Source organism: Centroberyx affinis, unplaced genomic scaffold, assembly GCF_046629955.1.
Source record: "Centroberyx affinis isolate AG114_WGS23_722 - 3 ecotype Tasmania unplaced genomic scaffold, CSIRO-AGI_Caff_v1 ptg000382l_1, whole genome shotgun sequence".
Lineage (NCBI taxonomy): Eukaryota > Metazoa > Chordata > Actinopteri > Beryciformes > Berycidae > Centroberyx > Centroberyx affinis.
This window is the reverse complement of record NW_027279051.1, coordinates 1-53951: the sequence shown is the minus strand read 5'-3', so window position 1 is coordinate 53951 and position 53951 is coordinate 1. Positions and strand designations below refer to the sequence as shown.

General features: G+C 40.0%; 4 protein-coding genes across 7 annotated transcripts; 2 read left to right on the top strand and 2 right to left on the bottom strand.

Annotated features, from left to right (window-relative positions):
* Positions 1-1707: 1707 nt before the first annotated feature.
* On the top strand, positions 1708-15687 carry vangl2 (VANGL planar cell polarity protein 2). The gene is made up of 8 exons (XM_071515943.1): positions 1708-1825; positions 7765-8009; positions 8149-8272; positions 8976-9583; positions 10887-11023; positions 11751-11886; positions 12234-12480; positions 13477-15687. The coding sequence occupies exons 2-8, from the start codon at positions 7939-7941 to the stop codon at positions 13735-13737; spliced, it is 1584 nt and encodes a 527-aa protein (XP_071372044.1). The 5' UTR covers positions 1708-1825; positions 7765-7938; the 3' UTR covers positions 13738-15687.
* Positions 15688-15958: 271 nt separating this feature from the next.
* Positions 15959-23273, top strand: LOC139641525 (SLAM family member 9). 3 transcript variants are annotated; one of them, XM_071515953.1, is made up of 9 exons: positions 15959-15977; positions 16375-16416; positions 18783-18992; positions 19158-19268; positions 19710-19982; positions 21382-21477; positions 22078-22110; positions 22194-22221; positions 22505-23269. In XM_071515953.1, the coding sequence occupies exons 2-9, from the start codon at positions 16380-16382 to the stop codon at positions 22524-22526; spliced, it is 810 nt and encodes a 269-aa protein (XP_071372054.1). In that variant the 5' UTR covers positions 15959-15977; positions 16375-16379; the 3' UTR covers positions 22527-23269. The 3 variants fall into 3 exon arrangements, with proteins under 3 accessions (XP_071372054.1, XP_071372056.1, XP_071372055.1); XM_071515955.1 differs by lacking the exon at positions 22194-22221 and having other exon boundaries at positions 22505-23273; XM_071515954.1 differs by lacking the exon at positions 15959-15977 and having other exon boundaries at positions 22451-23266.
* A 119-nt stretch (positions 23274-23392) lies between these two features.
* On the bottom strand, positions 23393-37434 carry LOC139641524 (SLAM family member 6). Its single transcript, XM_071515951.1, has 7 exons — positions 37331-37434; positions 29214-29528; positions 28561-28839; positions 27210-27323; positions 26914-26975; positions 26649-26729; positions 23393-24222 (listed from the first exon to the last, which is right to left on the bottom strand). Exons 1-7 carry the CDS (start codon positions 37407-37409, stop codon positions 24136-24138), a joined length of 1017 nt encoding a protein of 338 aa, XP_071372052.1. The 5' UTR covers positions 37410-37434; the 3' UTR covers positions 23393-24135.
* Positions 37435-41566: 4132 nt separating this feature from the next.
* On the bottom strand, positions 41567-53435 carry LOC139641516 (Fc receptor-like protein 5). 2 transcript variants are annotated; one of them, XM_071515941.1, is made up of 19 exons: positions 53323-53435; positions 53034-53069; positions 52522-52791; positions 50118-50393; positions 49735-50010; positions 49063-49335; positions 48627-48914; positions 48100-48402; positions 47642-47908; positions 47081-47332; positions 46434-46544; positions 46281-46296; positions 46116-46198; positions 45437-45487; positions 45253-45321; positions 45092-45154; positions 44326-44391; positions 43768-43833; positions 41567-43557 (listed from the first exon to the last, which is right to left on the bottom strand). In XM_071515941.1, the coding sequence occupies exons 1-19, from the start codon at positions 53357-53359 to the stop codon at positions 43550-43552; spliced, it is 2811 nt and encodes a 936-aa protein (XP_071372042.1). In that variant the 5' UTR covers positions 53360-53435; the 3' UTR covers positions 41567-43549. The 2 variants fall into 2 exon arrangements, with proteins under 2 accessions (XP_071372042.1, XP_071372043.1); XM_071515942.1 differs by lacking the exons at positions 53034-53069; positions 53323-53435 and adding an exon at positions 51498-51773 and having other exon boundaries at positions 46434-46550; positions 48639-48914; positions 52522-52559.
* Between the last annotated feature and the right edge of the window lie 516 nt (positions 53436-53951).

The following is a 53951-nucleotide window of genomic DNA, read 5'->3' as shown; positions in this document are numbered from 1 at the left end:
TTTGTTTTGAAATGGGAGAAATCACCAACCCGTAGAGCAGCTACGGAGCAGCTGTCTGCGGGACAAAGTGGATAAAACCATAAAATAAATTCTCACTCGTCTTTGTTTTAAAACCAAAGGCGCGCAGTGTTGTTTCACTATTTGGGGGGGAAATGGAGGAGGGGGGGGGTTGTCTCCGGAGGATTTATATGACAATTACATTGTATTTCTAGATGGGATGGTGTTCAGCAGGCTACTTGAAACCGCGACACTTCTGCTGTGATTGATTGTGAGTTTTTGTTTTCAGTCGCGATTCGAATCCAGTTTTGCTCCCAGAGAAGCGCAGCTGCGTCAAGCTAGATACAGAGAGAACGAAACCGGAAAAGAAGCGATCTCGGCTTCAAAATAAAAGCGGGAATTTTTGTCACGTAAAAAATAAGTGAGTCTTGAAGTGTAGGGCTTTGGGGCTTTTGAAGGCCGATAACGGTATTTTTGGATCTTAGGTGCTGATAACCGATATTTAGTTCCGACACTCAATAGACAAAAAACTATTCAGTGTTTCCTGCAGAAATGTATTCTTCGCGTGGTGGAAAAGCCTCTGCAGCATTCATGTCCCCAAGGTTTTTTCTTTGCAAAACAACAGTTAATGGTAGGTAGGATATATTGATACATTTACAGAGGTGTTTTGATTCAAGGTCATGCAATGTTAAAGATCAAACTTAAGTGTAGTCCTACTGGGGATTCTAAACATGTTAAAAGTAATGATGTGTAATGAATACTGCCACGCTGATGTCATGTCAGATAACATGTTGGAAAACTTGGAATTCCAACTTGAAGGGCCGCTTCATCACATTTTTCTAGTAGGAAATTAGAAATCAGAATTACCGACTTTCAGACACCTCTGGAATGCAACATGTAACACTAAAACTCTGCCTTGAATTGAAACCCATAATTGAATTGAAACCAATAATAACTGGCTGATATACATCGTTCTAAACCTAGTACAGAACAACAAAAGTCATTTCATTTGTTATGCAGTGAAAAGTCCATTAAGAAAAAAACAAACTAGGCTATTTTCATTTAGGTCAACTACGAATTCACTACATTTTGTAACGTAGTAGCAAACATTGCACATATTTCTGTAGTTCTGTAGCCTCCTGATAATGCAGACATCTGTAGCAACTCACACTTAGGCATTGCTACGCTTCAACCTGTAAATCTGCCAGAGAAAGGGATGCATCTTTATCCCCATTATATGATCTACTGTATCATTTTCAACATGCTTGGTTGTTGTAATTAGGATTTGTTTTTGTTAGAGTCAGCTGCTGCAAAGACCCTGTTTTCCCATTTAAATCTACTGTAATCTACTATAATCTAATGTAATCTACTGTAATCTGCTGTAATCTAATCTGCAACATATGATCGCTAATGCGGGTTTTATTTTGAAAATCTTGACCGGAAGTTCCGTTGGTTATTCTGTCTGGCTTGACAGTGGTGTGAAGCGCTCGGCCGGTGTGTGCTGAATGTCCGTATCGAGCGGCGCAGCGGGGCTCCGCTCAGACCAGATGCAGGGAAGCAGAATGGGATGCGTCTCGCTGCCTTTGTGCGGCTCGGTCCTTCGTGATTTCCAGCCGAAAAACAAGGATCCTGCTCACGAAGAGGGATCAAGTTACACGCGTGTGCTGCACGAGGGGCGAACCCGCAGCTAGAGACACGAGAAAAGTGAATTTGGAGATACTTTGTTGCTAAACGCTCGGATTTGAATTGCTGTCGGTGGGCTCTTTGTGTCGCCCGGAGGATTTGCATCGCACTTTCTTCCATTCGGGTCGCACGTTTGAAAGAAAAGGTAAGTCCGCCCTGTCGTCACGATGAGTGGAGTCATTATGAATACGATGAATAGTGCCATTTAGCGTTTATCTGATAGAGAATAATGCAGGGAGTGGAATTTGAATTCAAAATGTATCAAATTCACAACTGCTACCATAATTTTAAGTACCACACCTTAAATGTCTTCACTTCTTCTTGGTTACTGTCCGGATCGATATGCTGGCAGATAGGATCAGCTGATCACTCGTTTAGTAATGTGGAATTACACATTACCAGTGTGAACGCATGCACCGGTGTGCCACGAACACTCGCAGCGGATTTTGCCGAGTCCTCCCATTCATTCTTTCTTTGCACTTTATCCAGTTTTTACGCGCTTTTACGCACGCATTGCCAAACGGAACACTTAAAGTATACGCATGGGAAAATTTGCCGTTGCTGGTCACACACATGTGAATTGGAAGAGCTTGCGGTGTGTTTATTCAGTCTGCTCTCTCACTACAGTCTGCCTCACTGTGTGCAGAACCTGCCGGCACATCAGCTCAGCCTGGGCGTGTTCATCCAAGGCGAGGTTGCATTGTCTCAAATCCTACATCAAAATGTTTCCACTGCTGAAATTCAAAGCGTTTTCTGCATCCACTTGTTATCTGACGAAGGCGCCTGCCCGTCCTCAACACTTCGGCCAGTCTGTGTGATGAGTGATGTTGATGCTGGCAGTCTGTGTCTGGTGGAAAGGCCTCGAAGCCTGGGCTTGGATTTCTTACAGTAGTCAGTATTGGGGGAGCCGCCACGCCTCGCTGGCCGACTGCCACCCTGAGGCCTAGAGGCCCCTGGGAGCCACCAAGGCATGTCGGTTAGCCGAGATCGACCACCTGAGACTGCACTGTAAAAAAAATATCCACTTGAAGTCTTTTAACCTAAAATCAGATTTTTTATTAAAGCAACTGGGGAAAATCTGCCTACAGGGAGAGAAGATTTCATTTGTTTCCAATGCAAATCAACTTGTTCAACAAGTTCATTTTCATTTTTGGGTTAGTAGTGGAGTGATCTGCCTTATTCAGCTTTGTTTCAAAATACTCTTGTTTCTACAGTATTCCTGAAACAAGTGAAACTGCATTTGAAACAAGTGGGATTATGGGAAAAAACATCACTTGCAAGAATAAAAATCAGATTTCAAGACGGAACATGAAGCTAAGCGACCTGCAAAGTTGGACTGTGTTTTTTTGTTTTTTTTTTGCAGTGTGGTTGCTGTTTCCCTGGTCATCATATTCAAATTGCATGGGGAAAGTGTCACATAACAGATGATGCTATATGCACGCAAGTGTAAATCAATCCGTGGTGAATTGATTAGAGTGTGGGGGGGTTGTTATGTCAGCGCAATCAATGGGATTGATCTCTCATGACAGCGGGTGGGAGGGGGAGGGAGAGATTTGTTTTGTTTGCTTTTGTTACGTTTATTATAGCTTGATATTAGAGTGTATGTGAAATACAATATCAAATCAGGGAGATCAATGTTGTACATGTGGAGGGAGCATCAACCATCTCTCTCTCTCTCACGGGAATAATAGGAAATGTAATACCCACCACAACACACACACACACACCCATCACTACACCAGCTCCAATAATCACTATTTGCCTGCTAGATGGATGGAAAACAGGCAACTGCACTCACTGAGAGTGTGTGTGAAGGGGGAAAGAGAGAGAGAGATTATGTCAACTCTAGGTCTGTTTACTCCTTTTGTTCTGCCGCTCCAAGTGAGCATGAGTCAGTAAACAACCGGAGCCGAAGGGAGTCTCACACTCAAGTCCAGTCAATTACTGCATGTATGAAGCTGTTTTGTTTGATTTGTGTGATGCGGGTGCCGGGGTACGGGTGTGAGCCCTGAACCTCACAGGCATCCAAAGAAGCCTGTGCTCCATAAACACATGTATTTACTTTGTAATGATTTAACTGATCATATAGGCTATGATGGAGAAGTGTGAAGGAGAAGTTAGGGAGAAAAGGTAAAAGCTTTTTAAAAACAAGGGGAAGCATTTTCATAGCAAGTAAATTAGTACATTGGTAAACTAAGTTGTTTCTATAAGTAATAATTAAACAGTAAAATCCACCCTAAAACACGTTAACACTGTTATAAACTGTTATTGGAGATGAACCTTGTATTTCTGGGCCCATTTTGTTGTTTGTGGTGTGTTTTGTCGCCTCTTCTGTCTTTGTATTCTCGTATTTCCAGCGTAGTTACAATGGAGCATGGCATTCTGGGAAATGTAGGAAATCACTAACTGAAGCAGAAGTAGAAGAGGCAGGTCGAGGGAAAGTGGGCACACCAAAAAAGAAAATTAGAACACTTCATCACAAGATAATTGAACGTCACAGATTCATGACAGAGGAGGCATTTTTTCCTTTAAGGCCATATGATGGAGTTTTGTCCCAGGCTTTGGGAATACAGCCGCTCTGTGTAGGTGCAGAGGGGGAGGGGCAGGCAGGGAGGCACACACACACACACACACACACTCATACACACTCATACACACACACACAGTAACTCCTCTATCTGGTGCTGCTGGTTCAGTTGGGCGACACCGTTTGGTCTCACAGCTCAAAGTTAAAGCTGCAGTTCCTGCTCTCCGTTCAGGCCGATACTGACACTGAAAATGGAGCTGAAATTTCCGATGGCTGATATTTTGTGCCGATATTCAAAATCCTTTAACTTTGACTATTTCCATTCCAAAAAAATCAAAGTATTCACTGTTTCCCCCATCATTTTCTTCTTGTCAGGGTGGAAAAGCCTCTGAAACAGCATTTAGACCATCATGTGACACTAAAACTGGGATACATTAGGCCTTTAAATGAAGAATTTATTTTCAAAAAACAATACTGACCAATTAATTGAATAAATAAAAATGCAAATAAAATAAAGTGTCTACTTTTATATAGCCATTGAAGTGAAAGGCCAATATCAAAGTGGATACAAAGTGATGATGATGATGATGATGATGCTGGGACAGCGGCGCAACATCATTTCATGACTTCTTCTACTACTTGTACTGTTTATATCTCTTCTACTGTGTCCGTAAATCTTATTCAGAGGTGCTTCAAAAAGTATTTGCAAATAATTACTTTAATCCGTGGCGTACCAGATGATTTTGAAGTCAATTAACTATACTTCTGTGTGTTTGGTAACTACATGACAGAATCTCAAGGATGTGTCATTTTCAACACATCTGTGGGTCTAGTTTGAAATGTCAATGCAGAGGTGTGACCAAGTCAACTTTGTCTCAAATCTTGATCTCGGGTCTAAATGTAGAACAGTCAAGTCCAAGTCAAAGAAAACAAAATATCTAGGAATTTTCAATGCAATATGGTTTTAATAGGATAGAAACTTGGTAAGAGCATCATGAGTTTGATTTCTATAATCAGTCTCAACTTCAATAAATTCAATCACTCCATACAAATCCAGAAAACAGAATTTAAATTCAGTCGTCTGCCGGAACAAATCTCATCACTTTCAATCTGAGTCATTTACACAAACACAAGATCTTTTGTCGAGACTTTAGACAAAGTCAAAGTCAAGTCCCAAGTCACCAGAACCCAAGTCAAGTCAAGTCTCAAGCAATTACAAGTCATGTGACTCGAGTCCCCACCTCTGTGTCAATGTAAAGACAATGGTAACTCGTATTGACACAGTATACATTGTTATAAACACGTGCTGTGTTGAAAAGTTACGTAATGATGCTAAAAGTGTCACATCCTTTTCAAGAGTGTAGAGCCTTGTGTGTTTTTTCCCTCTGAGTGGTGTAAGTGATCAATTTTGGAAAACGAAATTAAAGTAATTCAATAAACAACTTGGCAAACAGCAGCTGTAAGAGTCCAGCTCGCTCTGAGCACGAAGACACCAAGGATCTGACGTACTGGTCTGTGATCAGTTTTAACTTTCATAATGAATGAGATTATATCGGGCCAGGAGCGGTTCTTTCGTCCTACATCACCCATCCCTTTCTGAGATGTTGGGTGAATATTTGTTCATTTTCAAACATCCACACATCCCTTTTGAAATGAAATGAAATCTTTAGGTAAGATTCATCATTCAACATGTCTAGAATATAACAATCCAGTCAGTTTTAGTATTTAAGTTACTGGATGCCATCAGGCCCTTTTAGGTTTGAAACCAAACAACTTGATGAATAACTAACATGTAAAACACATGTGATAAGGGACTTGCTCTTGCATGTGATCCCATCAAGAGCTCGGTGCTCAATGCATCTCGATGCGTGAGCTGCCACAGATCGAGAAATGAAGTCCCTGTGTGTGTGTGTGTGTGTGTGTGTGTGTGTGTGTGTATTTTCTCCCCAAGAATCATATAAAGACCATACCTACCGCCAAATCCAGCAATAAATACCATACAGGATTTAGTCAGGTGATCACCCAGCTAATAGACTTATATGCAGATCTCCATAGAAGTGCAGAAAGTTCCAAGTTCCAAAATAAAAACTACCAATAATTAAGTAAATGGATGGTGCATTTTCAATATCATGTGTGTATACAGTCTGGTGTGCATTCTCATGTACCTTTTCCGCGTCCACGTGTGCTGCCCGTGTCCCAACCCAAGAGTTCATGTGTCGCTCACATGAAACCCATTACCAACATGCAGTGGGTCTAATGCAGAACCCGGAGACAGGAGGTAGTGTCAGAAATAGAGAGCGCGAGGTGGCCGCTCATTACGCACTATTAGATTAAGAGTCTGCCTCGTCCATAAGAGGCAGCCGTTCAGGAAAGTACCTATCTGAAAAATGTTCTGTACTGACCGCTTTACAACTCTTAAGACGTCTCCTCAGGCTAAAGCACATTATATGGAGGACAGAAACAGATTACAGCCTTGTAGATGAAGGCGAAAAGTGAGAAAAATGTCAGAAAAACGAAGTGAAAAAATAGTAGTTGTTACAGGATAATAGTCTGGTGAATGTGACCACTGAGCTATATGTGTGTGTCTGTGTTTCTGTGAACTGATGTGTACCTTGTGTGGGTTTTTTGGGGGGTGCGGGCCGAGACTGGGGAGAGGTTGGAGAGTTGATGTTCTGGTTCCCATGGTAACACACCCCCCTCTGTCTCTTCTCACCCATAGCCTCCCATTCATCCCCATTGTAATAGTTAAGCTCTGTTGCCCTTGGAGATCACAGGGGAGGGGAGGGGAATGTGGTGTGTATGTGTGTGTGTGTGTGTGTGTGTGTGTCTGTATCACACATGGACAAAAAAAAAAAAAAAAAAGCACATTTGGCGATACTAGATAAAAGCAAGCTCACATGAAGAAAGCAAAATCTAATTTGTTTAATTGTATGAACATTCCACCTGAAAGCCCAGCTGTTCTGGGACGTGACGTTGTGCGATGTACTCCAAGCTAATATAATGGAGCGCTCTAATTGATTTCTACCATGAAGCCTTTCCGTTTTTCTCTCTGAGCCTTGCTGTGAAATCACACAGAAACTCAAGTCGCTCACTTATAATGAAAAAAAAAAAGGAACATTTGGACGCACCCCGGAGACTTGCGGCCTGGAATAGAAGGTGCAGTAATTGCCCTTTATGGGGTGAGAACACACTCAGGGCGAAATCACTGAGTTTCCTCATAAAAAAAAGTCCCTCAGAGTGGATGAATAGGCGCAGCCCAAAGCACGCACAATGCAGCCGACCACTGACACAGCCCGGCCGCTTTAACAGCATCCCCCCCCCCCCCCCCCCCCCCCAAGAGCCTCTTTTATCCTACAGCTCGCCTGTCCGATATGACTAATTATCTCTCCTTCGTCCTCTTTCTCCTTCCCCCCCTTATATCCCTTCGTCTCTCTTTCTGTGTCTGCCCTCTTCCTCCCTGCCTCCCTCCTGTTCTCTCATCTGATATCCCTTCATCTCTCTCTCTCTCTCTCTCTCTCTCTCTCTCTCCCCATCCTCTCTCCCCCCGTCTCTCCCAGGCCTCCAAGATAGATTCCCTCAGGAGTAAAGTGGACTTGCTGCGCCTCCCTCTGGCCCTCTCCTCCAAGTCCATCGGCCACCGCAAGAGCCAGCTGGGCGTGTTCGGGGAGAAGGGCGGCGGCGGCACGGGGGCAGGAGGGGCCCGGAAACCCCGCCCACCGCCCGCCTCCGACATGGACAACGAGTCGACGTACTCGGGATACTCCTACAAGTCGTCCCACTCGCGCAGCTCCCGCAAGCACAGGTACGGGACCGGACAGCCATTTTGATCCGCGCCTTCGAAATCATATGTTTTTGTTGTGGTGGATTAGGCCTATATTGTCTCTGGTTTTATAAGGCTTTTGTGTGTTGGGGGTCACAATGTGTGCCTTGTGTGTCTCCAGGGAGCGGAGGGACCGGCACCGCTCCAAGAGTCGCGACAGCAGCGTCCGCGGGGACAAGTCCGTGACCATCCAGGCTCCCGGAGAGCCGCTGCTGGACACCGAGTCCACCAGAGGAGACGACAGGGTCAGGGCTCACACTCATCCGCCTTTGTCTTCTCTCTCCATCCCTCGCTGCTTTTGCTCTCTGAAAATGACCTTAGACTTTCCTCTCCAGCTGTATTCTCATGGGGACTGATGTCACCCGGGGATGGGAAGAGATTTCTAATAATTGCAGAGATCATCTGTGATTTTAGTCCTATGCAAGTCTGCCGTGTCTGTAATTTTGGAATGTAAATGTTCCAGCACAAATTGCACAAATAATCCTGTGTGAATTGAATTCTCGGGAATTTCAGCCGCATCTTGTTTTTGGCAATTTCTACTTTGTTCTTCTTCTCCTAGATGCACAATTTCTATTCTTCTCTTGTCATGAAAAATGGAGGCCAGAGTGGAATTTATAGAGGAAGATTTCAAATGCATTTTTTCACAAGCTTAAACTTTTTCTCTGCTAAATCAGAAAGTAATAAATTCCAAAATCTTGACCTTATACAATTTGCGTGTTACGTAATGCAGAGGTTGAGGGCTACTTCATTAATTTCCTGACGTCCCACATAATACTAGTCCCGTGAGAATAGAGCTTTAGACACAAGTGTTTTCCTTTTTACCAGATTTTTCTGTGGAAACCCAAGACATATTTTAACTGATGTTTACATTTTCTCGTCAAACACTAAATGTTCCCACAACAATAAATGCTCTCTAACCCTTTCCTTTCCCCTCTCCCTTCTTCCCAGGATGACAACTGGGGTGAGACGACCACGGTGGTCACCGGCACCTCCGTGGACAGCATCTCCAACGAGGACCTGACGCGGGTCTCCAAGGACCTGGAGGAATCCTCGCCGCTGGAGTGCCGCCGTTTCCTCGGCCCGGCGTTGGGCGCCGTCCTGGGCCTCTTCGCGCTGGTCACCCCCCTCGCCTTCTTGGCCCTGCCCCAGCTCCTGTGGCGGGACGCCCTGGACCCTTGCGGCACGCCGTGCGAGGGCCTTTACGTTTCCCTGGCTTTCAAGCTCCTGGTCCTGCTCATCTCCACCTGGGCGCTGTTCCTCCGCCCGCCCAGAGCCACGCTGCCGCGCTTCTTCGTGTTCCGGTGCCTCCTGCTGGCTCTGGTGTTCCTCTTCGTGGCGTCCTATTGGCTCTTCTATGGGGTGCGGGTGCTGGAGCCCAGGGAGAGGGACTACAGGGGGATTGTGGGATATGCGGCGTCTCTGGTGGACGCGCTGCTGTTCATTCAGTACCTGGCCCTGGTGCTGCTGGAGGTCAGGCACCTGCAGCCTTCTTTTTGTCTGAAAGTTGTGAGGACCACAGATGGAGTCAGCCGCTTCTACAACGTGGGGCATCTCAGGTTAGTGTGTGTGTGTGTGTGTGTGTGTCTGTGTGTCTGTGTGTGTGTGTGTGTGTGTCTGTGTGTCTGTGTGTCTGTGTGTGTGTGTGTGTCTGTGTGTCTGTGTGTGCGTTCAAAAAATCTTTAATTGCAGTTATTTGACAGAATATCACAATTGCGATTTAAACTGTATATTATCACTGTATCACAGTATTTTTAAGTTTTTTTTTGTCATACATTTTTTAGAACTTTAAAATTGTTTAAAGAAAAGTGATTTTGTTAGAAAAAATACATGTCAATGTGCAGGATTTACTGAGTTTGAGTCTGATGAAAGGTTTTGATTTATGGACCAAAGATTACCTGCAGCTGTAAAAGCCCTTTTTTGAAATCCATTTTGGACGCAACTCTCAATTTCATATTGCGATTTTGTTTTTTTTGTTTTTTTTTTCGATGAATTGCTCAGTTCTATTAGAAATATTTGTCCTTAGATGTGTGTGGCAGGCGATGAGGAGGATTTGAAGAGTTTCTATTCCAAACTGAGATATCATTTGATAAATGTGATGCCTACTTTCCTCCAATATCCCAGATTAAATTCACTCTGGATTATCATTTAAATTATGAGGCATTTTAAATTCTTTGCTTCCTAAATATGATCAGCATGTTTTTTTTAAATTGTGCAGAAAACATCAGATATAATTTCTTTCCAAAAATGGATAATTCCACGCATGCTATAGCTATCTCAAGGCTTTTTGGTGTAATTTTACATGATAGAGGAGATGGGTTATTATTGTGCTGTTGATTCATTAGCGTATCCTGCATCATCATTTTCTCAATGCCGTCTTTCTCTGTGTCATTTGCTCAGTGTTACTTTGCATATTTCCTCACTACAGCAGAACGTTGTGTTGTCTGCTTTGGTGAACACAATGCTTCGTTGGTTAGCCACTTCCTCTGTCAGCATAGGCCGTTCAGGGTGTTGGTGTTTGCTGCTCACACACTGATAATAGGAAATATAGTAACTGCTATATCATCTCTGTCCTCTAGGGGGTGGTAGTAGCTCTATTTATTGAAATATGACAGTTAAGGGCAGGTGGCAAGAATATCATGATTTGTATTTTAATAAAGAGGAAAAGGATTAGTATGGATAATTGTTATCATTTGTTTTGACATGCTTAGATGACAGCTGCATGGGATTTGATAAAGAGTTAAACTGACAAGAATTGCTTGCCAATACTATTTCGCAAATTCTGCAAAGACTGATAAAGACTATGATGATTTATCTCATTCCAGCAGCTGACTTTGTCTTCCTCTTTCTCGTTCAACGCAGTATTCAGCGGGCAGCGGTGTGGGTACTGGACCAATACTACACCGACTTCCCTGTCTACAACCCCGCCCTGCTCAACCTGCCCAAGTCCATCCTCTCCAAGAAGATGTCTGGCTTCAAGGTGTACAACCTGGGGGAAGGTAAGACTACATCACTCTCTTCTCATTCTTCTCTTTTCCTCTCCTCCCTCCATCTATTCATTCATCCTCTCTTCTCTTCTTCTTTGCTGCATCAGGACAGTTCAGGTCATGTCTGAATCAGTACACTAAATTGACATTACTTTGATTGTCACTCATTGTATTGTCTTATGGCAAACGCTATAAATTTTGCACTCTGACCTCTCTGTGGAAGGGGGGAAAGCCAGAAGAGAATGAGTGAGAGTTGTGTTTGCATTCTTGCCATTAAGTCAAGCTCGTTTGAGATGGGAATCTGACAAGGATGTGCCTCGTCTCCTCTCCTGTTTGTACAGGATATCAAAGAGCAGCCGAGGTCTAGAGAGTGTCCAGTTTAGTGGCATTAGGGTGGCATTATTAGGCATGTCTCATTAGGTTGGGAGTGAGCAGCTGCCCCAATTTGTGGAGTTCAGGTGTCTCTTGGGTCTTATTCATATGTGAGGATTAAAGAGATTGTTAGATTGACTGCCCATTAGGTGCAGGATATATATACTGTAATGTGGGTGTAGTATCTGACCTGGGTGGTACATTGAGAACTGGGCCATAAACAAAGCTCTTGATTTACCCGTCAGTTTTTGTTCCAACCCTAGCCTATGGTCACGAACTTTGGAAAGGGACCAAAAGAATGAGTTCGCAGTTACAGGCGGCTGAAATGACTTGTCTTTGCTTAAAAATGTCTTATTTCTGTCTACAGACAACAGCACCAATAACTCCACTGGGCAGTCCAGAGCCATGATCGCGGCGGCGGCTCGGAGGAGAGACAACTCGCACAACGAATACTACTATGAGGAGGCAGAGATGGACCGCAGGGTCCGCAAACGCAAGGCCAGGTGAGGACACACTCACGCGCATACAAGGGACACACATGAGCACAAGCATGGATATACAAACTTAACATACAGTGTGAAGTGAGGTAGGATGAAGCTTAAATGATCTGCAGCAGTAAAGAAGAGTTAGGGTATGGATGAGAATAGGACTAATACAACAAATACAACATTCAAAAAATTAAAACTTTTCAGGAACAAAGAAAACCAACCTTGTGTTTAGACAACCATGCATTGTTGAGTTTATCTAATTGGTTCTGATTTTTTAGGGCTTTAGACAGAAACACATAGCGAGTCACGACATATAAAAACAAGTCTTTCAGTTCAATTCACGCTGCCTTCCCTCCTCCCAGGCTGGTGGTGGCGGTGGAGGAGGCCTTCACCAACATCAAGCGTCTCCAGGAGGATGAGCCGGCCGCGTCCTCCCCCAAACACCCGCGGGAGGTGATGGACCCCAGGGAGGCGGCCCAGGCCATCTTCGCCCCCATGGCGCGGGCCATGCAGAAGTACCTCCGCACCACCAGGCAGCAGCCCTACCACAGCATGGAGAACATCATCAACCACCTGCAGTTCTGCATCACGCACAACATGACGCCCAAGGTGAGGAGGGCTCACTTACTGCTGTAGCGATACTTGGTTTTCTGTAGAGGGGCATCACTTTTTAAGACAAATATTAAGATATCATCACTAGATATGGGAGAAAGGGTCTATAGAGGTGCTAGCATGCTGTAGATTGATTTTCGTTTTTGTTTTTTTTTGTATGCTGCATCTCTAACCCTAACCCAAGAATACTCTATGTCCCTAACTGACTCCCCATTGTTGATTGTTGTCGATATAACTAATCTACATTTACCCTTGAGCTGTTGTTGTTTGTTTATTTGGAAATACACTACCAGTCAAAAGTTTGGACACGCCACATTTTTATTTATTTTTACTATTTTCCACGTTAGAATAATCGTAAAGACATCAAAACACCAAAAATGTAGATTGAGAGCACATTTTCTGCCACAGCACCTGTTTTACAACAGAGAGCGTTTCCCAAGAGCCTGAAAACGTCTCACTGACTTTTAATATTGTGGAAGTATCTTCTGGAAACCTACATGAAAAAAGTACCAGTCATGTACAGACAGTCATGGGTCAAATGTTTCAGTTCCTGACAAAAAGTTCCCCACAGGCTGCATTCACGGTCCGGCGAAACTCGGCTTGCCTTGTGTTGTTTCTGTGAAATAGGACGTGACTTCCAAGGCGAGGACATGTAAAAGCCTTAGAAATTTCCCCAATGATATGCTCTTGATGTACATAAGCTCAAGAGCTGTAGATAAATCCATTTCACTTCCTATTCAACCAGGCAAGTCACACACTCCGTATTTTATTTTTTTTAACAACCCCATCATGTCAGATACAGTATTTTTATGTGACATAACCACTGAAATATTAAAATTATAGTCACAACTTCTCATGATATCATGTCACCTTCCTTTCTTAGAAACTACACTAATGCAGACGATGTGTGATTCCATAATCTGATTTATGTATATTTGTTTGTGTGTGTGTGTGTGTGTGTGTGTGTGTGTGTCTGTGTCCCCTCACTCCCAGGCTTTCCTTGAGCGCTACCTCACCCCGGGTCCCACCCTGCAGTACCACAAGGAGAACAGCAGGGGGCGCCAGTGGACACTAGTGAGCGAGGAGCCGGTGACGGCCGCTCTGCGCCAGGGCCTCGTCTTCTCCCTGAGACGCCTCGACTTCTCCCTGGTCGTCACGGCGACGCCCCTCCCCTTCCTGCGCCTGGGGGAGGAGTTCATCGACCCCAAGAGTCACAAGTTTGTCATGAGGCTGCAGTCAGAGACCTCTGTGTAGGCGGGGAGAGGCAGAGAGGGGCAATGGGACACGTGAAGGAAAAAGAAGAAGAAGAAAGAGGAAATGAGATTATGACGGAGGGCGGACATGAAAAGACAGGAAGGATGAGGAGGTGGGATGGAAGATGAGGTGGTATAGATACACATCTGGGTATTGCAAGGTGCAGCATAATCGCTCATTATGCTACAAGTCTCTTTTTATGCCGTTTGACGTTACACAGTTAGTATTTTTCACTATTTTTAGTGTGACAGTCAAATATGTCAAACTTGACTTGGCTGAAACATCATGACAGGCTACCTAAAATGCAAAATGGTTGTTAACAGTTTGGATGGGAATATACAAGCATGTTTTTACCGTTAATCTCTGCCTGTCCATGTGTATCTATAGAAGACAAAGGATGGAAGGGCATTAGAAAAGAAGTTGTTTTATTTAAAGTGGAAACCCCAAATGCCTTTGCTTCTCTGAACTTCTTCTTTCGCTCATGGGGAACAAGGGTAAAATGAGTCAGTTTTTCATTCCAAGCGCCGACTGCTCATTTCCCACGACGCACGGCCGACTCCTCCCAGTTCCCACCGTGCACCAGAAGAATTAGGACTGTCCACGTTGCTTGACACTGTTTCGGAATGGGAGTAAGAAGTGGTTCCGCTACACTGAAACACACTCTACTGCACCTCATGTTTTCACTCTACTAGTTCATGTCATCATTAACATTCATCATTCAAATCCACTCTTTTTACCAAATTATCAACCGTATATTGATTTTCAGCCAGAATCCATGAATCGGATTTTAGCCAGATTTGTAATTCATGCATTGTTCATTCAACAGAATATACCTCCCAGTTAGGAAGTGTGCTGTCACTGTTTAGTGTGGCCTGCTGTTTGTTCAAAACATCCAAGAGTCTGGGGACGCTGTTCAGGGCAACTGCTGACTGTTTTCATGCAAAAACAGACGTGAGAGACTTCCGGCCTTGTTTACTTCTCTGCCCCGTTTCACTTGAACTTTCTGTTGGCTGTAGTATTGTGCTTCGGAAAGCTATAAATAACCAGACAGGTGGACTTCCGTCAAATCAGCAAGGGGAACCATTCCTGGTGTCAAACTAACCCAGAAATCCCCTGTGTTGGTTTACTGTCAGTTGGGGAGCGACTGCTATACTGACAAGCTGAACTGAAAGATGAATGTGGTTTGGATCTGTTCCTCAACTCTGGATTCCACTGAATATTGTTAAGTATGAAATATGAAATTCCAACACTGGATGGACCACTTTACACACTGAGTATTCTGTCTTTTTTTTTATATTTTTATTTTTGTATTATTTTTGTTGAATCCTACACGTGCCACCTACATAAATTTGGCCGCCTTGTGGCTTACACTACTGCTTTGAACATGACTTTTATTTACACATACAGTACATTAACAACTTTCTAAGCTTGTTAATCCTGTTTCATTTGAGTGTGTGGCACCATGTAAGACCTGTTAGTACGTCCCATAACACCGGCAGTGGATACTTTCACCTCTCCACATCAGAGGTTTGAAGTACAGCCAACGTGCCTCTTGTTGGCAGCTCATGACCTGCTGTAACCTTGTTGTACATAAGTGGCTTTGACATTTTGTAAATGCTTTTGGAAGTGAATGTGTGTGTTTGTGTGTGTGTGGCACACGTGTGCACATTTGTGTGTCTTTTGCATTCTCAAAGATGTTCTTTTCTACAATAAAGATAAAGAGATTGTCATGTCATTCTTAAACCATGGTTTCAGTGTAAATCCCAGTTTTCTAAAGTTGCATTTTTACTCCATTTGGATTGATTTCTTGTGCTGTCATTTTCTGATACTGAAACTAACTTCCTAACCCTTTTTTCTAAAGAGCATTGTCTTGTAAAGTAATATTGTAGATTGCTGTTACAATGTGTTTGCTTTTTTCATATTTGACCATTTTAGGACTGAGTTGATGTAAAAAGGTTTTTAATAAATGATCTCATCCAAAGTTATGATGCGTCCCCTGTGAGTCCTAACTAGTTTCGTCTTAAAGAGAGCAAGAGGAAGTCAAGTTCAGCAGAACTGTGTGTGGGCGTGTGTGTGGTTTTGTCTCTTGTTCTTTGTTTTAAATTCTTTCAAAATTATACCAGGAATACAGTATATACCTTATAGTAACTTGGGATCATATTCCACCAAACTAAAGAAAAATATATTCTGAAATAATACAAAACAGCTTTTTTCCTGTATTCAAAATTAATCAACCATAAGTAAGTAAGTAACACTTTATTTATATAGCACTTTTCAAAACAAGAGTTACAAAAGTATATGTCTTGATTAAGAATCGTGTGATCTAAGTTGAAATTGACCACCTTTTGTTATTAAAACAGGGAAAAAAAAATCAACAACAATCAACAATATCATTTGTAATATTTGAGCAGAGAATACATTGGAAAACTGTATTTTTTAAACCTATCTTTGACCATCAAGGGTGCCACTACTTCTACTGGTTGATCAATAAGCTAAAAATAACAGACCCTCATTTCAATATTCCTAATATAAGTTCGTCATGGCTATATGCTGACAAACCACACAGACTTGTGACGACAGTAAAATAAAGGAAGTCACCAGGCTGTAAGTTGTTTGTCACTGTGTGTTGTCTCCCAGTTACGATGAGACTTCCAACTCTTCTCATTCTGATCCTCCAAGGTATGTTGATATTTTCTTCTGTTAAAATTAGCATCAAAACAACAACAGCTAAGAGCCCACAGTGCCAAGACTCTTAAAAAATTATTCAACGACATTGGCAAGAGCAAAGTGAAAAGGCTGAATAATTTCTACATGACAGAAGTACTCAAGACACAGAGACAGGGCTCTGGTGGTATAAAACAGAAAGAAAAATGTATATAATAATAATAATAATAAGTGACTTATTATAATGTATATAATATGTCAAATCAATTATAGTGACATTATTCATGTTTGCTTACGATATCAATTTTCCAAAGGAAGAGTAGTGTAGCATGTTTACTATTAATTGACTTATTATCTCTTGACACTGACAAACTAAAAGTAGTGCAGGAAGCAGAGGAGGAAAGCATGTGATGAGCAACACGTCTATCATCCCTCCATGAGCAGGGACATTTTGAAGCCTGTAATTATCGTATCTGAGTCCAAACCTGAGTCATCCACAAAATGAAAGGTGAAAAGTGGTCTTGTGGATTTTAATAATCTGAAACTGAAAATAAATGGTTTCTATCTATGAGTATAATTAGTTAGTTAGTTAGTTACTGTTATTTATATAGCACTTTTCAAAACAGCAGTCACAAAGTGCTTCACAGTTGATAATAAAAATGCATAATAGTACACAGAATGAAAACAGCAAGTAAAAATACAATTTATAAACGGACACAAACACTCAACAAAAAAAAGCAATATAAACAACAAAACAAAATTAAAAGACAAATAAAACCAATAGGAATTGCAAAGCAACAAACTTATAAAAAGGCCAGCCTATAGAAGTGGGTTTTTAAAAGTTTTTTTAAAATGTGGTACCGACTCAGCTGACCTGACAGTGAGGGGAGGCGATTCCATAGTGTTGGAGATAAAACGGTAAAAGCACGGTCCCCCTTTGTTACGAGCCTGGCCGTGGGACACTTAAGAGCAGTTGGTCAGAAGATCTGAGTAATCTTGGTGCTGAGTATTGGGTTATAAATTCAGAAATATAAGAGGGTGCCATGCCATGGAGGGCTTTAAATGTGATCAGGAGGATCTTGAACTGAATTCTGAAGCGTACAGGAAGCCAATGTAAGTGGGCCAGAATGGGGGTAATATGCTCTCTTCGTTTGGTGTTTGCCAAAAGCCTGGCTGCCGCGTTCTGAACCAGTTGAAGTCGAGCAATTGCAGACTCACTTAAACAAGAAAATATGGAGTTACAATAATCCAGGCGGGAAGAGATAAAAGCATGGATGATTTGCTCTACGATGTTCTTAGGCAGTGCTGACCTGATTTTGGCAATATTTCTGAGTTGTAAAAAACAAGACTGAACCAATTTCTTAATGTGATGGTCAAAGTTCAGATTTTGATCAAACACAACACCAAGATTTCTAGCAGATGGTTTTATATTTCCTGCTAAGTGCCCGAGGTATGGACTAATACTCTTTGAAACTTGGTCTGGGCCAATGACCAAGATTTCTGTTTTGTCTGTATTCAGCTGTAGAAAATTCAGTGACATCCAATCTTTGATAGCAGTAAGGCAGCAGTGTAGAGTATCCAGATTTTTAAGATCGTCAGATTTAAATGATACATAAAGCTGGGTGTCATCTGCATAACAATGGTAGGCAACAATCTTAAACTGACGAATAATATGACCAAGGGGGAGCATATACAAGCTGAACAAAATGGGACCAAGAATTGAACCTTGTGGGACCCCACACGACATATGAGCCGATGATGAGACAAACTCATCAATAGTCACCCTGAAAGATCTCTCTGTAAGATATGAGGAAAATCATCTGAGGGCAGTTATATAGGGGATGTATTGTATAGGGGATGGTGAATTTTCCCCACTGGTGTATTTTTCCCACTTGGCCCTGTATCATGTGCCAGACATAAAAAATGGCCATTACCTCATCATCTCTGATTAAGAGGCACTAGTCCATACATTCACAATGAATTTCCAAAAGCTGTGGTTGAGAGGCAATAAGAAGATAAGACACTAAACAAAAGACAGATCCTTTCATTCTCATTCCCATACCTTTGAGAATTACTTGATTTTGACATTGACAAATTATGATTATTATGATTATTGTCTATCAACATAATGGGGATAAATGATTGCCTTCTCTTAGATCTCACTAAAAATGAGCATTTAACAGCCATTTCTAAAAATATCTTCCCAAGGGAGCATTTCAATTTAGGTGAGTGCTCTTTTTCTTCCAAACGTCACCACTGAAACAGTATTTGATAGCAGCTCTCTCTCCCCCCCTTCCATTGCAGTAAGTGCTAGTGGTTTTACAGTTTATTTTTTTGCAGACTCTGGCAGTAAAAACTGAGTTTTTTCATTGTGTTTACAGTGGCAGTAGCTGACTCCTTCAGGGAAGTCTTTGGCTACCTTGGAGAGTCTGTTACTTTGCTCTCAGGAGCCGACCCATTATGGAATATCTCCGCAATTGAGTGGTCAATACTATCCAACAACACTTGGATTGCAACCTATCGCAATGGGAAGAAAAATGTCGACCGCTTCTGGCGGTACAAGGGGAGGCTCAGTCTCAACACCTCTTCAGGTAACAGAAAAATGTGTTACTTAGTTTTCACTGTCAAGGACAAGGAGTCAATTTTGTATTTCACCATGTGTGACAAAGTTATTTCATCAACCTCTACAAAGGAAACAAAACATGAAGCTGATTTATTTAATTTTTTTCTTGACAATTTCTCTATTTTTTTATCAGGTGACTTGATGATCAGTAATTTGGCCAAAGAAGATGCCATGTTATACACTGTGGAGCTCAAAAACACAGAGAAAAAGGACAACCGCAGCAAGATCATGCTCACAGTCAGAAGTAAGGGTCACTAGATTTATAAAACTGACACAAATTAGGGCAAGCCTTTCTCCGCACGTAAAATGTACTAATGGACAAAGAATACTTGAAATTAATATTGTCTATATATGTTCACATTAAGTTAAGATAATAAGGGCCATCTTTACTTAACGTCAGTTTATGTGTCCACACTTTTGCAACAATCAAAAAATGGCAGAAAAAAATGGCAGACTGAGTTCATTTTCAGATTTGCTTATTTTTGATTGTTTTATGAATGCAGAATAAAACAAACATGCACAGCACAGATGTTTTCACACAGAGACCTTCCTCACCAAGTTCAGAATGTTAATATTTTGCTAATGAATAGTGGCGAGGCCCGGCTGTTTCGAGTCAGCTGGTGCTCGGAAATTAACTGTGGGAACTTTTGAACATCTTCTCATCCATATCTATTAAACTGTGCAGAACACCTCCAGAAACCCAACATCCATACGCTCTTCAGCGTGTTGAAGGAAGGAAGCTGTCTGATGGTCCTGCAGTGTTCCTCTCCAGACAAGGGCGTTGACTTCTCCTGGAAGATTCATCCTTCCAATAGTACTATCTTTCAGTTTAGCAATCCCAAAAACCAAACCTCAACTTTATGCACATCCTTCAGTCACCACAGCGAGGTCAACTTCACCTGCACCGCCAGCAAGAATGTACAGAATACCTCAAGTGTTCAGACAGCCAGGTGTTATGGTAAGGTCTCAACAGACTTACAGGACAAGATGGGACAGCATAGAATGATATACTGTATAATATAATATGATACAATATAATGTGCTATCATACAACACACTATGATATGATGATATATGATATCATACAATATAATATGATACGGTATAGTACAATATTGTGTCAGTACAATGCTCTATGATATGATATGATATGAGATATGATATGATATGATATGATATGATATGATATGATATATGATATATGATATATGATATGATATGATATGATATGATATGATATGATATGATATGATATGATGATGAAGTCCTCAAAGATCACCTGCCTCAATGACTTCAGACCAGTTGCCCTAACATCTGTGGCCATGAAAACATTTGAGCGCATCATTCTGTCATATTTCCCCACTGATGGACCCATATCAATTTGCCTATCAAGCCAACCGGTCTGTTGCGAATGCAGTCAGCATAGCACTCCACCATGCCCTGCAACATCTGGAATCACCAAACACCTACACACACATCCTGTTCATAGACTTTAGTTCCACCTTTAACTCCATCAACCCACTCAAACTCTTTACCATACTCTCGGACATGAACATTGACCCAGCCATGTGCCACTGGATTCGGAGCTTCCTGTGGAGCAGGTCACAGAGGGTGAAGCTTAATAACCTAACCTCACACCCTCTTACCCTCAGTACGGGAGCTCCTCAGGGCTGTGTTCTCTCCGCCTGGCTCTTCTCACTTTGCACCACCCACTTTACATCCATGGGCAATTCTGTGAAAATAATAAACTATGCAGACAACACAACCATTGTAGGCCTCATCTCTAACGATGATGAAACTGAGGTGGACCAAGCTGTCACTTGGTGCGCAAACAATGACCTCCTGCTTAATACAGCCAAAACCAAATTACCAAATTATCAATGCGATACGATACGATGCGATATGATGTGGTACAGCACTATACAATACAATAGGATACAGTATAATACGATACAGTACGATACAGTATAATACGATACAGTACGATACAGTTATACACTATAATATGATGATATATGTTACAACATGATACATAACAATACACTATGATACAATACAGTACAATACAGTATGGTATGATACCATACCATACAATATAACATGTTAGGACACACTATAATTAGTAGGTATATCAAATCTTACTACAACTGTCATGATGTTTCTGCTGGGTTTGTAAATACACTGTTTTGTGCTGTTAGGGATCTGATGCGGGACGGGTTTCCCAAAATCTTTCTCCCATGGCAGGTTGCAAGGGGAAGAAATCGAACAGATGAACTCTGTGCTAATGTGGTTTACAGAAACTAATTTCTCTCTTTCAACTCTGTCTCTCTCTCTCCTCCATGCATTTTATTATCCAGACGACACGCCTGTGAAGACGGACAGATTTGGCCTTGGGGTTATCCTGGGATTTTTCCTGGGAATTGTATTAGGGACAATATTATACTTTTCAAGAGGTGAGAAAAAAAACTGACCACTGTAGGGAAATTCTCTTGTGTGCTTGCTTTCCATTCCACAGGAAGGTCAGAGGTCAGGGTCAGCATCCCTGGAGCTGGTGGGGATTCAGTGTCTTGCTCAAAGACTCTTCAGGGTGGATGCTTGCCGACACAGGGGATTGAACCCGTGTTTTCCAACTGAAGGGCGGCCTTCCTGCTTGCTCTGCCACCCTGCTGCCTGCTTAAAGTTTAAAACCTCTTTGCACCCTGACTTTCCTCTTAATTTCTAAAAATCTAGATGTCTTGTGCATCTTTATTTTATACATATTTCCCTTTAATTCAGCATGACATATTTGGTCCTTGGGATCTGGACTAGAATTTCAAATTAAGTTCTGTGGGTTTGAACAAAGCTTGGATGCAAAATATGTGTTTGTTATGATGGTCCCACCAGTGAGGGAGAGGTTTAAAGCTTTAAGCCAAACTTATCTTTATCGGTTGAATATGTCACTTGTTTGATTGTCTTGCCTGTGTGCTTGTGGTTATAGGCTATCTATGTATGTATATAGTATATAAAACAATGGATACTATGTACATTGACCCCCCTTCTTCTTGTCATTACAGGTCGAATCAAAGCTGCTTTGAAAAACCTTAAAGGTATGTAAGTTATATAGACATGTTCATATTACAACTGTGGTAACATAAACATATTTGTACATATTTATTTTCCCCTTTTACAGAAAAACTTACCGTCCTATGTACCTCATGGTAAGTCTCTCTCTTTCTCTGTTCAAAGATGCTTAATCAACATGACTGTCAAAAGATTAACAATATTGGCAAAGTGGTTTACAATACATAGTCATGTGTAACAATCTGTGACAACACAGACAATATCACAATATAGACAAATGCTTAGGCAACTAATTCAGCAATTAATCTCTCTTTCTCTCTGTTTCTCTCTCCCTCCCTGCCTCTCAATCTTTAAACCATAATATAGCCCAGAAATGGTTTGCTAATCAAAATTAAGTACATTTGTGTTTACTTTACACAGCATGTTAGTGGGAAGATTTTGAAGATTTCAACAAGCCAAGAAGCCACAATGGCTACGCTGCACAAAAATGTCAACAAAGACTAATAAGGAGTACCATTTTTGCTGTTTTTCACCAGACAAAAAACACAGGAAAGAAAGAGATGATTGTACTTGTGAGATAATGTATATTGCACCATGTAATTTATCTGTGATGCAGACTATCACATTTGCTCTTTTGTTTTTCATAAAAAAAATTCCATGGAAACTGTGACTTAATATTATCAGTGTTATATTCAATGTGTCTGTAGTGAGTCTATGCTCTGAGATATATATATATATATATATATATGTATAAATAACAGGTCTGCAGTCTGTGAGCTTTGTTTGATTTTCACTGAAAATACAGTGGGCCTATATCTTCCGTGCTTTCTTTTTACAGTAGCCCACAACAGTAGGAAACCAAACTTAGGCTCCTCATTTGAAGGCTATATGACATGAAACATTATTTGTGAAGGTTCAGTTTAAATCATCTGTATTCACTTGTATTAATAGTGTCTGTGTGGTTTCCCACTATTATAAAACAGTGTAATTTGCGTATAACAGAATGGCCATTGAGTTGTTAAATCTTAGTGACAGTGGTCCAGTGCTTGATGAGGATGGTCCATCTGCTAACTGGGATTAGGTTAGTATACTGGTGCCATATTATCCTCTTAATTTCAGTGATAGTTAGATTGACAGGTGGGTACTCCAACAGTAACAACTCATACATGGTTATTTGCTCCAGTATAGGCTACTCCTTCTTAGCTGCCATCAACAGGCTAAACACAGGGTGACAAGTGGTGGAAACTAAAATATCCTGTTCAAGTCACTGGCTCAAGTTTGTTTCTTTGCTGACATTTGACTCATGCAGAATTGTAGAATAAGTATAATTGTGCTGTTTGAAAAATAATCAAAGCAAAAAGTAACTCATTTAAAATGTCAAATGTAGTGGAGAAAAGTTAGTGAGCTACTCTATTGATGTTATTAGCTATCCAGCTAGCTAGCAAAGCTAGCAAACTAGGTAGGTAGGCTGCTGAAGCTGGATGGATGGCCTTTGGGTAATATTAGCTAAGCCACTATCATTGGATAATTAATGCTACAGTAAGTTAATTTTACTTTCACAAACTTGTACAGATTCAATGGGGTAGGATGCAGAGGCAATGGTCAGTTTCTGATGCTTATGGAAGTATAATACTTAAGTTAATTTATTACCAAAAATGCAAGTACACAAAAAAGCGACTCAATTAATGTAAGAAAGGTAAATGTAATTCATTACTTGTACCCTTGTAACAACACAGTTAATTTGAGACAGCCTATCTAAAATACAATACATCTTTAGGGAATCTTTGAGGCATGGCATTCACAAATAATTTCAGTACATAAATAGCAAATATCTGTATGCCAACAAGAAAGAGAATGACACACATTACAACAAGAGTATATATATATGTATATATTTTTAACAAGACATGAACTTTTTAAAATATTGATCTGCATATTTACAATATTTACAACACTGGTAGCTAAATGCAGCACATGGCACAGGCCTTCCAACTGTGATGGCATTCTTTGTCATTTAGCATGAGAAAACCCAACAACTCAAGCTACTTGTGCTATGAGCCCTGGTAGACATCTTGGTATAGAGAGGTGGGGATCTCCGTCGGGCGGTTGAACTGGATCTGGTCATACACAGTTTGGGGCTAGATGTATGGAAAACAGGAGGTGCAACAACGTCAATCTCACAAACTTTAGGGTCGCTACATTTGAAAAACGTAATACATGCAGTTTCGAAAAAAAGAGCTACAACCTTAAGATCAACATTCAATATCTCTAAACCATAGAGAATCTCATCCGTAAAACTGACACTTTATCAAACAAGAGTTTAAGTTACTTACTGTGATTTAAAAATGACCATTTTTCTATCTTGTGCTTTCATTCATTTTGTTAGATAAGGTGTCAATTGCATAAAATGATGGATATATAATTTTTTGAGAAAAGGTTTTCACCATCATTACTCTGAGAAACCCTCAAAGCTGTCATTAGAGGTGAAATTATATCATATAACATTACATTGACAAAGGCAAAAAAATACGAACATGAACAACTTATCCACTCAATACAGGAAATAGATCAACAGTAGGCTGACTGCCCCTCACCCAAACTTTACAAGAAACGGTTAGATCTCCAGACAAAATATAATTTGTTATCAACGGACAAGAGTGAACGGCTTTTATTTAAGTCGCGTGTAGTTTTTTATGAGCATGGGGATAAAGCTGGTCGCCTCCTAGCACACCAACTCAAACATAAAGCCGCCACACAACAAACCCCACAAATACAAATGCCAAACGGTGAACTCATTGTTAACCCACTTGAAATTAATGAAACTTTTAGAATATTTTATTCCAATTTCTATACTTCAGAAGCTCCCACCGAAGCCACTGACATGTACGATTTCTTCACCAGTTTAGAAACAGAGCAGAGACAGAGCTTCCATTGCAGCACCAAGAAATTGTAATGCAATCATGGCAATGCAAAGTGGCAAGACCCCTGGACCAGATGGTTACCCAATAGAATTTTACAAAAAAAATTCCAACAAATTGATCCCACTTTTACTTGATATGTTTAATGACTCTCTGGCCCGGAGGATTTTGCCACATTCCCTAACTGAGGCATCGATTACCTTATTGAAGCCTGGAAAAGATAAAACAGAATGTGGTTCATTCCGGCCTCTCTCTTAAACTGTGATGTTAAAATTATGGCTAAAGCGCTCGCCCTCCGCCTAGAAACTGTTATGCATGATGTGATCTCATGTGATCAAACAGGGTTCATTAAGGGACGCTGCCGAGTATTCCACCTATTGTTGAATCCCTACAAAAAATTGGCACACTGGATATAAACTAAATTTTAATAAAAGTGAATGCTTCCCCATTAATGTCCTGGCCCTTGCAATATCAGAAAATGATCCGAGATCCGGGATCAGTGTAACATGGAACTTTTCCAGTCTCTTCCAGGAAAATTTTGCTCCCCTGGTTGATAAGCTAAAGTGTGACTTTCAAAGATGGAACACTATTAATATGGCCTATCCCTAGCAGGTAGAATCAACTGTATTAAAATGAATGTTCTTCCCAGGTTCCTTTACCTATTCCAGTCCCTCCCAATTTTCCTTCCAAAGTCATTTTTTAAATCTGTTGATAAGGTCATAATGTCATTTATATGGGGCGGCAAAAACCCCAGAGTATGCAAAGAACTTCTCCAGAGACAGAGTCAGCCATTCTGTATGTCAATTTATTTCCTCTTGTGATTATGATTATTTATTTATTTATTACATTTTTTTCATTATTACTGTAATTATTTCATATATTATCCCCTTTTCTAGTTTTTTTTTTTCTTTTTCTTTTTTTCTCTCGGGGTGCAGGGAGAGGGAGGGACGGAGTGGGTGGATGGGAGATGAGGTGGGGGGTGGGGGGATAAAACAACAAAACTTTGAGAAATTGAATTTTTGGGTCTACAGTAACTGTAATAATTGTAACTGTATGATTGATGTTTGTACCCTTACCACAATCTTCAAATAAAAAAAAAAAAAGGAAATGCAAAAAGTTTTCATTTCAAATATTTGTATAGTCTTTCTCCCGAGTGAAAACATGTCAATGGTAGGCTATATGTTTTAAAGAAAATCCAAGAGTTTCCATCATAAATGCAAAATATCTGTATTCAGAAAAAAAAAAGTTGAATTTCAATAATAGTCTTCAAAAATCCAGACTAAAAATGACTAACTAAAATGTTACTATGAGTTATTAGCAGTCATTCCCTGAGTGTAGGTGTCACTTTTATCCAGTGGTGGATATTTCATTTTGGAATAAAACTCTTCAGTTATTATGTTCACAAGAGTGAACCTTGGCCTTTAAATAAACATTGCTATATGCATTATAAATTTGTTTAAAGATGATCTCAGAATAGATGTATGACACAAAACAGTCACTCAAAATGTTGTGGTGTTGTCATATCATTTGGATAAGAGGGAGAAATGCACATAATAGGACACACTTTTTTGGCTATTTCATATAATCGTACACTCAAACATACAGGTACTATAATGAAGACTTGTTCATAAAAGTTTTGCTCTTACCCCAGTGACTGTGACTGAGTTGACTCTGTCATCGATGGTTTCATAGATTGAGGATGGGTTCGTCAAGGTATTCGATCTCACCTGGAATTTTGCACACACACACACACACACACACACACACATACGTGCAATGATAAAAGAAAGAGACAGAGAGAAAGAAAAGTGGATGAAATGTGCGTGTTACTCACAAAACATTCCTCCAAAATTGATGCAGATAATTAGTGAAAAGAATGTGCGCCCACAGTACATGCATAAGTATACTTACATCTTTCATTGTAACGTTGTCAGAGATATCAGCATATATGGTGTTGCCATGTGAATCAGTGTCTGTTGGTATTGTTTAGTCGGCATGAGAGACAACTTAGAGACATGGAAGGATCGGCAGTAGTCAAAAGACATGTATTAAATCCTATTATAGATCCTCAAGGGAAAAAAACAAGCAATATGTGGTCAAATCGATCATAGTCAATTATCTATGCATATTTATAAACGTTCACAGCCAGCTGCATCATGGATCAGACAGCACACATTTGCCGTTCATTGGTGAAGGGAGTTTCTTACCTGCTTGTCTTTGTTTCCAGTGATAAACACCTGCAGCCACAATGGCAACCAGGACCAAACAAACAATCCCTGATGCTGCAGCCACGGAGATCACAAAATTTACTGACCCTGGAACTGAGACAGTATTACTATTACTATCATTATTAAGTAGTAGTAGCAGTAGTAATAGTAGTAGTAAAAGGAACACATAATCAGCTATTGCACTGCTGGCTCTAATAAGATACATAGCTCATTAAGGCAGACTCAGCAAAATCAAGAAAACATACAGTATTGGGTTCTCAGCAAACAAATTCGCAATACTACCACAGCATACTGACAGCAAGAATAAATCATTAGTAAAATGCAGGCAAATGAGTTTTCAGCTGTGTCTCAAGTAGGGCTGGGCGATATGGACCAAAAATCATATCTCTGTATTTTTAGGCTGAATGACGATACACAATATATATCTCGGTATTTTCTACAAAGTGGGCTAAATGTTCAGTTGTAAGTAGGGCTGGGTGATATGGACAAAATCAAATATCACAATATTTTTGACCAAATACCTCGATATCGATATTGTGACTATATTGTAGGGATGACTGTTGGTGCTTTCACAAAATATTTACACAATGAGATTTTTAATAAATAATCATCAGTAATGTGGATATAATGACTAAGTGGGTAAAGGCAAATAATAGAACAGCTAGAACAGTCTGGTAAATTCAGAAAATTACATCACTTTACTGTAATGCAGCCTTTAAAACCAGGAAAAGACAACACTTATGCCATATCACGATATTACCATACCCAAAATCTAAGACGATATCTAATCTCATATCATGATATCGATATAATATCGATATATTGCCCAGCCCTAGTCTCAAGAGCTTATCACACCTCCTCAGGGGAATAAAGCACAAGAAGAGTGTCACACATGCATGTAGTTTGAACTGTGCCGTAGTGGATTATATAAGCTATAAAAGTTAAAAACCGAAATTGGTAATGAATGTCAGTCATCATAGTCATCATCATCCTCATTAACATCATCACAATTATCCTCCGCCTTCTCCTTCTCCTCCTCCTCTTCATCATTATCTTATTCATCCAGCTGTGTGATGCATCATAACTTTATTAAAATACCCTCAGAGAATTGGACTACATTCACATTTACACTCATGAACTGCAATCACTTTACATTCATCAAAAAAATGCTATTCCCATGATATGATCATATGTTTTGTATATGCAAAACTGTTAAATCAGATGTAATAGTGATTACTTTGAGATGTGGTGGAGAAAAACTGTTCCTCAGGTTGAAATACTCAAGTCCCTCAAATCTAAATTTGTACTTCAGTTAAAACCCTGCACATACCTGGTGAGTCTAGGGACGTGTCGTTGCTGCACTTCACTGTTTTGAATGCAGATTTCACACCGACAGCATTGTAAACTGTGCAGGTGACATTAGTGTCTCCCTCCTGTGGCGTGAGGGAGAAATGCCCCCTGGAGCCGTCGTGGGTCTGGTTCCCCACGGTCCAGTTGTACGCCACCCTGCTGTAGCGGGTCGCGTTGCACTCCACCAAAACCGTACAGGAGCTGTTCGATGCATGCCAGGTGGAGTTCACCGCCGGGACAGGATCCTCAGTTATGGGCTCTGATAGAGCAGTGGAGAGAGAGAGAGAGAGAGAGAGACAGAGAGAGACAGAGAGAGATGGATTAATAAATGATTTAACCTTTTCTTGATGTCATGCAGAGGAGACTTTTCCCTGGATTCATCATGCAGGATGATAATAGAAAGCTGTGGAAAACAATTCAATAGGATACCAGAATGTCAGTTTGGACTGATTCTAAGTTTGGGGAAAAGTAAAAGAACTCTCTGCTTATGAGCCATGATGTAAACATAATACTTTATTTCCACATTCACTAGGCACACAATATTAATACTGTGTGCCTGTAGATCATGTACCAACTGCTATCATTAAAGCTAAACTCAATACGACAAGGATAACAAAAACATAAATATCCTACCATGAACTTGCAGAGTGATGGTGATCATGCCCGTTTGTGTGTCATTCACGTCTGAGGCAAAACTGAAATTCCCTGAGTCTCGAAGAGTCAGACTTTTCACTGTAAGACTAAAGTTTTTGGTGTTTATGTTTACTCTGCCTGCAAATTGCGTAGCCTTTACTTGTTCACCTGAACTCTGATCCCAATCTACAATTTTTAGCCCTTGATAATTCCAGTTTGCATAGGTGACCCTTCCACTTGGTAGGCATGAAGGAAGCTCCACAGTGTCTCCAACTTTTTTATGGACTAAGTGTTCACAAGTGGCAGCCTCCACATCTGAAACACATAAGCACATATAACACAGTATTATCTTCTTGAAAGGTCATTGTCAAATGACTAGAGAGAGAGAGAGGGAGCGGGAAGGGAAAGTGAAAGGAAAATATTCTCTTGTCTCATTGATTTCAAAAAAGCGTTTGATTCCATTTGGCACAAGGGTCGTGCACGTTTTGATCGTTTGTTTTTTCGTTTGAACCAAAAACAAAATAACGAACGTTTTTGGTTTGGTGTAATTTCCATTTTTCAATTTTCCCTTCCGAAGTGAAGACCACAGGTGACTGAAACCAATGGAGAGGGTGAACCGGAAGTAAAATTAAACCGTCAAAATAAAAGTGAAATGTGTGAGAACCTTACTGTCAGGAGAACGAGGCACTTTGCCAATTAATTGTTTGCCTGTAGCTTCAGATTAAGCAAAAGTTAGCTAGTTAGTGTGATATATAGTGATATTATTTTAGTTGAGTGGCATTAATTAATAGTTATTTTGGAAACTGTTTCCACTATTCCATATTCCCTACCCAAATAAGAGCATCTATAAAGTCACCAGCAGCAGAGGTCCCCATCACCCACCGTGAAGGTTATAACATTGACATGGTTTTAAATAATAATAATAATAATAATAATGATAATAATAATAATAATTATAATAAAAATAATAATAATAATAATTTTAACCCTGTAACAAGACCTTACTTTTTGCCAATTTGAAAAGGGCTAAAGGGTTACAGGTTTATAGACAAAGTTGACCAATATTGGGATAATATAGTCTTGCAATACTGAACTTCAACAAATATCCGCTTCATGAAAATTGGGATTAATAAAGTACAACCATACCATACCATTTATGACCTGGGTGTTTGGAAGTCCATACAATAAAACAAAGGAACTGTATTAATGTCTGTGTTGTATTTGTTTAACTAGGGGTTATAGGATGATTCTGACAGCATTGCCACCCTTACATTCCTCAAACAGTTGGTGGTTTACTTAGAATATAATAGTAGGCAATTTTTGCCAATTCAGATTTGCCACTGGAGTCCACAGCATCTGAAAATATACCATAAACATGCACCAGACTTTGTGGAAGTTTAGATACTGTAACCAAAGCCTATCTAGAGACTGAATTATCTCTGCTGTATCCCTCAACGTTTCAGAGCGACAGAGACAGAGCGTCCCCGTAACCATAGCAACTCACTCTCACTCCTGCCTGCATGCGCACGGAGCGAGAGGAGAGGGAGAGACGCAGAGGAGCCGCTGACTGAGATTACTCTGAGCAGCATGCATGGGAATAAATTACAATGTAATAGATTTATGTAAATTTCTCGCTATTCAGATGGTCTGAATAACTCTGAATTTGTTTTTCACTGCGTGAGAAAATGGACTTGTGGCGTGAAAGCGTGTGAAAAATGTAAATTGCGTGAGTCTCTCGGTCAATGCGTGAGAGTTGGCAGCCCTGTGAACTCGCTTGACATTATTATGTATGAAACTGCCAATCAGATTTATTTACTTATTAATCGAAGGTGCCGGAACGCCGTTCCTTTAACCCCTGGTTACTGTGGAAACTGTTTCCAAAAATTCCAAATATGTACTGCCATTATATTGTTGGTGCAGCAGACTCCACAGAATAAGGAGTAACATGCAAGCATTGACACATTGTGAATAGCAAACGTTGAGGGATACAGCAGAGATAATTCAGTCTCTAGATAGGCTTTGGTTACAGTATCTAAACTTCCACAAAGTCTGGTGCATGTTTATGGTATATTTTCAGATGCTGTGGAGCTAACGAGCCGGGTGATCCAGGCACAGGCCCAGCGGCGAGGAGGACCACCCCGCTGACCGTGAACTGTGGTCGGGCCCATAGTGGCCCAGTGCGGAGGGCCTCAATGCACAGGGCAGCAAGGAGGAAACCGAACCAAGTTGGGAGGTAGCTACTTCACTTGGCCTAATATGAAATAGAGATTTGCAATGTGGCCCAATTTTGTCTGCAAGACACTTGATTTTTTAAAAAGTTCCTCATCACATTCAAATGTTCAGTGGGAGCTAAGGTGTTCATCATGTCACATAAATGTCTTGCAGACTTGCAATAAAAAAATAAAATGTTCTGAGGTTTATTTGGTAGTAGTCTATTTTACTAGCTGGTATTATGTATAGAGTAAAATTAGTATATATTAGTATATATATATTAAATAGCGCGACATTTAATGATAGAGGAATGTAGATTTAATTTAAAATGTAATTTTAAAATGATTATTTTTATGAATGTTATTATTATTATTATTATTATTATTATTTAAAACCATGTCAATGTTATAACCTTCACGGTGGGTGATGGGGACCTCTGCTGGTGATTTTATAGATGCTCTTGTTTGGGTAGGGAATATGGAATAGTGGAAACAGTTTCCAAAATAACTATTAATTAATGCCACTCAACTAAAATAATATCACTATATATCACACTAACTAGCTAACGTTTGCTTAATCTGAAGCTACAGGCAAACAATTAATTGGCAAAGTGCCTCGTTCTCCTGACAGTAAAGTTCTCACACATTTCACTTTTATTTTGACGGTTTAATTTTACTTCCGGTTCACCCTCTCCATTGATTTCAGTCACCTGTGGTCTTCAATTCGGAAGGGAAAATTGAAAAATGGAAATTACACCAAACCAAAAACGAGCCGTTTCTTCCACTTTGTTCCACTTGATTTTCAATGTTCATGGACATTGGAAAAACGGAAAACGGGCCCGTTTTCTCGTTTTTTCGTTTTTGGTTTAAACGGAAAAACGGAATATAGGCCCGTTTTTTCATTATTTCATTTTTGGTTCAAACGAAAAAACAAACGATCAAAACGTACACGGACCCACAAGGGACTGTTCTTAAAACTCCTCCAAACTGGTGTTGGAGGAAAGGTCTACGACATCTTTAAAGGAATCTACAAAGAAAACAAATGCTGCATTAAGATAGACAATAAAAGAACAAAATTTTTAGCCAGAACAGAGGGTTAGGACAAGAATGCAATTTTAGCCCCACACTATTTAACATTTACATCAATGAATTGGCAAGAACTCTGGAATCGTCTGCATCGCCAGGACTCACTCTTGGAGACCGAGAAATAAAATGTCTGCTATATGCAGATGACCTTGTTATACTGTCACCTACTGAGCAAGGACTACAGCAAAAGCTGTCCTTGCTTGAAAATTACTGCAAGGACTGGGAATTAATAAACCCAGACAAAACAAAAGTAATGGTGTTTCAAAAAAAGTCCAGATCTTAGGAAAGTAGATACCATTTCAGTCTTGGAGGGAGAACCCTCACACACACACACCAACTACACCTACCTTGGCTTGACGATCAGTTCATCTGTGCGGTTTGAGATGGCCATAAAGACACTGACAGAAAAGGCACGCAGGACTTTTTACGCCATTAGAAAAACTCTTTACAAATTCAACCCCCCAATTAAAATCTGGTTGAAACTTTTTAATTCCGTTATTCAACCAATTATTTTATACGGCAGTGAAATTTGGGGGCCACTGCTGCATAATTTAGACTATAAAACTTGGGACAAAAGCCCCCCCGAAATTCTCCACCTTTAATTCACTAAAAACATCCTAGGAGTTCACAGAAATGTCCCAAACTTAGCCCGCAGAGCAGAACTAGGAAGATTCCCCCTCCGACTGCCAATAGAAAAGAGCCTGTCAATTCTGGAGTCACTTGTCACAAAGTGACCCAGACTGTTACCATCATAAAGCCTTCATCTGTAAACACCAGAACCCAGACAGAGACCCGCTAGAACGACTAGCTCAGAAACAGCAGCTAAATTCAGCTGTCCAACCCCCAGCCACAAAATTCAAACTTGACATCTCCAACCAACATGTATATGATGAGTATTGGTGAAACAAAACTAAAGCAAACAACAAATTACAAGGTTATGAAACTCTTAATGGAGATATTGAATTGGCAAAATATCTTATAAATATAAAATATTTAAAAAAGGAAAACATTAACAATGTATAGACTAAATGGCCACAGTCTTGCTATCGAAGTAAGGCACCACAGAAAAAAACATGGCTAGCAAAGCAAGAGAGGCAACACTGTAGCTCAGGAGACATAGAAGATGAACAGCATTTCTTGCTCTGGTGCTCCAAACACCAAGACAGTAGAGATAAATATTTGCCAAAACAGTCCAAACAGCTGCAGACTTTGTCCTCGCCTGTCTTCAGTCCAGAGACAGCGGCTCCTCCAGGACACACAGCCAGTAAACCCTGAACATGATTTTTTACATTTTCATCTCTTTACTATTTATATCTTATCACTTTATGCTCTGTTATCGTTGATTATTATTTGAATTATATTTTGACCATTATTTTACTAAATCTTTGCATGTTACATTTATGTTATTGTTTCTACACAAACACTAATTATTTACACATCAAACTACTGACGCTCACTATGTGGTGAAGAGTTTGAATTTGAGAGAGAGAGAGAGAGAGAGAGAGAGAGAGAGAGAGAAGAGAGAGAATAGACAAACACAACACAACATAAAATAACATAACAATATAAAACGTATTGTAGGACAGTGGTTGAGGGAGTTCCAGAGGGTCCCCAGCAAATTGATGAATTGTTAAACTTCACCATTATTTCATTCACAAGAAGTGAACACAATTAGAGAATGTAGAAGACTGACTGTTTTGATCATAGTTTCACTGTTATCTCTCTACGTCATGGAATTCTGGACAAAATCATATCTAACAATAAACATATTCTCAGATTTGGGTCCGAGAGACAAAATCTCATCAAATGGGGGTCCGTGGCCCTAATGTGGACTAAATTAGTGGTCCTTGATGTGAAAAAGGAGAATAACTGTCGTAGGGTAGCATAGCATAGCATAACATAACATAACATAACATAACACAACACAACACATAACATAACGTGACGTAAAATAACATAGCATGTGGTCACTGGACAAATAACCAGAGCTCTATTCTATTCTATTCTATTCTATTCTATTCTATGTATGATAGTGACTGAGTCTGGCTGAAACTGAGCATGTTCAGAACAGGTCCACACCCCCTTCACAGTGCACATACTGTCTTCCTCTCTGCCTCCTCCTGTCATCGACCCCCTGTCTGGGAGCTTGCCGTCTCTCCTCCGTTTCACTGGTGTCCAGCAGAGCCTCACTGAGGAAAACCTCAGGAAAATGAAACCCTGCACTTGTGCCCTGGACCCCATTCCCACAGCTTTGCTCAAGTCATACATCCCGATTCTCAGCCCCTTGATCACCCAAGCTGTCAACCTCTCCCTTCAAACCGGCAGTGTTACATTTACTCTCAAGGTTGCTAGCCAACTACAGGCCTATCTCCAACCTCGCTTTCCTGTCCAAGGTGTTGGAGAAGGTGGTTGTTTCTCAGCTCCAGGACCACCCTAAACACAACAGCCTGTTTGAGAAATTTCAGTCAGGTTTTCGTTCAGCCCACAGCACTGAATCAGCTCTGCTCAGGGTTCTGATTCTCCTTGACCTGAGCGCTGCGTTTGACACTGTGGATCACATTATCCTCCTAGAGCGCCTCCACACCACCATTGGACTGTCAGACTCTGCACTTAAGTGGTTTGTCTCACTGGAAGGATGCAGGTCTAGATTGCTCCCTGTTACCTGTGGTGTTCCGCAAGGGTCGGCTCTCGGCCCCATCCTGTTTACACTCTACATGCTCCCCCTTGGTCGTGTCATCAGCAGACATGGGATGTCTTTCCATTGTTATGCTGATGATACCCAGCTGTACATAAAAACTGCCCCAAGCCCTTCTGCAGCCATGTCATGCCTCAGCACCTGCCTTGAGGAGATAAAGGCCTGGATGAGCAACAATTTCCTCCAGTTAAACAGCAGCAAAACTGAAGCTCTCCTTGTTGGCACACCACACCAGGTTCAGTCATCCCCCATACCTCATCTCACCTTCGACAGCCAGGACATCCCCCTCTCCTCCTCAGTCACTAATCTGGGTGTTAGGTTTGACCCTCAACTGACTTTTCATGACCATATAAAACATCTGTGCAAGACCTCTTTCTAACATCTCAAAAACATTTCCAAACTCTGCCCCACTCTAACCCTGTCAGATGCAGAGAAGCTTCTCCATGCTTTTATCTCCTCAAGACTGGACTAATGCAATGCACTCTTCACTGGGATCCCTGGCAGGAGCATCCAGAAGCTCCAGTATATTCAGAACAGCATTGCCAGGATCCTGATGAGAGTGCGAAAACACGAACACATAACACCAACTCTGTTTTCATTGCACTGGCTCCCTGTCTCCTTCAGGGTAGACTACAAAGTCCTGCTACTCACCTACAAATGCATTAACAGACATGCGCCTCCCTACCTACAAGAACTGATTACCACACAAACCTACATCCGCACTCTCAGATCTACCAACAGCTTGCTCCTCCGGGCCTGAGTACCAAGCTCTGCACCACGGGGGCATCGGGCCTTCTGCTCAGCTGCAAAATGCTTGTGGAACAGCCTTCCTATCCATCTAAGGGCAGCGCAGACCCTGGACTCTTTTAAGATGGGCCTAAAAACCTTTTTATTCAGGAAGGCTTTTTCGTGTTAACTTTTGTAAGCGATCTCTTTTTGCTTTGTTTTTATTTTTATGTTTTTAACTCTGTAGCACTTTGAGATTGGTGGGGAAAGTGAAAAGCAACGCTTGCCCCTCCCTCATAACCACCACTGAGGTTCCCTTGAGCAAGGCCCTTAACCCCAACCGCTCCAGTAGAGCTGCTCAGTGGCCAGCAGATCAGACTGTGGTTGTACTGGTCAGCTTCCAGGTGTGAATGTGTGTGTGAATGAGATCAGGGCATTCCTGAAAAAGAGAGCATTGCTCTCAGTGAAACTCCCTCTGAATAAATAAAGGTTAAAAAAAAAAAAAAAAAAAAAAAAATCAATATGAATGAAAAGTGCAGTACAAATAAAATGCATTATTATTATTATTATTATTATTATTATTATTATTATTATTATTATTAATATCACTATATTTATAGTAGCCATAAAACAGAAGTTGAGAGATTTATCATGTTTTGTCAGACGTGCAGTCAATTGTAAAGGTATAACAATATCTAAAACACACCAAGAATATGACTTCAACAAGCAGTCCTGTGAAACCAGTAGAAGGAGAAACAGAAAGGATGTTCCATCCCTGTCTTGCATCGAGTTATTTAAAGATTTCTTGCTGAGCAGATGGAGGAAATTTGCTGACGCACAGTCTATACTCACACTTATGAGACCAAGTATGTCTCAAATAAAAAACTGACTGATACAATAGAGTATCAGTCAGTTAATAAAAATCCAAAAGTTCAAAAAAGGGAGGAGGGCAAGTCTTCAATAAATACAAGGCACCCTAAGCCTGTGAAATGCAAGAAAAACTAATCCTTTTTAAACGTTGAAGTTGAATTAACTTTTTGGATTCATGAATCCCCCATTCTCCAATGAGAATCAATTCACTATAACGTTCAAGCCAAGGCAGTATTTCTCCTCTATGATGTTTACAACAAATCCAAATGTGTCATCCGACATAGCAAACAGACTGACCTACAATTAGCTTCCATGTAATTTCAAACACACAGCAAATACTTCCAAGGAAGTTACTGTTTTTCCCCAAATGGCAGGCAAACATTCTGCAAATAAACACACCAGCATGCGCAACATAGTTTGCCAATACTTTTCTAATCACATGTCTAAGTGTATCTGTACCATCCGGCACACAAAGATCCTTAAAGATTATAAAACTGTATAAATTGAATGGGGGTTACAGGGGAACATACCATGGAAGTAGACCACAAGCAGCAGCACAGCACTGTGTTTGAAGAAGCAGGGCAGGCGGAGCAGGCGACCACCAACCATCTCTGTGAAGGGAGGAACAACTTCTGTTTCCTCTTCTGTTCTATCTGACACTGCTAACTGACAACTTTACCGAAAAAAAGAGAGGAGGTGGAGAGTGGGGGGACTTTCTGTCAGCGACAAGCAGAACTTGGACCGCAAACATGAACGGGGCTGGCCTTATATACTGTGGGAAGAAATAGAAGACTTAGAGGAGAGAAATAAAAAGAAGAGTATGAAAGATGGCGGAAGAGTAAAAAGAGAAGAAATATAGTAACAAGCAGCCATTCCAGGGGTCCAGACATTGAAGTCCTTCTGGACAAGTCACATCATACTGTACATGCTTTGGCCAAATCACAGCCAGCACTGGTGCATGACATTGTGTCATGTTTCTTCAGCTCCACCCTGGATTCAATTGGACTAGTGGTTGTTTCACACTTTGACCAAGGGTGAATGCTGTTAAAAGCAGCCACAGGGGACATTATTGTGACTTTCTTTCCCTGAGGGCAGATTCAGTTTTAAAGATAAAATTCAGATAATTGGCATGCATTATCTGGACAATATGGAAATGTTTGTATTTACAGAGATTGACTACTCCATAAGGAGAAGCTGGTGTTTAAAAATGCTTTGTTTTCCCTTGGCTATAGTTGTTTACATGAGGGCAACATACAAAAATTTAATTTTTGAGCTGAAATTCCAAAACTGGACATATTTCCATTTCATCTACAATGACTGGAGAATTTTGTGATTTACTTTCATGAAGCTTGGTCATATATTATGCGAGCGTTTACAGTGGCTGTGTATAGTAGCCCACCATTTACAGTCAAACATTATCATGCACTGTAGGCTCATATTTTTAAAAAAAATCAAAAACCCTGTAGAAGAAGAAGAAGTAGAAGAAGAAGAGGAAAAACACGCAATAACAATAAATATGACATCTCTGTATTGGTCTCTTACCATATGCTTTGTCTTTGTCTTTCATAACTGATGTATGACAGAGAAAATCCATGCATCTTAAACAGTCAAAATGCTAAGCAGCTACCTCCAGCTAACATAAGGCAAGTCGTGGAGTGTGACGTCATGAAACCTTTTCTCACGCCGTCAACACAGGGACAGGTTTGCTAGCAAAATGTCCGAATACTGAACTTCAGTGCCACCCGCTGAAAGAGTTAAACATGTCGAAAAGTTGAACATCATAGGCATGGAGTCTTATCCTTCACTCATTGCCAAGCTCTTGTTGACTAAATGACCCTTTACTGCTAGGTATATCCTTCTCGCTTTATTTCAAACTGGCGCCCTTTAAAAAAAAAAGAGGAGGCGGAGAGTAGGGGGACTTTCTGTCAGCGACTCGCAGAACTCGGACCACAAACATGAAAGGGGCTGGCCTTATACTGTGGGAAATAAAAAGAAGACAGAAGATATTAAATGATTGTTTTCTATGGCTTCTGGCTTCAGTTGGAGGTGATTGAAAATGAGTTTCTCTCGCTTGCTACACTCCACCCACTGAGGTTTGCAGCAACTCAACCAATGAGATTATTTCTGCCTGCAGAACAGAGGAGCTCTGCCTCTGAGAAATGTTTGTATAACCAAAACTCCAACCTGCACTTCATCTCAGTTGCTTTAGTGAGCATTAGTTCATAATTTCTAACAATTCCTTCATCATCAGTTTGTCCTCCATGGCTTGTAATGAGTCTAAGGTTTGTATGGGGCTGCTTGTTGTGCACTTCAGAGAAGTCGAAGAAAAGTTGACATTCCAGTGAAAGAGGATCTTTTTCCACGCAGACTTTGACCTGTTCTGCTCTGACCTTTACACTTCCTATTTGCAGTGCTCAGCCTGGTTACCAACAGTGAGTAAGTGTGAAGCACAGATACTGTGGTTGAAAGCTAACCATCACTAGTCTCTCATCAGTGTACGCTCCATTACTATATAAATAAACTTGATGTGAAATAAACTTGACATTAACATTTTGGTGGGGCCTTAGTAAAGCTTGCATTTTCATCACAGCATTTTCTGTTGATTTCTGTGGGCTTTGAAGGTGTTTAAAGTCAAAATTCAGAGACACTGGAAGCCTACGCCCAATTTCCCCACAAGAATCATTAAAGTTTCATCTTATTTATCTATGGCAGTGGTGAATTTGGAGAGAAAACAGAGTGACGCGCGTGTATTAAACAGCATAAGTCTAAATCAGGATTAACCAGGCTGCTTTAAACTCAGTCCAGCTCAGTTTGAATTGATTCTGCAGTAAGAAAATGCTACAAATGGCCCATAGTCTTATCCATCAGGGGTGGTAGTAGCCTAAAGGAAATCAGCCATATTACTTATGGCTGTGTTTCTGCCCACACCAGCTTCTGCAGAAGTGGCCTGTGTGTTGCATGCAACCCAGCTTGATTTCCTATCAACACAGAGGTGATGGCCTGTTTGCTGTTAAACCACACAAAGAAACCCACAGGGTGAAAAAGAAACAGCGATGATGTCAATCACTCTAAATTGCAGCCACCCACACTGTATCGTGAAGCATCAAACACACACACTTTGGTGAATACTGACACTCGATTAAGATTTATTTTCTGTTACATTTCTAGGCATTTAGCTGCTGCTCTTATCCTGAGGAACGTAGAATGAGTGAACAGGTAGTTCATTTGGAATAGAATATAATAGAATAGAATAGAACATTGAGGACAGTTGTTGAAAGGTTTTGATGTGAATTTGGGCTTATTGCTATCTTTGGAGCGATGTCAGTTAATGTGTCTAGCTAGATATAAACTTGTTTCCTTTCTATTTCCTTCCTGAATCAGATATGATCATCCAGTGGAATAAACACGTCAACTTTTTTTCTCCTAACGTTTGATATGGTTTGATATGATTCAACGCTCCAATCAATACTTCACTTCAGAGCTTATTCTCCCCACTGTTGAAAAGGTTTTATGTTGTATCATTTTCTACTTCACAACTTGTCGTTTTCAGATTGGATTACATTCATTTTGATGTTATTAATCTGCTCTGACAGTTGTTTAAAGTTTAAAGAGGTGGTGGGGGAAGCTGTCTACCCAACATAATGTGTTATCATGCTGCTTGGAAAAAAGCAAAATAAAACAATACTTGGTGAAACGCTGCCCTGTACTGTTACCACCCAGTGTTTTGTGTCTGTCTTTTTGGAAAGGGGAAGTGAAACCGGGTGTATGAAGTAAATGGCAGCAGAAATGTTGCTGGTCAGTGAGTCAAGACGGAACCAAAAAAGAATCAGCATGTTTATGGACGCACCCTTCAAATCCTTATGAAACACCACCCAAATAGGTCCAAATGAGGATCTTTATTTCACAATGACATATCCACCATTTTAAAAAGTGGAGACCTAATCTGACAAAAAGGTGAAATAAAATCCCACGGTGGATTAGCATTAGTATTCTTACGTATTCTCTAAAAACCTCAAAATAGAAGATGACATACATAGTTAGTTGCATTTTTTTTTAAATAGTCAGCACATTTTCTTCCTGGATGGATAAATAACATCTTGGAATGAAACACTTAAAATTATTAAAGCAACATCTACAAAAACCTTTTTTTATGCAATATAAAACACATAATCACAGAGACACACGTGAATTGATATTTGATCATAGTATAGGCTATCATATGGTACAGAGAGACCCTGAGCTCCCACTAAGTCCCAATAGTGACTGAATGCAAAAAGCACCAAAACCACACAGCACCACCAAGCGGATAAGAAGGAAAACCTCAGAATTTGTTTCCCTGCATGACTGAGTTTACAAATCAACACCAGCAAGAAGGCTGATTCATGTTGCCCAGTTTCACTCTTTGATATTTCCAGTAAAAACAAATTTGTGGCTCGAGGTGTTAAAATATTTGTTTCTGTGTAAATACAGTCCGTGACTGATGCAATTTCAAGTAAACCTTTAACGCATATTTAACCTTTATTTACCCAGGGAAAATAGTCTGTGCATGCTTTTGCTCTTTTCCATCAACACCTTGCGTCACATTCGGGACGGAATACTTGATTGATCAATAATACAGGGAGGATTATACGGAAAAACACAATAACAGATTAAACATGGCTGTAAGGAGAAAATTGTACAATCATTTCAATATAAAAACACTACCGACAGCTTGCTGCAGAAATGAAATATTTATTGTTGCATAAACTGGTGAAAGACCAAGCTTTAAAAGATACAAAATAAAAAGTTACTTTTCATTCCAGGATAAATAAAGTATCTATCTATCTATCTATCTATCTATCTATCTATCTATCTATCTATCTACAGTATCTATACAGTTTTAAAAGGACAGAGGAAAACTCAGACATATGTTCTCTTTGACATCAGTTCATTACATATGAAAAAGCACTTTTGGACATCCCTGGGCTTTCACACCTAACATGGAATAAGATGCTGACTTAAAGCTGCACTAGGAAAAATACAGGTCTTATCAGCCTAATTCACAAACTGCGGTCCCACCCCCACTAATTGAGATCCAATAGATTCTCCCTATTTGTCCAAATGAAATTCTAGTTTCAGTATGGACCATATGGACACTTTTCCAGACAGGAAGTGACAAATCAAAAATACACACTGTCTCCTAAACAGCAGTGAGTAGAAAGAGCAATCTAAACTTGGGGGGTCCCATGTCACGTTATTAAATAAAACCCAAATTTCCGAGAGAATGCAGCATACTGTATAGCGTATAGCCTAAATACCAAGTTTGTGTATCCGCAAATTTCCGAGTTTCCCTGAATGCGGCATCAATCTGTCACGTCGGTAACGTCATGAACAAACTCGCGGGTTCTTATGTGACAGAGTGCAACTGCCCGTTTGACGTGCGCGTGTAACGTTAGTAACTAGATTTATCACAAGGAAAAACCACTTTGTGCTGGTCTCTTAAATGATTTACATTTTTGACTTCTAACTTGAACCGTAACTAGTTAGCACTTAACCTAACTGCTATACACCAGTTGGGTTGCTAGCCAACGTATGCTAGGTTTAGCTAGCGAGCTAACGTTAACTACTGTAAATTTAGGCCGAATTTGAAAGGCTAAAAGGCTCTGTAGCCGGGAGTTGGAAAACACTGTTGCTAGTGGAATATTGACCTGAAAACGCACCTGTCCTCAGAAGCGGATGGAAAAAGAGGAAGCTTCTCATGACAGACGTTTTTGAAGGGTAATTATTTTCCCCCAGAAATGGTCAACTTGTTTGTTAAAAACCATTTTGAAAAATGTTATGACATCATGTGTCATTACATTTTATTTTTGCTTCAATTAAGCTATGAACTGGTGTTTTTATATATAAAAAAAAATCTAATGTGCTATTGATATCAGTCAACAGTCTTTAGGACATATTTAACTTGCATCTTGTAGAGTTCAGAGGAGTGGCAGCCGCAGCATCTCAGGTCAGCCCAGTGCAAACCAGCACACTCCAGCATCAGGACAGTCCAGACCAGCACCAGACCAGACCAGTCCCAGCCCAGCAGCAGGACATATGTACTGTAGGTTTTGTGATTTTCAACTTTTATGTGACCATAGACAGCAGGTTTAACCGCCACATCAGCCCTATACAATGCTCTATGCAGTGGCAGGTTAAGGTTAAGTTAGTTCCAAGTTAGCATAAATAATAATAAACCCACAAACGAGTACCATAAATTAATACCATTATTTCTGTAGCCTGTAACTTCCTTCAAAAGTCATCAAATTGAGTGTTTCACTCAATTCACTCCACACCTCCCACCAAAATAATTGTACCCAAAATATATTGTAGATATGCATAAACTCTTAGAATGACAAATGTCTCAGTGGTCCTGCAGTTTGTGCTTGGAACAACAAACTTCATTCACCTCACCTGTCTGTATTAATGCAATGCTATCAAAATAATCTGTACAACATAGTGTGCATGTGTGATATTTGAATAGTAGAGATACGTACAATTATAACATGCCCCATACAGACTACAGAAGGGTGGAGTATAAACTTGTAGATGCTCAGAAAGGCGATTCAGTTTAAAAGGCATGTGCTTGAATTTGCATGTGTGAATTTGCAGTTACATCTGTGTGGCTGTATAAATGATAGTGTGTCAGGTAAGTAAGAATGTATTTTCCTTTTCATGTTTTCTTGTTGTCCATGTCTCTCTCTCTCTTTGGTTGCCTGACGCACTTCTCTTTACGGACCTGCAACAAAAACACAGCAAACAACTTAAAAACTCAACCACAGAGATATAGCCTACTGTTATTGAAGATGTATGGGTGCTGTCTGACATTTTACATTCAGTTGTAACCCGTTTAATTATCTGTAGAATGCAGCATAAAAAAACAAGACAAAATATGTATATGATATGGCAGCATTAGCTCTATAAGTATGATAAAATAGTTTAATATTACCAAGTGTTGTTCCCGCTTTGACTTCAGAATAAACAGTATCTTGAATTTCCGCAGGAGTTGATAATTCTGTGGACCGCAAAACATTAATTCAATTTAAATTTTAAATGGATGTGCATAGAGCCACAGTATTTTGATTCTTGGTCTCCAAATACTCAGTTTCAATCTGTAGCTCAGTAAATTACAGTAGCTGGCAAAGGTTGCCAGTAGGCTCCACTTTTACAATGACAATGTACTGAACTGGTGAAAACACTATGATAATGCCCAAAGTACTCATACCTACAACAGTTACCAATGCATGTATACTGAATAGTTTTCTCCAAAGTAGTATATACACATAAAAATAAAACGCAGAAGACAACATGAATGATCACTAACTAGCTCCCTGGTTACCACAAGAGTTGGCATTGAAATTAATAAAACACAGCTACCATTTCACAAACATGGCAGGTTCATATGTGTGGAGGGAGGACATACACAGAAATCACGTTAACGTGTGTCCAAGAGCAATATGTTGCACGCTAACACTACTGACTGCAGGTGGATATAGGCTTTACTTACCTTTGTTATCCTTGGCTTTACCTTTATTTTGGTGGTAAACCTGGGCATAGGTCACATTTGATTCTTCTAGAACAGAAGACAAATGTCAGGAATCATTTGTAAAGCAGACATGATAAACTACATTTGATTTTAACAGTTAAAACTGATGTTTTGCGTATTTGAATGATTGTCTGGTTTTAGGACTTAATGTGACCTTTTGGAAGCACAGCTGAAAACATGTTAGCAAATGGATGGATGGATAGAGTAAATAAAGATATTTGCAATTTGGGATCACCTCCTTTTTACTCTGAGGTGATACAATAGCTTCTGACAATAAAATGCATTAAGGGAAAATTAAATGAAACACTGTTCAGTTTGTTGATCAAATAAACAATACATTAAAAAGAAAAACATCTCGTGTGTGTTTTGGGGGTATGATCTACTACACAATATGAAACATCACGGCTAGACTACAAGAAAAGTAACAAAAACGTATGTTTTATTGCACGTCAGATGGCAGGGTATGGAAATACTGGATAAGGCACATGCCCCTTGATTTAAATGGACATGACAGTCATGGATATAATATGGATACAAACGTATATAAACAAACATTGACGACCCAAAGCAAACAGCCAAAGTGACTGAGGTGATTTGAACTGCATCCTGACCCAGGATTATATCTGGTATAATTAGTAATAATGCTGTAATACAGTATCAGTGAAAAGTTTGTGTAAATGAGCTTGTGGCTGAAAGGTTAGTGAGGATGATGAATAAATGATTTTACCTGTGGTTGATCCTATCTTCACATTAGAATAGACCGAGCTCTCCGCTGGATCAACATGCTTCCCTGTTGAGGATGATCAGATGAATGTATTTTTATACTTTTATATTTCGGCATTGCTGGCTATTCTGTATTCATTTCATGTTTATAATTTATGTACTCACCTTTCTTGTGAACGTTTTTGAGTTCAATTGAAGAATAGGTGCTTTCACTGGATTCACCTGCAGGTCCACCTGAAATGTAGATTTTTCTACTTACTGTAATTTCAGTCAATCAGTTACTCATGTTAATTTCAGTGATTCTAGCATTTCCAACTGATCCTTGCTAATCATAAAGTATATACTGTACCATTTTCAGTGTCTTCAGAGCCTTTGATAGATTCATAGACATAAGCATCACCTACAAGTCAGTAAAAATAAAGGTCAAATTCATCACTTTCATTCCATGTTACCAACTTAACCATCTCTTCTAACATACATCTTGTTCAAATTTGTCTGTAGCACTGAGCAAGTTACTTTTAATATTCTGTTTCCATTCAGTACAGCTCATCTCAAATTATATTTGAGTGTGGGATATTGTTTTAGAGATAGATGCAAAGCAAAGCTATATCATTTAGATATGTTTTAGAGCCTTTGATTGTTTTGTAGACGTTAGTACCAAATGTTGCTTAGTCAGGACCCAGGTGTAAGAAATGGCATTAATAGTATTTTCATACTGTAGAGCCAACATGTGAAAGTACTGGCTTGGTTTGGTTCAATAGTGTGAAACAGTGTTTGATTATGTTTAGGTACAATCTGTGAGGTACAGTGTTGTGCCATAGAACAGATGGTTATATAAATAAATTCTCTGACCGTCAACCTAATTGGTTGACTGTTTGATTTAAAAATAGATCAACAAAAAGTTCCAATCTTATGGGTTGTTCTTTGAAAAACCATCTCTCCATTGACTAGAAAGTGATTGTTAGAAATGTTAGTGTTAGGGTTTTGATTAGTCTTGAAGAGCAGTCATGATTGGTTTGAAGGCTGACCATGGAGAACAGTCCGTCCGTTCTCTTGATCTTCTCTCTGGTCTGTAGTGGAGCCCTGGTTGGTGCTCTGAGACTGGATGGGCCTCATAAATGTAGTAAATGTAGTAAATAACATGGAAGTTACCACTGTTATGGTTAAGATGAGAGAATTGGTGCTGTACTTACCTGCCACAACATGGATCTGTGAAAAACACATTTGTTGTTATATAGTCTTGCTTTGCAAATTGTTCCTCTGATATTCAATGTCATGACATAAGAGAGAATTGCTCAGTGATTTTGAAGTGTAGTCCCTCTAATATATGCAGGAAAAAGTCTCACCCTTGGACTTTCTGTAGCAACACAGCAGCAGCAGGAGTATGATCAGTAAAATGACAGTAACCAGTCCAATGATCAACCACACAGGAAGTGAAGAGCTTGTAGGGCTGGACACTGCAACTAGAGAGGTATTATTAAAACAGCACACCTGTGATGTCACTAGTATATGAACACAGACTTATTTTAAAGTGAAATCGCAACAAAAATTGTTTTGATTAAACTCTTAAAAGCTCTTTGTCACATCCATATCTGACTAACATTGAAAGCAGGAATATTAAGTGATTGAATTTACCCTAGTGACTGTATTCATGTAGATTTAATGGTGTTTCTTTTTTTACTACTCAAAATCTGTACTTTTACTGGGCTACTCTGAGTAAATTTAGTAAAAGTAAAAGTTTTAGATATAGGAGTATATGATATAAGATATAAGACATGATATAAAATCAGTCATTTAGCTGCATTCTTTTTTAGCGAGATACATATTTACTTAAATAATTTATAAGACAAGTTCTCTTACTCCAACCTAGGTGATTAGCTTGAAGTAACAGTACTTCTACCTGAGTAAAAAACTTCACTACTCTTTCCATCTCCAATTGTAACACAGTTGATGAAAAGGAAAACTCAGTAGAAGCTGTTTTAATTCGACTCACATTTTACTGCCATCCAACTCTGTAGTGATTCTGTTCCAGGGTATTCAGAGTATTTACACTTGTAGAAGCCTTCGTCTGACTTAGACACAGCATGGATAGTCATCTCCCCTCTGGTTTCGTTTTGGATGAGTTTGTCATTTTGATAGAAATCCACATTAGAACGTAATGGTCCTGTCCTGGATTTGCAGCCAAGAGTCACAGAATCTCCCTCAGTCACAGGATGGACAGGACTCACCAGGATAAGACTTCCATCTATGAAACAGAAAATTAAATATAAAGAGTTTCAATCCAAACTGACATATCCACTGTTCAAGTTGGACACCTACTATTACAAAAGATCAATGGCTAGAAAATAAAATTCAGTATGGAACATAATTTATAGTTAGTTAAGTTATAAGCTACCTTAAGACCCTTGCTGAAAGAGTGATAGATTTTTTAATGAATACACAGGCATGTAACACTTTGGAAACATGTCCACATGTTAGGAGTTTGCCAGGAAAATATAATGAAATGTTGAATGACTTAATTGAATGTAAAAAAAAAAGTTTAATTGAAACGCACACTGTCCAGTGATGTTGACTGCGTTGCTGAACTCTCCTGATCCAGACTCACACCAGTACACTGCACTAAACTGTATGTTGTTGATGTTGCATTTGGATCCAGTCATTGACCCCCAGTAAGGTGAACAGTGTGTCAGGTATCCTCCCTCAGTAAACCTCTTCACTCTCCACTCAGTAGAGTTTCCCTCACAGCTCAGTGAGACAGACTCAGAGGAGAAGTGCTGCGTTCTGTTGGGACTCACTGTGACAGAAGCTGATGAGCGACGATCTGAAAGACAACACACAATCAGAGGTCAAACTGAGAGCAGAGATATTATGAGATTATGAGAGAGATATTGAGAGAAAGAGGAAAATAATAAAGAATCAGCAAGTGAGTGAGTGGAGGAGGAGGCTAACTTGGAGGCTGGCTATATGGACAGATGGCTCGCCCATAAATGAATAAACGAATGAAACACTCACCTCCAGACCAGATAAACTTAGGTTCACTGTCATCAGTGTAAAACACTGGGTCTCCTCTCCCAGCTCTACACATATATCCTCCTGTGTGTGTCGGCCCATGAAGGATGTAGGAACCCTCTGCAGTCCCATCGTTGCTACCAGGCAGCAGCTCATAGGTGTAGGAGTTGTCTGATAGTTTGGGAACAGCCTTGTACCAGTAGAACCTCCATCCTGCAGATGAACCTTCAACCTTGCAGCTCAGAGTTACTGAGGCTCCAGGACTCAGCCATACAGGAGAGACGGTGAGGACAGACCTGGGTTTATCTGTTGGAAAGTATTTTTCTCAGAATTAAAACATGACATGATGTATAACTTAGCTAGTCTTGTCAGTGTATTACATGGAATGCTTGGACGCTGTCCCAACAACATATTTAGTAAGTTTTTGTTTAAGTGCTGCCTCCAAATATACAGTACAATATAATATGAAGGTATATACTGTATATTAACCTTTTAATGAATCCTTGACATTTTCAGTATGAATGAAAGACGATCTGACTTACATGATACTGTCAATTTGAAGGCACTGCTCCACTCTGTTGAAGACTGCTGTCCACTTCTCTGTCTGCCCTTACACTCGTAGTCTCCATTGTGGTATGTATAAACACTGCTAATCCTGAATTCATTTTGTTTTGGAGGTCTGTATGAGTTAGTTGTTCTCCATTCATACTCCCACTCAGTGTCTTCTCCTCCCTGGATCTCACATCTGAGAGTGATGGTCTCTCCACTGTATATCTGAGGCCAGTTGGGTTGCAGGGTCACAACAGCCTTATTTGCAACTGTTAATACCAAAAATCAGAAAAAACAGAATTAGGATACAGAAATGACTGTAAAATCAACATCAGACTTAATTGTTTTTTGCATTAATCCTAAATAATAATCATGAACACACACATTTTTTATTCCAAAACACATTGCCAAACTCACCATTTTTACCAATGTGGATTGAGTCACTGTACTCTGTGTAGTAAACTGAGTCTCCTCTCGCTCCTCTGCACCAGTAGAGTCCTTCCTGTGAGACACTGATTTTATTTGAGTTGGGATCATCATCTTGTGTGGTCAGGGGTTCAGAGTCTTTCTCCTTTCTGTACCAGTAGTACTTCCAGCCAGAAGATTCCTGCACAGAGCAGGTCAGGGTCACACTGCCCCCTACTGGTATGGCTGTTTTGTCAGCACTCAGTTTGGCCTTAGGTCTACGTGCTGTTAAGATTAGAGTGAAAAAATATTAAATTATTGTCCCCCTCAATGAGTCGAACTGACAAAACTTGGGGTAATGATGAATCTCACTTCTTCTGATATTTTCAAGACTACACTAAATGGTTCAGGGGGGCGCTACAATTACATAATGGAATAAATAAATAAATAAATGCATTTCAAAAGATGCAGTCCACTGAATGACGGCTCCTCTTCAGTTACTTCTTTCTCACACAAGAAGAAACCACAGGGTGACATATTTGTTCCTGATTGCCCCTGAGGGGACTGCATTATTTATGGGGATGACATGTTTACTATTGCCTTGTTGGGATGTGTAGATAGATGAAAACAAAAACATGTGACATAGGGACATTTTCTCTATGAATGAAAGACGATCTGACTTACATGATACTGTCAATGTGATGGCATTACTCCACTCTGTTGAAGAATATAGGTCACTTCTCTGTCTGCCCTGACATGAGTAGTCTCCACTGTCAGAAACAGAAGCTCTGACAATCCTATATGCAGCTTGTTTCAGAGGTTTGTTTGAGCTGCTTGTTCTCCATTCATACTCCCAGTCAGTGTCTCCTCCTTCCTGGATCTCACAGCTGAGAGTGATGGTCTCTCCACTGTATATCTGAGGCCAGTTGGGTTGCAGGGTCACAACAGCCCTGTTGCTAACTGTTCACACCAAAAATCCCCAATTAGGATACAAATAGAAATATAAAATCAACAGAACAAATTTGGTAATCATGAATGCTTGTTGTTTTATTCCAAAACAAACTCACCAATTTTGTCTATGGTTTTTGCATCACTGTACTGTGTGAAGAAAATCGGGTCTCCTCTCCCTCCTCTGCACCTGTAGAGTCCTCCTTCTGAGACACTGATGGCTTTGTTGAGGTTGGGTGCACCATCCTTCATGATCAGTGCTTCAGAGTCTGTGGTTTGTCTGTACCAGTAGTATTTCCAGCCAGAAGAGCCCTCCACAGAGCAGGTCAGTGTCAAACTGCGTCCTACTGGTATGGTTGATGAGTAAGTCCTCACTGTGGCCTTTGGTGGATTTGCTGTTTGGTTTAGAAGGAAAACATTTAAGAAGTAAAGTCACCATATGAAGACAAACACAGCTATACAGTATGCACATACAGTACAAGTTCAGTTCTGCCAACAGCTACTCTGTGTCACCACACTTTGACTACACCAGGGATGGGAACTCAAGTTTTTGACTCGCACTCAAGTGGCACGTACAAACTGACTTCAGACTCGACTCAAAATCTTAAAATTTAAAAATTACACTGTCTGAATGAATTATTAATTGCATGAAGTTAGTTCATAAATATTTTCACAAGTTGAACATTTTCAAAATCTATTTGTGTGAAAAACATTTGGATGGGGAGGGGTGGTGGGCTGTGACATTTTACAAAACTGAAATCTTTCATTCACATTGAATTAAGTACCTTATTGTGGGTATCGGTATCACTTTAAAGATTCTGGTATTCGTTCTGTATAGTAATTTTAAAACGATACCCAGGACTTATGACATCAGCTGCAGTGTCATTTTCAACAGCATTTGTTTACGGAGACTTTCAGTTATCGCAAGGCAGTATGATGCGTTAATTGATCCTGTACTGTACACTTGTGGTTCCTATCAGTACCTTTGTTTGGGTTACAGTACATCATCATTCTATTTAACCATTGCCTCATATACACATAGCTAAATAAAACACAATGTAATCAGCTGGCTGTAAATTCTCTGCTCTTAGAAATAACCATGTTGTGGTTTAAGCAGACGTCTGAGACTCATGACCAAAGACTTGAGCCTTGACTCAGACTTGTCCCTCAAACACTTGAGATTTGACTTGCATTAACTGACATTGTATGTGATCTACCAGAGAAGACAATCTGAGTTAGAGTCTTTCCTCTGTATCATTTCCAGGTCCAGTCTATATATTTAGACTTCATTGGTCAGAGTAGCTGTAGGCAGAGTCATGAACACAAAGATTTATTACATCATCCAGTTGACCTGATCTGACTCTCTGTTCAGATTAATATTGCACAGTCAGCAAGGAAAGGTCCAGACCAGTTATTTTTAAGGAGTTTGAGTTCTTGATGTAATGTTGGCATGGCAAAAACATTTTCAGATTTCTCACCATAGTGTGACAGCATCTTACCTTCCACTCTCAGTTCCCTCTCTTTGGATTCTACACCGTCCTGCTCACCAAATTTACACTTGTAGGATCCCTCATCTGTCTTTGATACTGGACTAATGGTCATTTCCTCTGTGGTTTCAGATATTTTGATTTTCTTTGTGTCCATTTCAACTAGTGATCCATCTCTGTAGAAACTAGCTCTGCTCTCATTTCCCTGAATACGAAGCCTACAGCGCAGAGTCACTGACTCTCCCACAAACAAGGCAAAAGCAGAACTTTCCAGGATCACATCACCATCTATGAAGCAGAAGAGGAGCCTTGTTTCAGTAAGTCAGCTCAGTCACATGATCACATACTGCATATACTATATATGTTGGGTAAGTGTTGTGGCAGCATATCACATAATGCACTCAGGATCTATGCAAGTGTGCTATCAGAATTCTACATTGACATTCAGATTTATTTTTTAATTATAATTAATATACAGATTCACCCTCTGTAGAATTTCCATCAAATTAATGATAAGCCTACTTTAGAAATATGTAAGTTAATTTCCCCATACAGTTCACACAACAGAAGACTGCACCACATAGTTTGTTGTGCAAGTCCACTTATAAATATGTTAATCTCTTGATTGTGAGAAATGAACTCTGCCCTTCCTCTCTTTTTTGTTATCTTATCCTTCATGGTTGTGTGTGTGATGGTTAGTTCTTTACACCAAAGAATATTATGTTGGATTACACCATCTGCTTAGCTTTATACCTACTAAACACACTTTCAGTTGAAAAGTGGTATAAATAATACAGCAACTCTGGTCAGCATTTAAGGGGTCTGAATCTAAAAAATTCTTACACTGTAAAGATTAAAATCCTAATTACATTTATACATCATACAAGCACAGTACCAAACAGGGTTATTATCATATATCTCCATGGGTTGAACAACATCCTTAATGACTGAAAACTAAAGAGTTAAATTAATGAATAAATAAGTGCTATAGGTGATGGTAAACAAGATGGTAGTGATAATAAGTTTGTTGACTTACCTGATACAGTCAGAGTGACTTTATTACTCTCTTTTTTATAATTTGTGTAACGGTTGTGATCGCCAATACACTGATATTCATCACTGTGGCCTGTTTCTAGAGGTTGTAATGTGAAGCGTTTAGACGCAGAGTAGCTGAAAAATTCTTGACCATTCCTGTTGATTTTGTAATACCAGTCAGTGTCCTGTCCTTCCCTCATGTCACATATGAATGTAACAGACTCTCCAGTAAATACATGGGACCAGTTGGGTTCAAGGGTCAGCACAGCATCTGTTCTCCCAACACAAACACATACAGCATAACACAATTAGAAGAAAAAATAAATACTGGAAATAGTTTTGTTTTGAGCAATATATAATTTGATACAGTTATAAGTTGTACAAATACATACAGTGAAATGATATGTATGGAAAAATGTAGCGATACAAAGAGAAAGCGATGAAGAGTGATAGGTGGAGATTCATCTTGAGTGAATGAATAGATAAAGAGAATAGAGAAAATTCTGTCATCACCTTGAGCGTGTCCATGGTAGAGGAGTGTACTCAGCACTAAAATAAAGATTGATACCTCATCAGACACTATCAAACTGTCAAAATGACAATCAACAAAGGCAAAACAGCTTGAGTTTCATCAACTGCTTGGATAGCACAGTTTCCATATTGATTACACCCACAAGACTCTGCTCTATTCAAACTCTCAGTGACAAAGAAATTAGACAAACCACTGATGCTCCGTTCTTTTCACCACAACATTTTCATTATTCTGTACCATTGGAACACAGAAAGTCACTGTTGTACTCACAGAATAACACAAGCACACAGAGCGAGGTGCGCCCCATCCTCACATCCAGCTCAGCCACTCTGTCGCTCTGCTTCTCACAAACTTTTCCACTTCCTATACAGAGTGAGCTTAAAACTTCTGTGCAGGAAGAGAGAGACAGCAAGCTGTGGTGAAAAAGAAATGACACTTCATGCCAGTATGAGTTTGTCCAACTTCTCCTTCTATGAGTTTAGACCATCGCTGCTTCCTTCCTCTTTACTGGACAAGCTCAGAAAACAATGTTTAGTTTGACCTAGACATATTTTTTATATGTATGATTGCAGGCACAGAAAATACATGTAATTATTGCAGATCCATAAGACATCGGATCCTTGCATCAGTGTTTCAAATAAAGTGAATAATGAATCAGAGCCTGACATGGTGAGGATTGGGGTGAAGCAGTGGCATTGTGTAAACCTTTCTATTTAAAGTTTACTCTTGTTGATACATATACTTTGATTTAAAACATGAATTGGATTTACAGGCATTCAGAAATGGTTAATTATTGTATATGTTTGTGGGATGTGAGTAAAAAGACATGTATATGATACACACATATGTTAGGTATGTGTCTATTTGTGCACATTGTACTTGCATTCACATGTAGTGTA

Coding starts and splice junctions, on each gene's coding strand:
- vangl2 (XM_071515943.1), top strand. CDS start 7,939: ATGGACAACGAGTCGACGTACTCGGGATACTCCTACAAGTCGTCCCAC. Junction 9,584..10,886: donor TACAACGTGGGGCATCTCAG/GTTAGTGTGTGT, acceptor CGTTCAACGCAG/TATTCAGCGGGCAGCGGTGT. Junction 12,481..13,476: donor CGCACAACATGACGCCCAAG/GTGAGGAGGGCT, acceptor CCTCACTCCCAG/GCTTTCCTTGAGCGCTACCT.
- LOC139641525 (XM_071515953.1), top strand. CDS start 16,380: ATGAGACTTCCAACTCTTCTCATTCTGATCCTCCAAG. Junction 19,983..21,381: donor TCAGACAGCCAGGTGTTATG/GTAAGGTCTCAA, acceptor TTTATTATCCAG/ACGACACGCCTGTGAAGACG. Junction 22,111..22,193: donor TGCTTTGAAAAACCTTAAAG/GTATGTAAGTTA, acceptor CCCCTTTTACAG/AAAAACTTACCGTCCTATGT.
- LOC139641524 (XM_071515951.1), bottom strand. CDS start 37,409: ATGGTTGGTGGTCGCCTGCTCCGCCTGCCCTGCTTCTTCAAACACAGT. Junction 29,529..37,330: donor GCTTGTGGTCTACTTCCATG/GTATGTTCCCCT, acceptor TATGTGTTTCAG/ATGTGGAGGCTGCCACTTGT. Junction 24,223..26,648: donor ACTCAGTCACAGTCACTGGG/GTAAGAGCAAAA, acceptor CCATACATCTAG/CCCCAAACTGTGTATGACCA.
- LOC139641516 (XM_071515941.1), bottom strand. CDS start 53,359: ATGGGGCGCACCTCGCTCTGTGTGCTTGTGTTATTCT. Junction 50,394..52,521: donor AGTCACTCTGACTGTATCAG/GTAAGTCAACAA, acceptor TAAACCAAACAG/CAAATCCACCAAAGGCCACA. Junction 47,333..47,641: donor AGTCAACATCACTGGACAGT/GTGCGTTTCAAT, acceptor TCTGTTTCATAG/ATGGAAGTCTTATCCTGGTG.